This window comes from Drosophila subpulchrella, unplaced genomic scaffold (genome assembly GCF_014743375.2).
Source record: "Drosophila subpulchrella strain 33 F10 #4 breed RU33 unplaced genomic scaffold, RU_Dsub_v1.1 Primary Assembly Seq53, whole genome shotgun sequence".
Lineage (NCBI taxonomy): Eukaryota > Metazoa > Arthropoda > Insecta > Diptera > Drosophilidae > Drosophila > Drosophila subpulchrella.
This window is the reverse complement of record NW_023665690.1, coordinates 112,125-184,213: the sequence shown is the minus strand read 5'-3', so window position 1 is coordinate 184,213 and position 72,089 is coordinate 112,125. Positions and strand designations below refer to the sequence as shown.

The 72,089-nt window shown below is 37.7% G+C and overlaps 1 protein-coding gene across 1 annotated transcript; it reads right to left on the bottom strand.

The window, feature by feature from the left end:
• Positions 1-37,975: 37,975 nt before the first annotated feature.
• On the bottom strand, positions 37,976-39,654 carry LOC119562502 (RNA polymerase I-specific transcription initiation factor RRN3-like). The gene is made up of 2 exons (XM_037875712.1): positions 39,566-39,654; positions 37,976-38,474 (listed from the first exon to the last, which is right to left on the bottom strand). Exons 1-2 carry the CDS (start codon positions 39,586-39,588, stop codon positions 37,976-37,978), a joined length of 522 nt encoding a protein of 173 aa, XP_037731640.1. The 5' UTR covers positions 39,589-39,654.
• Between the last annotated feature and the right edge of the window lie 32,435 nt (positions 39,655-72,089).

Sequence of the window (72,089 nt, the reverse complement as noted above, 5' to 3'; positions counted from 1 at the left end):
AACAACAATAACTTGAATGCGGATAAAAGACAACTCACCGAAGAGTTGCATAGACAAGGACGAAAAAATTTTATCAGACGACGTGTGATAATGAAGGGGATAGATGATTTATGGCAAGCCGATTTAGTTGAAATGATACCCTATCAATTATATAATAAGGGATATCGTTATCTTTTAACTGTTATTGATACGTTTTCGAAGCAAGCATGGGCTGTTGCTATTAAAAACAAAACAGGAGACAGCGTCACAAAGAGTATGAAAAGCATTTTCGATGACGCACAAAGAAAACCGAAAAACTTACAAACAGATGATGGTAAAGAATTTTTCAATAATACATTTCAAAATCTGATGAAATTAAATCATATTAATCATTATTCAACGTATAGTATTTTAAAAGCCAGCATCGTTGAACGATTTAATAGAACCATCAAAAATATGATGTGGAAAGAGTTCAGCTATCAAGGTAGCTACAAATGGATTAATATCTATAAGGCATTGATTGCTAAATATAATAACACATACCATAAAACAATTCTGATGGCACCAAACGATGTAAGTTTTCTAAATGAAGAATTACTCCTCCAAACCGTTTACAATCATCTGAAAATCACTCATAAACCAAAATTCAAAGTTGACGATTATGTGCGAATAAGTAAATATAAACATGTGTTCGAAAAAGGTTATACTCCAAACTGGACAACAGAGATATTCCAAATCAAACGGATACAAAATACCAATCCCATCACGTATATATTGAAAGATTATCAGGGAAATGATATTAAGGGGGGATTTTACGAATATGAGCTGATGAAAACTAAATTTCCCGATACATATCTAGTGGAGAAGGTTATTAGACGTCGAAATGGTAGAGCATTCGTTAAATGGTTGGGATTCTCATCAGAGCATAATTCCTGGATTGATTTGTAAACACACACACACACACACACACGCAGCATACTATATATGTGTATGTGTAAAGTCTATAAACATTTCATTCCCTCCCGAACCGTTAAGATGTCGATAACATTAACACTAACAGGCAATACGTCAGTACTTGTTGCAGATTATTTTCCTCCAATTGAACTTGAACAGAACTATCAGTGTGCGTTAATCAGCCTGGACACTTATAATTCGATTCCAAACGTTGACGTAGACAATAATTTATTTCATATTGGCAAACATTTGATAAAAATCCCCGTAGGTTCCTACGAAATCAGCGATATTAACGACCTATTGACGCGAAAATATAGAAAGTTAACACAGAATGAGACCGACGGAAGTCCCAAATTTTATCTAGTTCCAAACTATAACACTTTGCAATCAGAAATTTTCTCTGCAACTGATGAAATATATTTCAATAAGGAAAAGTCAATCGGCTCTTTATTGGGATTCACTTCGAATATATTAAGCCCTAATATATTACATACTTCTGATAAGGCAATTGATATCACAAAAATTAATACAATTTGTTTACAATGCAATATTATAAATGGTACATATATAAACAACGAAACAACACACACACTACATCAGTTTGCGCTTGTCGTTAGTCCTGGATATAAAATAACTGAGGTACCACAAAATGTTATATATCTACCAGTAAACACAAAAGAAATACATTCGATAACTTTAAAAATCTGTGATCAAGACGGTAATCTGATTAATTTTCGCGGTGAAAGAATTACAATAAGATTAGATTTAAAACCAATATAAAAAAAATGATTACATACAACAACAACAACAACGTCTATAAAAAGGCATTATCACTCAATTCTCCCTCACTCGCTTCACCAACGCTGACCAGATTAGCTACTCGACAACAACAACGACGGCGACGACAACAAAAACAAATCCCATTAACGGAGTGCAATAAAAAATTTTTATTGAGTTTAGGATTCAAATTAAAAAAAAAAAATGTCACATATAATTAACGTGCTCGAGAAACCGACTATTGATAATTCAATAATAAAGAAAGATTATCATAGTTATTCACCCTATTTGCGATCGTATGAGAACAATGACGAAATTCGGATTGCCATACAAAATCAAGATTTGTATGTGTTGCCGAGCGAAAGTTTTCTTCACATTCAAGGGCATATTACAAAAGTTGATGATCAAATCGAAACCACAATAGCATTATTGAATAATTGTATGGCGTATCTATATAGTGAAATTCGATACGAATTGAATGGTATTGAAATTGATCGAACACGACATTTGGGTGTAACAAGCGATTTAAAAAATTATTTATCAATTAAACGAAATTAAGAACACTTGCTCGAAAATTGTGGATGGTCCATCACAGACAATTTAAAACTTGAAAGAGGAAACTTTAATTTTTGTGTACCGTTGAATCTGTTACTTGGATTTGCTGAAGACTACAATAAAATATTGCTTAATGGGAAACACGAGCTAGTTCTATTAAGAGGAAAAGATAACGATGATGTTTATAAGAGCACTGATGTAGCTTTAACAATGAGTCAATTGAAAATGACGATTTCGAGCATTGTTTGGAAAATGCCCCATGTACAATTGTCTGATGCTTATTAATTGTATATGTTTAATGTGATAAACAAACAAACGCCATTATTGATTCCCTTCAGGAGTTGGGATATATATTATAACCCAGTAGTTCCACAGACTACTACATTTATTTGGAGTGTTAAATTAGCTGCTGAAACTGAACGCCCTCGCTATGTTATTATCGCATTTAAAAACAATAAGAAGTATGTTCATTGTGATTTAGTCGATGTGAAAGTATATCTCAATTCTGAAGTATATCCGTATGACGGATTAAATCAAAATTTTTCTTATAATAGATATGCACTATTATACGATATGTATATCAATTTTCAAAAAAGTTACTACGGCTGTGAGTCACAACCGTTATTATCGCTAGAGACTTATAAAAATAAGGCTCCCATTATTGTCTTAGATGTTACACATCAAAATGAAGCAGTAAAAAGTGGACCCATTGATATACGAATTGAGATTAAAACACAAAGTAATATCCCTTCAAAAACATCTGCATACTGTCTCATAATTCATGATAAATTATTCGAATATACACCGCTATCAAACGAGGTTAGAAAAATATTATAAATATATATATATATATATATATATACGTATATGTGAATATTTTTTCTATTTCGTTCTCTGTGAGATTGCAAGCAAGCAAGCAAGCAAGCAAGCATTAGTAGCAAGTCGAACTGCAAGCTAGAAACTACAATCAAAACTAGAATAAGAACAAAAAAAATATAAATAAAAATGTTGCGAATAATAATCATTACAATTATTTTACTATTCGGTTGCAATTCGGGAGGAAACTGTAATCCTATTCCGAATCCTGAATTTGCTTCTATTCTGAATATCACCAATAGTATCAATGCAAATACAAAAAGTGTAGAATTTAATATAACATTATCGAACAACGAGGTGTTAAAAGTAAACCTCTCATTACAATTTTTGAAACAATCATCATTAACACCACCACCACCACCACCACCACCACCACCACCAACCACAACTATAAAACCCATTGGGTTGGTGGAATTGATAACTGAATCGTCAACACCACCACCACCACCAGCAGAATCAACATCAACAGCTAACGATGAGGACAATGCCGAGGATAATATTAAAATAACGGTGGATGAAGTAATCGAATTGTTCCAAACAAACCTAATAGAAAAGGAGAAAAATATTGGAGGAATATTGAATGCAACAGCACCATTCTATAGGCACTTTAATCTCCAATATAAAGAGTCGGCTATATCAATTCGTTGTTTGTATAAAACAAAAAAATTATGAGAAGAGAACACTAAATATAAAATGCCAGCAATATATTGAAACAGTCTTAATTGAACGTTTATTACCAAACGGTGAGGTAGAACAAACATTTGTTGAAAAAAACCCCAACACCCTGAAGAACATTATCCTCAACGAAGACATCAACAACTATGTACAAACTGCGACGATGACAATCACTTGAGAGAGGGGCACGCGCTAGAAGTCGATGACAATACAAACAAACAGACGCAGCCAATAAACGATAAGCAGTGGAGAGAGCCGGAGTCCGAGAGAAAGAGAGCAGACAAAAAAACTTTTTTAATCTTTTTTATACTTATACACATATACGCATATACACATACTTTATTCATGCATTTACTTACTAGTGTGTTGCTAAGCTATCAGCCCTAACAAATGCATCTAATACTCAATAATCAGTAGAGAGCCAAAGCCAGAGCCCGAGAGAGAGACGACAAAAAAAATGTATATTCTTTATACCTATATACTATACATGCATTCATGCATTTTTTACTTTAATCACAATTCTGTAAAACTAGTCTCTAAGCATTCGCCCACAGGGAAAGTATATAATCGCATATTAAAAATTAATAAAATACAAAAAAAAACAAAAAAAAATGAAAATAATTATGGTTTTGATATTATTATTTGTACTTGGAATCGTCGTCGGAGGAATAACGCCAGTAAAAAGCGAATCTGATATCAAAAAAATTCCCTATCAAACGGAAATTAAATACTCTAGTTTTGATCTCGTTGTAAACGAAACATTGACTGTCAAAGTAAATTTAATTTTTGAACTTAATACCGCATTTGTGGAAGTGATTCGAGAGAGCAGCACCAGCAACAACAACAACAACAAAAATCAACATGATAATAGATTTAAACGAGATTTGATACTATTCGAGCAAATGCCTCATACTTTCCCCACGATCGATGAGGTAGTTGAAAATTTCCGTCAAGAGTTAATTAGAAAAGAAGAGGATATTGGTGGAATAATTGATGCACCCGCTGTAATTTGTAGATATTTCAAATTAAGATACTTGAGAAGTATTGTCAATATTCGATGCAATTATTATAGCGATTTCACAAATAAAACATTACGAATTTTTTGTCATCACTATAATGCTGTAAGCAATATCAATGAGCGAAACCTATTAGAGAAAAATTATTTATTTGAACGAGACTTTACCATCGATGAGGGAGATGAAGCCAACCCCACACACCTTCAGTTAGAGAGTCACATCGGAACGTATAACATCAATGATTATCAACAGATCTTGCATATGAATATTCAATAATAACATCACAAAAAAAAAAAAAAATGACATTTACAAAAAAAATTATTGATTTCATTCAAAATTATCTACATATTCTGTCGCCCGAGGATAAAGAAACTCTCCAAAGTATACATATGCGATTAGAACATATTAAAAATTTAAATATTACCTTTAATCAAATGGAAGCGAATAAAGAGATGAGTACAACTTATGCTGCTGCTGCTGCTGATGATGTAGTAGATTGTAAAAAAGAACAACATTCCAAATACATACAACAAAAATTGGTTGATGAACATGACGCATTACAAATTATGACCTCCTATCAAATTTTGTAAGTATACTACTAATAAATATATATATATATATATATATATATACTATATCAATTATTTTATTTGATTTATATATTTCAGATCGACATCATCGTCATCATCTAGTATATCTGAATAATAAGTGTGAGGCTTCCTGTGTTGGTTGTGTGTATGTGTGTATATTATAGAGCGAGAGATTGTAAAAAGGAAACAAAGAAAATGGGAAAATAGTATATAGATTCAGCTATAAAATTGACTGTATGTTGGTCAGTAGATTTAGTATGTTGGAAATTATTCTCGAGTCTCTCTCTCCAGCATTTCGAACAAAAAAAATGCATTTTCACGTATTCCTATTACTGTTAGTATGCGCAGTCGCTAAAATCACTTCAAATCAAACAACAACAACAACAACAACAACAACTATAACAACACCACAACCTCCAACAACAACAACAACAACAGAAACAGAAACAGCGACAACAACACAAACAACAACCAGCACCAAAGAGCCAGCCTCATCAGCAGCAGCAGCAGACAACACAACAGCAGCAACACAAACAACAACCAGCAGCATCATAGAACCAGACTCATCATCAGCAGCAGCAGCAGTAGCACCAGACAACACAACAACAACAACAACCAGCACCAAAGCACCAGCCTCAGCAACAACAACAACAACAGCAGCAGCAGCAGCAGACAACGATGACGTTTCAAAAACACCATTTGTACCAAAATATGTCAATCATATTAACATTACTATTATACTCTTATTATTGCTTTTGATAGTCTATCTTGCAATTGTAATATTTCAAATAATCTTTTCTTGTTATATAGACTGCATCAAAGTTGCGATGACTGAAGATACAGCATCAGCACTTCGAAATAGTAATCACGAACTTAATGTTTATTGTCCTCAAAATATTTAAAAAACAAAAAAATTAAAAATAAATTAAAATACTAATATTTCATATTGTGGTGAAATTAAAAATCGTATTTAATATTGGGGTGAGCGGGAGGGGGAGCGGGAGGGAGAGCGGGAGGGAGAGCGGGAGGGAGAGCGGGAGGGAGAGCGAGAGGGAGAGCGGGAGCGGGAGGGAGGGCGAGACCGGGATTTTTTTTATCACTCACTTGTTGCGCAGTTGTGAATTTAAATCACCCACTCAGCCAATAAATTTAAATCCCTTTTTTCCTTCGTTATCTTTCGCATAACTTTGAAAAAAAAAAAAAACAAAAATGCGCAGTTGGGGATTTAAATCACCCACTCAGCCAATAAATTTAAAACCCTTTTTTTCTTCGTTATCTTTCACATAACTTTTAAAAAAAAAAACAAAAAAAAAAAAATCCAGCAAGCCACCTACTCAAATAAAAAAATTGATCGTGGATGCCTTGGATGCAGTTATCGCGCATCCGGTGTTCAAAAGGGATTTCAAACAAAAAAGCACTTACTTTGTATTTGCAAGTGATTGCGAGAAAATATAGAGTTATCTTTCACATAACTTTAAAAAAATTCCAGCAAGCCACCTACTCAAATAAAAAAATTGAGCGTGGGGGTAGAAATAAGCAAATTAATAATTTTTTTTTTGTATTGGATGCAATTATCGCGCATCCGGTGTTCAAAAGGGATTTCAAACAAAAAAGCACTTACTTTGTATTTGCAAGTGATTGTGATTGTGAGAAAATATAGCGTCCACATACACACACACACACACACACAGTCAATCAGAGAAAAATTGCCAATAAATAGCGCTGGGACAGTCAAATTCAAAGGCAGTTCATAACTGTCTTACATTGACTAAGTACGTGAACAATATATATATATAACCCACCACCGCCGCCGCCGCCAACATCCAGACTTAGAACCAGAACTAAGCAAGCAGAAGTAAACATGGAGTCACAAACGAACAAATTCAAGCAAGTTGTAGTAGGAGCAGAAGAAGCATCCGATTCAAGTTGGTTAAGCAAATTGGTTAGACCACCGAAAGCGCTTCGATGTGGTAATTGCAAATGCGTGGTGTGTAAACGCAGACAACCCGGTTACATAGCCTCAGAAGAAGAAGAAGAAGAAGAAGAAGAAGACTACGTCGTCCACGACTACAAGATCTTAACACAAATTCCTGAGGACACCATTGAGGATAATAACGTAGGTCACCACCACCACCATAACCATACCTGCTGCGCCTAGACAAAAAAAACATAAAAAAGAATGTAAAATTACAATTTATTCTTCATCCCTTTTTTTATTTTTTTAATCAAAAAAAAAAAATAAAGGACCCCAAAACACAAGTTTCTAAATCTATCATTGATGGTGATGGTGATGCTGCTAGTACTGATGATGGTGCTACTGTTGACGATGCTGCTGATGTTGCTGGTGCTGCTGCTGCTGCTGCTGCTGCTGCTTCTGATGCTGTTGAAAAGGAAGATCCTCGACCCAAAAATTTGTTTGCTAAACGAGGATCTAACAACATTGAAGACCCTGTTGATGTTGCTGAGAGGGAAATTCGAGAGTTAAAAGATGAAATTGAAGAATTTCGTACGTTATACGATGATGTAATATCTAGCAGCGATCTGAGGACCTTACGTACGATAAAAAAAATGGTGTCTGTAGGAACAGTAATTACGCCTGGGGACTACACGGCCTTACGCCCAATCAGGGGGCAATTCATGTGGGGGGCCTTCAATCTAATGCAACGCTATCGCTTTATGCGTGAAAACTTATCAAAAAAAAATTCTAAAATTATTGTTGAGGATGAAGATGACGTTTTCGGTATGGGATATAGAAATAGGAAAGAATTAAGCAGTTATGAGGTTGAAACATTCGTTAATACAGACGAAGTGGATGATCTAAAAAAGGAAATAGACGAATTTTGTATTGAGTATGAAGATATACTCCCCGATTTTGAACTACGGACCTTACGTAATATGAGAAAATTGATGACGATAGGGGCACACATATCAGACACCGATATAAAGATTTCGCGTAACATTAGAAAACGCTTCAAAACAGGAGTTTATATTATAATGCAACGCTACCAGGATTTGGCTGATAGAATTGAAAAGCGATATTAATTATATACACACACATATATATATATTATCAAAAATTAATAAAAAACTTATTTACTCCTGAAAAAATAGAATCTCTTAATATGCAAAGTTCTCATTTCAGCTTACATCCCCCAAAAAAAAAAAAAAAAAAATTATGTGAGGTTTGTGAGAACTAGTATATATATATATATATATATATATATATATACACTGTTTAAAACAAAACAAAACAAACAAAAAAAATATTGTTTCTGTACAACGATCTATGGCTTGTATTAATATTCACAAAGTACGGCACTGGATCGTTGAACAGGAACAATATATCAAATATCAAATATCTTCAACGGTCGTGTGCGTGTGTGTCTGTGTGTGGGTGTAACGTGAGTTGAAGAGTATATTTTTTTCTGGATCGTTCAGGAAGATCTGCTATATTTAATAGATCTTTTTATGCGAACAGAAAAAAAATATTTTTAAAGCCTTCAAAAAAAAAAAAAATAAATAAATAAAAAGAAAACAGAATTGCAGAGAAAGTGATGTGAGAGAAAAGAGTATTTTTTTTTTGTGTCGCGGAAAAAGATTTGCTATTTATTTAATAGAATAACTCTTTTCGCGATAACAAAAAAAAGATATTTCAAAAGCCTTCAATAATGTGTTCAAAAAAAAAAATATATTTAAAGCCTTCAAAAATGTGGAGAAAGTGAAGTGAAAGAGTATATTGTTTTGTTGTTATTGTGTGTGGAAAAATCTAATATATTTAATAGATATTGCACCACGATGACATCAAAAAATATATTTAAAGCCTTCAAAACGTTGAGAGAGTGAAGTGAGATAAAGAGTATATTGTTTTAACGTTATCATGTGGAAAAATCTACTATATTTAATAGATCTTTAAACACGATAACTTTAAAAATATATTTAAAGCCTTCAAAATGCAGAGAAAGTGAAGTGAGATAAAAAAAAGAGAGTATATTGTTTTCTATGGGGCACAAACTCTTTGTATTATATTAATATTCACATAATACGACGATTTGTATTCCATTGAAAAAAATATACATAAAACGCTTCAAAAAAAAAAAATCAGAGAAAGTAAATTGATATAAAAAGAGTATATTATTTTCTATGGATACAAATTGCTTGTACTATATTAATATTCACATAATACAGGAGTTTGTAAACCAAAGAAAATAATATATATACACATGCATAGCTTTTAAACGAGAGTGAGAGAGATCAAGTGCGAGGGGGAGTGGGAGGGGAGGGCGGAGTGGGCGCTATCGCAAACGAGAGTGTGAGTCCGAGGGCAAGCGGGAGGGGAAGTGAGCGCAACCCCCCAGAGGGTCAAGCCTCAGGACAAGCGGGAGGGGAAGTGGGAGGGGAAGTGAGCGCAACCCCCCAGAGAGTCAAGCCCCAGGACAAGCGGGAGGGGAAGTGGGAGGGGAAGTGAGCGCAACCCCCAGAGAGTCAAGCCCCAGGACAAGCGGGAGGGGAAGTGGGAGGGGAAGTGAGCGCAACCCCCAGAGAGTCAAGCCCCAGGACAAGCGGGAGGGGAAGGGGGAGGGGAAGTGAGCGCGGCCCCAGAAACTTCCACAACAACAACTTCCGCTCGCGATAAGCGCCCCCGCACCAGCGATAAGAAAAGTGGTCCAGAACATACAAACCCCACAGCGGTCCAGAACATACAAATCCACCCTACTCACCAGCGGCGGAAACAGCCGTGGGGGAAACAACAACCACAATAACAATGTTAGAGTGGCGCAAACAAATTCGGGAAACTCCCAAACACCTTTAGATACACGACAGTAAACAACATCAAAATTCACACTTTAAATCTCAGTCAAAATACATTTGTCACTTTCACGAACGTAGCAACAGGAAAAGAATTAGTTCTCTTACTAGACACAGGAGCGGAAATATCCTTATTGAAGGAAAATTCTGATAATTTTCAAAACATTCAAGATAATCACATCATAAACATACAGGGTATAAGTCAGGAAGTTACAAAATCAAAAGGCTTAACTTCTATTGAAATTCAAACTTCTAAGTACATAATTCAACATGATTTCCATATCGTTATATGCAATTCGCTATTCCATGTGATGGAATACTAGGAATCGATTTTATCAAAAGATACAACTGTCAATTAGACTTCAGGCCGTCTGAAGACTGGCTTATAATAAGACCAAATAACCTAAAATATCCAATTTATGTTCCAATAGCATACAGTTCTGGCAACAACTCCCTAATTCTGCCAGCAAGATCCCAAGTCGTCCGAAAAATCGAAATAAATTCAGAAGAAGACAGTGTATTAATTCAAGCATGGTATCTATATCGCAAATACCATAGCAACAGTCCAAAATGCATATATAAGATTACTAAATACTACAAACACAGATCAAGTAGTCTATATCAAAAACATTCATCATGAACCACTTTCAAACTACGACATAGTAAAAACGAACTTAGAAGACAGACAAAAAATTGTATTATCCCAACTTGCAAAAAACTTCCCGCCTCAATTCAATAAACAACTTACAGCATTATGCACCCAGTATAGTGATGTGTTCGGACTAGAAACCGAATCGATCACTACCAATAATTTTTATAAACAAAAGCTGAGATTAATTGATGATGACCCCGTATATATAAAAAATTATAGAAATCCTCATAGTCAACAAGACGAAATTCAAAAACAAGTACAAAAACTAATCAGTGATGAAAAAGTGGAACCCTCTGTATCACCTTATAATAGCCCACTTTTGTTAGTACCAAAAAAGGCACTTCCAAATTCGGAAAATAAAAAATGGCGATTAGTAATTGACTATCGTCAAATTAATAAAAAACTCTTGTCTGATAAATTTCCACTCCCTAGAATCGATGATATTTTAGATCAACTAGGTAGAGCAAAATATTTCTCATGCCTTGACTTAATGTCAGGTTTTCATCAAATTGAACTGGAAAAAAGTTCACGGGATATAACATCTTTTTCGACAAACAATGGTTCGTACCTCTTCACGCGATTACCATTCGGTTTAAAAATAGCGCCAAACTCTTTTCAAAGAATGATGACTATAGCTTTCTCTGGATTAGAACCTTCGCAAGCATTTCTTTATATGGATGACTTAATAGTCATAGGTTGTTCCGAAAAACACATGCTCAAGAACTTAACTGATGTTTTCGAGAAATGTAGGAAACACAACTTGAAGTTAAATCCTGAAAAATGTTCATTTTTCATGCATGAAGTCACTTTCTTAGGACATAAATGCACAGATAAAGGAATCTTGCCCGACGACAAAAAATACGACGTCATTCAAAATTATCCAGTCCCACATGATGCGGACAGCGCTAGAAGATTCGTTGCATTTTGCAATTATTACCGACGTTTTATAAAAAATTTTGCTGAATACTCCCGTCACATAACAAGATTATGTAAGAAAGATGTAAAATTCGAATGGACAACACAATGTCAAAACGCCTTCGAACATCTTAAATCAGCATTAATAAATCCTACTCTGTTGCAATATCCAGATTTTAGCAAAGAATTTTGCATAATCACAGATGCTAGCAAATACGCTTGTGGAGCAGTCCTAACTCAAAACAAAAATGGACTACAGCTTCCAGTGGCATACGCATCAAGATCCTTTACGAAAGGTGAAAACAACAACAGCACCACAGAACAAGAATTAGCAGCCATTCATTGGGCAAAAACACACTTCAGACCATATATTTATGGTAGACACTTCACTGTCAAAACAGACCATAGAGCACTGACATACTTATTTTCAATGGTAAATCCAAGTTCCAAACTAACACGAATGAGACTTGAATTGGAGGAATATAATTTTACGGTAGAGTATCTAAAGGGTAAAGACAACTATGTAGCCGATGCGCTCTCCAGAATAACAATCACAGACCTAACAAATATACAAACAAGTAATAAAATTCTGAAAGTCACTACCAGAAACCAAAGTAGACAGAAATCCTGCGCAGGAAAAGATCAAATAGAATTGCATAAGCAATCTATAGAAAAAGCTTCAAAGCCCAACGTATATGAAGTCATAAACAATGATGAAGTACGTAAAGTAGTGACCTTGCATGTAAATAATAAAATGTGTTTATTTAAGCACGGAAAGAAAATTACAGCAAGTTATGATGCTAGCGATTTGTATACTAATGGAACCATTGACTTAGGTCAATTCTTTCAAAGGCTTGAAAAGCAGGCCGGTATTCACAAAGTCAGCCAACTCAAAGTGGCACCGTGGGAAAATATCTTTGAACTTGTTTCAATTGATAATTTTAAAATTATGGGCAATAAAACATTGAAATCATTGAGAGTAGCGCTACTCAACCCGGTGACCGTAATAAAACATAATAAAGAAAAAGAAGCTATATTGTCTACATTCCATGATGATCCAATACAAGGTGGTCATACAGGCATTACAAAAACCTTGGCCAAGGTCCAGAGACACTATTACTGGAAAAATATGTCCAAAGACATAAAAGAGTACATAAAGAAATGTCCTAAATGCCAAAAGTCGAAAACGACTAAACATACTAAGACCCCACTAACTATAACCGAAACTCCACAAAGAGCTTTTGATATAGTAATTGTAGATACTATTGGTCCCCTTCCAAAATCGAATAATGGAAACGAATACGCAGTAACACTCATCTGCGATTTAACCAAATACCTAGTAGCTATACCTATACCAAATAAAAGTGCAAATACAGTAGCAAAAGCTATATTTGAAGATTTTATTCTAAAGTACGGTCCAATGAAGACGTTCATTACGGACATGGGAACAGAATATAAAAATTCAATTATTGAAGATCTATGTAAATACTTACATATTAAAAACATAACTTCAACTGCACACCACCACCAGACTGTAGGTACCGTGGAGCGAAGCCACAGAACACTAAATGAGTTCATTCGTTCATACATCTCAGTTGACAAAACAGATTGGGATGTATGGCTACGATACTTCGTATATTGTTTTAATACAACCCCATCTATGGCACATGACTATTGTCCATATGAGCTAGTTTTCGGTAAAACTTCAAATCTACCAAAACACTTTAATAGCATAGATAAAATAAAACCCCTTTATAATATAGAAGATTATGCTAAGGAATCCAAATTTAGATTAGAACAGGCAATTAAGAGAGCTAGACTAATGCTAGAATCTCATAAGCTAAAACAGAAAATTAGTTAGGACAAAACTAGTTTAGATTTCGATTTAAAAATAGGAGATCAGGTTTTATTGAAAAATGAAACAGGACATAAGTTAGATTCGAAATATACAGGTCCTTATAGGGTAGAACAAATAGGAGATAGAGATAACATAACTATAATAAATAACAAAAATAAAAAACAAATAGTACATAAAGATAGATTAAAAATGTTTATTTCATAATTGCATTTAACATGGCCATGTTTAGAAATACTTATGGGTGTAACCATGTTTAGAAATACTTTTACACTCCATGTTTAAAAATACTTCTTCTTTTAATACGTATATTATTCCCAATTCCATTCTCTTTAAAAAAAAATAAATAAGAAATTTAAAAAAAAAAAAGATAAAAAACAAAAAAAAAATAAATATTCCTTTAAGTAAAATATATTAACAAAATAACTTCATAATATTACGTTATTTTTCAAAAGGAGGGAGATGTAGTATGCACTTATATCGAATATCTACTGTACCAAGAGTACTTGAAACAAACACACTGTAACACTTTGTTGCATTGTTTTATAAACAAAAGGCTCGGTCAAAAACCCTAAGTGGCCGAAACATGAGTCGATCGGCGCGCTTAAAGAAAGTGCAAGTGTCAGCATTCTGTTGCACACGCCGGCCGCTCAGCCAAACTCAAGTACATACACATGCCCTCGCGCTCCAGCCAAAGAGAGCATAATTAAATACACTTTATATACATAAGATATACATAGCCATCTCTCTGCCGCCCAACTGTAAGCAGCGCAGCTACGAGAATTAGGCTTACTTAGATCCTAAGGCAAATTGTAAAATGAGAAACAACTTGACGTTGGAAGCGCCATTAACGCTGCCCCAATCATGCAAACCAAATAAATAAAGAATATAATAAAACTACTCAAAAGGATGTGTTCTCAATAAATGGATAAAGATTATTAACATTTCCAACACAAGGAGTTTCACACAACATTGGATTAGACAACACAGTGCCATCTAACCTCACCGTGGAATGGCATCGAATTGAATTAATAAAATCGAAATACCACGATTTGTGAATTCGTAGCCACAGCAAACTGGACAATGGGTTTTCAGATGCGACAGAACATGCATAAGGACATAAGCACATATCACGTTTAATTATTTTGAAGTCAAAGCTCGCGCCAACTAAGGCACTCTCGTTACCGAGATTGGAGTTATGTGGAGCAAGTTAGCTGTGCAACGTATGCCACAAAATTACACACAAGTTCACATACTTAATCAACTCAACATTCATTTGGATAGATTCGCAAACTCTGCTTTATTGGATAAACTTAAATTCGTCACAGGTCATATGCTTTATTGCCAATAGGGTATCTATAATTCAAGCACAATCGGTCGATGTCACGTGGCGACGTTATCCAAGAAAATGCAATCCAGCCAAATCAGACCCGCAAACTTAACGCACGGGTTTGGTTTCACCCTAGATTTGCTGAGGGACGTACATTTGTTATTCTTACACTGCATTCCAGTTTTTAGACAAATAGATTCACGGCTTTCTCCCACACCCGTCTCCCACATCCAAGAAGAATTCCAATGAAAGCAAGAGTACTGAATACAAGATATCTCTCTTCTTATTACACCCGTTACTACCCGTAGAGTAAAAGGGTATACTGGATTCGTCGCAAAGTATGTAACAGGTAGAAGGAAGCGTTTCCGACCCCATAAAGTATATATATTCTTGATCGGGATCTTTAGCCGAGTCGATCTAGCCATGTCCGTCTGTCTGTCCGTCCGGATGAACGCTGAGATCTCGGAAACTACAAAAGCTAAACAGCTGGGATTTGGTTCGTAGATTCCTGAGCTTCTTGCGCAGCGCAAGTTTGTTTCAGCAGGGTTCCACGCCCACTTTTACGCCCACAAACCGCCCACAAACCGCCCACAAACTTCAAAAAATCGTTAATATAAACGCGGATATTTCGGAAACTATCAAAGATAGAAAATGGGGATTTCAGATTTAGATTCCGTAGTTTTGCACGCAGCGTAAGTTTGTTACTTGAATAAGCCACGCCCACTCTAACGCCGGTTTGCCACGACCACTCTAACACCCACAAGCCGCCTAAACAAATGGCGCCCACAATTTTCATGCTAGAAACATTTTTTTAACTTTAATGTATTAGTCTCGTCAATACCTATCGATTGACCCAACAAAAGTTTTCCACGCCCACTCTAAAGCCCATAACGCCTAGATCTGTCTGCCGACCACATAACCATATATTGAGATCGCGGGTAGGTGGCGCATTTCAATCTCGCTTTGCTGCTTGCATATCTCCATCTCCTTTTGGTCCCTTAGCTGAATAACTAACGGGTATCTGATAGTCGAGGTACTCGACTATTGCGTTCTTCCTTGTTTTTCATTTCGTATGACTTTAGTATATGGTGTTTGGAATACCATATTCACAACACCATCGTTTATCGTTTTCAATCCTTTTACAACACTGATAATGCTTATTTGTTATTTAAATACATTTATTTAACGAAAAAAAATTAAAAGACATTTGATTAAACAAGGAAATGTGCTGAATAAATCTTACTCTTTAATTACTTTGCACCAGAGGGAAAATCCAAAGAAGTCTGTAAAAAGTCTTACAGAAATTGTAAGCCTTTAAAAATAAAATAATAGAGTTTAAGAAAATATATTTTCTGTGGAGTATGCCCCTTGGTGAAACCACAAAAAAACGCTCCAAAACTCCTTTATGTATGGCGTGAAAATGAGAAATTGTTTAAGTTTAATTTAAGTTGATATAACCGGTCTATTTGCGACATTTTCAATTTCGATTTCCGCAGGCGAAGCTGCGCGCGACCTTGCTAGTAAATAATATAAAATGACCCTGCCTCGAGAAAACGACGCCCCGAGCCTAAAGCTATCTCTCCCGCTAATTAGTTTTCCTGAGTTTGATGCCGAATATCTAGATTGGCTCCGGTTTCACGACTTATTTGTGGAATTAGTACCTAATAAACCATACTCAGCCAGTCAGAAGCTGCATATTCTACAAGGCTCACACCGCGGTAAACCGCGGAGACAGACACAGCTTTTCACAAACCAGGAACCAAAACGGCAAAATATTAGCCTATGCTGCAATAGAAGAAATCCTCGATTATATGCCCATTAACGGGTCTGCACAACAGTCTCGATCACTACACGATTCAGTCCGGAAGACTTGGAGCACCCTCATAAACCTCGATATCAACACAAAATCATGGAATCCAATCCTTTGTTTTATTATCAGGAGAAAGTTAGGCTAATAGAACCAATCTGCACGTGCACCAACGGAAATTCCAATGGTAAGGAGTGAACTGACGTTTATAACCAAATTCTGAAATAATTTGAAGACTGTTACGTGGGCATATTAGTGCCCGAGTCCTGACAAGGACTTGGGCCGAGGGAGAGGCGTCTGATATTCTGGCACCATTTGCCGGCATAAGCTACGTCGTATTCGGGTCGTGGGATCTTGGTAAGCCTCTCTCCTCTCCAACATAACGAGAATAAATATTAAAAGTGCCTGGAAAATAATATCAGTTCATAAAGTTCGTCAGTCGTCAGTCCACACTGCCCCACAAGCTTAGCTGTAGCTTGATCGCAATACGATCGGGCTGTGTTTTGGCCATATTCCCTCCCCTTCACACATTCGTGTGCCAATGGATCGTCGCAGGCCGCGCAGTACGATCCCCTATTGTCAAGGTTGTCCGTCAAAAGTTATGTCATGGTTCTTGACCTACTCCACTTCTCGCGTCAGCACACCTCCTTAATAGAGCTCTAGCACTTCATGTTTTGATATCCTTTTACATTACAAATTTATTTGATAATATTTATATCAGCGAGTGCCGTGGATGAATAACATAGTGTTGGCTAAATCATATGGAAATTAAGCTAATTGACAATATTTGGTTAGCGGAGAGTATCGATTTGACCACCTGTGAAGGTGCACACATCAGCAAAATGCTGACTATTCACGACTACAAACGTCGCTCAGAGGGCTCTTGCAATTGTCATACAACTACAAGGCTGATACTCGCCGCTGGAAAAGTTTATAGTAGTCTATAAAACTATAGGATACTGCACGGATATTTGTATATGTATGTTTATAAGAAAGGAACCGTGTTCCGACAAACTTACCCCCCTCTTTAAATCCTGGGCGATGAGATCTCGACGCTCCGGATCCTGGGCTTTGGAAAATATTATATTGAATATATATATATATATAAATATACGTGCACCCAAATACGGCTGTTCTTAAGTATACCAATTCACTTAAACACAAAATATATATTTCTATTATGCCCGAGGCATGCGACTTCTTCAACGGCTGTTCATCATGATTCGCACTTTGTCTATCGATTCGGTTGGTTTAAATGTATTTCAGTGCATGTTTGAATGCTTCCAATGTTTTTTTGTTGATTTTCACTTGTTCTCCAATTGTATTATTAGAGGATATTGGTCTTTGGTTATGCATGAGTTCACTTTGGTTGGTTCGATTAACACATTTATGTTGCATCACAACTTTCTCCGACGTATGCTATTGGTCGCTACGCCTCTGAACGGATGGCTCCTACAGCTGAACAATTCTCAGGAGCATGGGGATCACGGGTACTGTGGCTACAAAAACATCACAGTATGACAGATGTCGTCCTTATTGTTGATCCTCTCCACGTTCTTTGATGACAATGGCGGCGCTGGTCCGACACCTCAGAACCTTTCGAGCTGCGATTTGTGTCCTTCTTAAGGACTGTTGGATATGGTGGCTGGTCCTGGTGGCAGAAGACTCCGTGGACGACTACCCCAGGGAAACTCGTCTTCCCTCGGAGCTGCCGGCTTCCGTTAGCAAGACACACAAATGGATTCTCCCCTAAGCTCTATTTGTCTAAGGTCTTTTATACCAGACTAGAGCTTTTATTTGGCTGCCGGTATGGATCGGATAAACTAGGTGTTCCCACCTAGGATTACTGTTTCTTGATATCTGCTATCTTGGGAGTCAACGGCCGGCTGTTGCCCTTTGCTAGCTACCGGAGTATGGTTACCAGTAGGTTGATCGTGGCCGTTGTTCTGGCCACGCGACACCCGAGAGTTGCAGAATTGCATTTTCTTCTGCCTTTACCAGTATGAGTCTCGGTAGTCACATGCACCCCTCCCCCTGGCTAAAGATTCGTCGGTGTTTCTCTATGTGAATCTTTCTATGTGGAGGGCGTACGTAACAGGCTCGAAGTGATCGATGCGGACCGCATGGAATGACTTCGCAAAAGGAATCTGCGTACGACCATCGTTGTCTGTACCGTGTTTCTTCTCCTTTTTAGGCGCCCGTTCACGTGTGGCTTCGACCCACTTCTCTGATCAAGAGTCTCATGTTTTATCGGCTGAGCTGTTCGGGCTGATATCTTCACTGCTGTTGCTTTATGTTAAATGTATATTATGTACTCTAGTATTATTCATATACTTGGGGCATGGAATCTGTGTTTGATCTAACTGACGATCTGTTAAAGCATACTTATTAGAAATGTTTGATTTATATGTTTGTACTTTTGTACTATTAGGAAAGCTTTGTAGTGTTGGGCATGTTTTTCGCAGTACTTTTTAACCAGCGGTCCACTCGGAGACCCTCCCTTTTGAATTCCGCTAACGAAGTTAATGGGGATGTTAGCAGCAAGCCGCCCATCTGGGAGTTCATGTTGTCTTTCAAAAGCTCAACAAATTCATCTTCAGCGATTTTATGCTTCAGTTTGAAATGCAAGTTGTGCATATCGGAGACATAATCGCTGAAGGTTTCGTGCTGTCCTTGCTTGCGTTCCATTAATTCCTTGACTTTCATAAGGTCACTTCCGGTAGTGGAAAATGCTCGTTTCATTTTTCAATTCACGAAAGACTTGTTGGCGACTGAGGTCGTACAATTCTTGCAATCGGTCTACGCGGAACAGGAAACTTTCGACTGTCATGCCGCGACCGCTTCCGTCGAACTTTAGGTTCCATCTGTCTAATCTGACGTCTTTTGGTCTTGGTCCCTGAAACAATGAGTTCCGATCGACCTCTGGGTGCAGTTGGTGGCTCGTCTCCCTCTCGTTTGTTCTGGACTGCCTGTGGGACGGGGTGTCCATCCGCCTGGGTGTTCTTAACCGGTGCATCTGGCTATTGAGCATGTCCAGCGTTACCGGTTCCAGAGGCGGAGTCGCTTGGTATCTCAAAAAGCTGTCCGTTGGATTCGGAACAGTTCGGGGCGGCGCAGGCAGTCCCTTCTGTTCGGGTCTCCTGGGTGTCGGAGACTGCAATTCTGTTATTTGCGCTTTCAGCGCTTCTATCTGGGCACTCATTCCACGCTGCATTCGATGCTCTGCCTCAAGAGCTCCATCAATCTTTGTTCACGTCGCTCGGCAGCCTCTAAGTTGTCCTCCTCGTGCCTCTGAAATTGGGGAAGCATACTTGATCTTCCTTTCGGCGGTCCTAGGGGTAGATTCTCCCCTCCGGCGGCTCCTTCCATTTCAGTATATTGGTCCAAATTGTTTTCTTCGGACAGGGTATCTACCTGTCCTGGCTGATTCTGTGCGAGCTCCCACGGCTCTCTTTCAGATGAGTCTCCTAGCCTTGGCGCGCTCGCACTCCGGGGTTGGTGATTGTCTCCGCGCGTTGTTGCTCGGGTCACTCTTCCGGTGCTGGGTTGGAATAAGACCTTCTTCTTGGCCCCCTTCATTTATATGATTGGACCTTCTTTAAAGGCCTCCGCTTTCTTTTTATAGATTGTCACTTTGTGCGGATTAATACACGCACTTAAATTTGTCTTCACTTTTTTTGCGTTTTGGTATAAAAGGTTCACGTGATTATTTTCAAAACACCCGGTCAGCGACGTATACGCTGAATAAGTCGACAATAAAAATGTTTATAAACTGGGGGTGCTTCTCTCTGCTTCTCAAGTTTCTCTTCGGTCAAGAACCGTCCGATACTTAAGCCCCAAAAAAAACAAAATAAATTTCCCTAACTAGGGGTGTTAGCCGCTTCTACCCAACGCGGTTCCGCTAAGCTAACATGCCCATACTTTCCCTTTTTCTAGACATCCCAAATGTTCCAAACGGAATGGCTGTGTCTAGATAAGGAATCTGTCCAAAAACCCCCTCCCGCCAGTCGTCGGAAAACGAGTTGTTTGACCGATCATTCTCGGGCTCCACAACCGTCTCCTATTTCTCTGGACTCGAACCAAGCAAACGACCTGACCAACTAGCCTAATACGTTGTGGGGCGTCGGCCAGAGAAACTAAAAATAATCCACCGCCCAAATATGTCAAGGGAAACAGCAAAGACTCGAACCAAGCAAACGACCGGACAAATGCCCAGTACGTTGTAGGGCGTCGGCTTTGCGTTTCCTGTCAGTTACCCCACCCCCATTCTGTCCTGGATCGACAAACGAACAGTAGACCCGCACCGCAACTGCTAAATGAGTTACCGTAATGCTTGCGCTCCTGCTCTTTCTGGACTCGAACCAATTCAAACGACCGGGCAAATGCGTAGTACGTCGTGTGGCGTCGGCCAGAAAGCACCTATAAATTGTATTTACGTTAATTTTAACAAGTAGTCGTCGACATTTAGTTATAGGTATAGTATTATAAAAAAGGATAACTCATAGTTCTTGGTTTAAGGAAGTTCTGGTAAATTTGTCCATGAATAAAACAGAGAAATTATAAGGTTAAAAATCATTTAAAAGTCAGGCCTCTATTCTGCGACAAAGTTCTGATTGAGTGGCCACTCAACACTGACAGTCACAGAAGTTGGGGACTTTACAGTTATTAATTTAAAGACAAAAACAAATAAGTAGGTGCATATTTAAAATTATTTAAGTTCCCTGCTCTATAAAATAGTCAAATTACTCATAACAAATAAAGATGGATGCTTTGCCATACTTAGGTGCATCCACTCCGATACCGCAGGCATCGAGATGGTTGACCCTAATAATATTCCTTAAGGAATATGAAAAATCCTATCGTTGGGCGCCAATTCTGTTACGTGGGCATATTAGTGCCCGAGTCCTGACAAGGACTTGGGCCGAGGGAGAGGCGTCCGATATTCTGGCACCATTTGCCGGCATAAGCTACGTCGTATTCGGGTCGTGGGATCTTGGTAAGTCTCTCTCCTCTCCAACATAACGAGAATAAATATTAAAAGTGCCTGGAAAATAATATCAGTTCATAAAGTTCGTCAGTCGTCAGTCCACACTGCCCCACAAGCTTAGCTGTAGCTTGATCGCAATACGATCGGGCTGTGTTTTGGCCATATTCCCTCCCCTTCACACATTCGTGTGCCAATGGATCGTCGCAGGCCGCGCAATACGATCCCCTATTGTCAAGGTTGTCCGTCAAAAGTTATGTCATGGTTCTTGACCTACTCCACTTCTCGCGTCAGCACACCTCCTTAATAGAGCTCTAGCACTTCATGTTTTGATATCCTTTTACATTACAAATTTATTTGATAATATTTATATCAGCGAGTGCCGTGGATGAATAACATAGTGTTGGCTAAATCATATGGAAATTAAGCTAATTGACAATATTTGGTTAGCGGAGAGTATCGATTTGACCACCTGTGAAGGTGCACACATCAGCAAAATGCTGACTATTCACGACTACAAACGTCGCTCAGAGGGCTCTTGCAATTGTCATACAATTACAAGGCTGATACTCGCCGCTGGAAAAGTTTATAGTAGTCTATAAAACTATAGGATACTGCACGGATATTTGTATATGTATGTTTATAAGAAAGGAACCGTGTTCCGACAAACTTACCCCCCTCTTTAAATCCTGGGCGATGAGATCTCGACGCTCCGGATCCTGGGCCTTGGAAAATATTATATTGAATATGTATAAGTATATAAGTATACCAATTCACTTAAACACAAAATATATATTTCGATTATGCCCGAGGAATGCGACTTCTTCAACGGCTGTTCATCATGATTCGCACTTTGTCTATCGATTCGGTTGGTTTAAATGTATTTCAGTGCATGTTTGAATGCTTCCAATGTTTTTTTGTTGATTTTCACTTGTTCTCCAATTGTATTATTAGAGGATATTGGTCTTTGGTTATGCATGAGTTTACTTTGGTTGGCTCGATTAACACATTTATGTTGCATCACAACTTTCTCCGACGTATGCTATTGGTCGCTACGCCTCTGAACGGATGGCTCCTACAGCTGAACAATTCTCAGGAGCATGGGGATCACGGGTACTGTGGCTACAAAAACATCACAGTATGACAGATGTCGTCCTTATTGTTGATCCTCTCCACGTTCTTTGATGACAATGGCGGCGCTGGTCCGACACCTCAGAACCTTTCGAGCTGCGATTTGTGTCCTTCTCAAGGACTGTTGGATATGGTGGCTGGTCCTGGTGGCAGAAGACTCCGTGGACGACTACCCCAGGGAAACTCGTCTTCCCTCGAAGCTGCCGGCTTCCGTCAGCAAGACACACAAATGGATTCTCCCCTAAGCTCTATTTGTCTAAGGTCTTTTATACCAGACTAGAGCTTTTACTTGGCTGCCGGTATGGATCGGATAAACTAGGTGTTCCCACCTAGGATTACTGTTTCTTGATATCTGCTATCTTGGGAGTCAACGGCCGGCTGCTGCCGGCGACACCCGAGAGTTGCCGAATTGCATTTTCTTCTGCCTTTACCAGTATGAGTCTCGGTAGTCACATGCACCCCTCCCCCTGGCTAAAGATTCGTCGGTGTTTCTCTATGTGAATCTTTCTATGTGGAGGGCGTACGTAACAAGACGCTTGCTAATTATAAATTGGCACGGTACAATAGGCAACCCCAAAACTGCCCAAAAATGCATTTCGCTCTTTCAGTAAACGGTCGTGTTTTTGTCTTGCGATCTGAAATTGTGTTCTTTATGTCCATAAATCATCGGGGCTTAATTCATATTTTCTTACATTTATATAGCTTTTTATGTCCCTAACAACATCCGTTCGCTTCGTTCATAGTGATTGTTTTGTGTTAAAATTAACAAAATTAGTTTGCACGTTTAATCTATATGCAGTGTTTGTTCTTATTGTTTTATCTAATTGACTTCTTTTTTTACAAACGCTGTTTGGAACGGTAAGAGTCTAAACGGTAGTTACCCGCTCTCCCTCACTCCCGCATAAAACTTTGTTGTTGCAACATCAAAAACTTACGCTTCCCTAGCTTACTCACTCCAGTCCCTCTAACTCTCTCTTATACTTGCGTAGCTTTATTTTCTTGCACTGTGGTTCGGAATATCGCGACAATGGCTGTCTGTAATTTAAAGAAATGCAAGTCGTTGATTTTGGCTGGGCAACAGAGCATTCCGTGCCATTCGTGCGAGAATATTTTTCATGCAAAATGCCTTGGCTACTCGGGCCTGGTACGCGATGCAATCGACATGAGAAGTGGCTTGCGCTACTATTGTGATAAATGCATTGCTTATAAAACCCAGGTAATCTCTATTAGGCGGCTTACAAAAAGCACTGTTACGGAACTAATCCGGAACAGCCTTAGAAATACGGATCTGCTTGTGGCGCTTAAGTCGCAGCTCACTAGCCTTATGCTATCTGAGAACGATTTTCCTAAGCGTAAAAAGATCGCGGTCGATAGACAACCCACGGTAGCCGCTAGTGAAACTCTCTGGCGATCTTGTGTCTGCAGCATAGCAGTAGATCTCAGGTGCCGCACAAATGGTACTGAGGTCGAAAGCTAAAAAAGATTCGGTTTCCGAATGCAAAGGACGTGAGATTTTGCCGCATGAGACGCCCGAAAAATCTGTTGTAAATAATACAACAATGATTCCAACGCCGCATGTTGACTTAACGTCCAGAGTACCGACTGAAACTGGTAGTGCGGCCATAAATGATGTAGTACCAAAACCTGTCACATGCGTGGTACCTAAAACAGTCACCTGTGTACCGCAGTGGAAACAAATTTTTGTTTTTCGGCTGAATCCTGACCTTTCATCCCTGGACATTACGGCCTATATCCGTAACAAAGTTCAGATTGATAATCTAAAGGTTGAACGATTTGATTTTCCATATGCTAGGGAAGTATCATTATTTAAGATCGCTGTTTCCTGTGCTAATTTTTCAACTATGTGCTCAGCTCATCCAATTTTTGGCCTGGAGACATTTTTGTTAAAGAGTGCGAAGCTAAAAAAAGAAAATTCGTTCGAAGGAAGTTGGAAATCCCCTTAAAGAGCCGTTCACATCTACCTCTTCATCTATCTCAAAAAACTAGATTCTTTCCTTTTGCTTTCCTATCAGAATACAAGAGGTTTACAAAGAAAGCAGACCAAATTGTATACTGATAGTTTTTCCTTGTCTTCCCATGTTATTGTGTTTACAGAAACCTGGTTAAAAAATGAAAACTGGAAATTCTTAGTTCCTAAGTCTTTCCAAGTAAATACACAACTTACAGGCTTGATCGTCTGTCCCGAGGTGGAGGTGGAGTTAATTGCAGTTGACTCAGAATTAACGTCTATCCCTTCCGGGTACTTCTAAATACATAACATGTTCCTATATACCGCCGTTATCTGAATTCCCAATATATGCGAATCATCTGTCCGCTATCCAGTTTATTTCAAGTAAACTATCAGATAGGGATAAGTTAATAGTTTTAGGTGACTAAAATATCTAGCTACACCGTCGAAACATCAAATATATTGTTACCTTCAACGCAGCATGATTTTCTTGACGGTTCCTTGATATTTCATTGTCTCAAGTATATCATGTTCTAAATTTGTTAGGACAATTACTAGATCTATGATTTGTTTCCAGTCCAGATTGCGTTTGCATAGTTAGAACCTCTGCAATTACTTTACCAGAAGACCCATATCACCCAACGCTGGAGCTGACTGTATGAACTATCTGAAAAGTCAGCTAAACGCATCCCCTGCTTTCGTAGAGCAAGCTTTGCACTCATTAATAGCTTTATAGCTTGCTCGGATTGGTCTAATCTGTACTTATGAACTAATATTACTGAAGTTTTTACTACATTTTATAATGTATAAAACGCAGTTTTTGATACATGCGCTCCTACGTATTATCCTAATATTTCAAACCTGCATGGTTTAACAAAGAGTTGGCACGACTTAAAAATGTAAAGTCTAGACTCTACAAAAAGTTTAGAGCTTCCGGTTCACAAGCTGCCTTTTCCCGATACTTAAGTGCTGGGTCTGATTTTACAGTGCTTAACGCCCAGTGTTATAAAAACTATTTAACTCGTTTCAAGACCCAGTTTACACTGGATCCAAAACAGTTTTATAATTTTGTTAAAACAAAGCGTAAATCTTCAAGTTACCCATCTTTCAAATTTGAAAATTCGGCCGCAAACACTGATCAGGCCATAGCCGATCTTTTTGCACAGTTTTTAGAAACCACCTTTTCAACATCAAGTCCTCCAGATCAGTCTTACCCATATGACATGCCTAAATCAAACCTTTTTTTTGTCCTGTTATAAGAGCAAGCTCACTTCTTTTAGATTTGCAAAGGGTCAATCCAGTCTACTCTCCGGGTCCTGACGGATTCCCTGGATGTGTGCTTAGGTATTGCGCTAAGATTTTGTGTAGACCATTGCACAAACTTTTTACTTTGTCTTTAGAAATGTCAGTTTCCAGGTGATCTTCTTAGGTGGATCTTAAGTTATTTGAATGGCAGGACTCAAAGGGTCATTTTTAAAAACTATTTTTTATCCCTAATCCGAGTTACGTCCGGTGTACCACAAGGATGTCATCTTGGTCCGCTCCTGTTTACATTATTTATAAATAACCTTCCTTTAGTCTTAACGAAGTCACGTGTACTTATGTACGCAGATGACGTTAAGTTGTGCCTGCAATATAATGATCCCGCACAAAGTTTAGCTTTACAATCTGATCTCAATGCACTTCAATCATGGTGCATGGATAATGAATTTAATTTATATGGTTCTAAGTGTAAATTTATGACTTTTTTTTCGTGTCAGCCCTCACTATTCAACTTATACTTTGAGTGGTTGTGTGTTAGATAGGATAACGCAAGCTAACGACCTTGGAGTCTATATGGATCCTGAACGTAAGTTTTCTGACCACATTACTACCACGGTAAATAAATCCAGGAGCATGCTTGCATTTATCAAAAGGTGGTCGAAGGAATTCGATGACCCTATGTCACGAAGACCTTGTTTATTTCATTAGTCCGACCAATTCTTGAGTACTGCGCTCCTGTTTGGAGTCCCCAATATGGGGTGCATATAGACCGGATTGAGTCTGTGCAAAAAACTTCTTAATACTTGACTTACGGTGACTTAACTGGGATACAAGCCTAATACTACCATCCTTCTCTAGTAGACTACTTCTAATTAACTTTCCATCATAAGCTAACCGTATAACTATGCCTGGTATTACGTTTATTAGAAATCTTATTCATGGTGATGTTGAGAGTCCCGAGTTACTGGGTCGCCTGCAGTTTAATGTGCCAATTAGATTCACTAGAAACTATATTCCTATAGTTTAAATCATTGTATCTCTAATTATGCAATGGATGATCCTTTTAGAGTACTTTGCAATGATTATAATAGACTATATCACCTAATATCTACGACCGACTCACTGCCTATCTTTAAATCAATAATACTATATCACTTAGTAACTAATTAGTTTTACTTTTTGTATCTTGTCTATTCGTATTTTGACCTGTATTTATCCCCTTTACTCTTAGAGTAAAAGGGTATACAAGATTCGTCGAAAAGTATGTAACTGGCAGAAGGAAGCGTTTCCGACCCCATAAAGTATACATATTCTTGAGATCTCGGGAACTATAAGAGCTAGGCTATTGGGATTTGGCATCCAGATTCCTGAGCTTCTTGCGCAGCGCATGTTTTTTTCAGCACACAAGCTTCAAAAAATCGTAAATATGAACGCGGGTATATCAGAAACTATCAAAGAAAGAGAATTGGGATCTCAGATTTAGATTCCGTAGCCTTGTACGCAGCGCATGTTTGTAACGCGAATATGCCACGCCCACTCTAACGCCCACAAACCGCCCAAGCCTGTGGCGCCCACCATTTTCATGCTATATACCAAATTTTAACTGAAATGTATTGGTCTCGTCAATACCTATCGATTAAAAACTTTGCCATGCCCACTCTAACACCCATAACGCTTAAATCAGTCTACCGCCCACATAACCATATATTGAGATCACGGGTAGGTGGCGCATTTCAATCTCGCTTTGCTACTTTCATACCACCCTTTGGTCCCTTTAGCTGAGTAACGGGTATCTGATAGTCGAGGCAATCGACTATAGCGTTCTTCCTTGTTTTAATTGTATATTGTTCTATTGTCTTTTTCTTTGTCCGCGATTTCGTCTACTCGCGCAAAACGGTGAAGGGCTCCGCGCGTAACAACCATTTCTTGGTGTCGTAGGGCCCCCTGTTTGTACTGACCATAGTGAATCAACGTCCAAGAATTCAACTTTTTTTTTTTGGTTATTTCTCTGTTGTAAATGTTGCCAAAGCATACCAACAAAAAACTACATGTACTACTATACGATTTCTTTGTTTAACCATTTTACAATACTGGTAGGTAATGGTTGCTTATTTTATAAATACATGTATTTAAAGGAAAATTTAATAAGGTGTTTAATTGAACAACGAAAACATGCGAATAAATATAATCTAGGCGAAAAGCTAATGAAAATAAGAATACTGAAAACAAGATATTCGTGCGTGTGTGTATATATGCATTTGTAGTTGGCGGTGGAAATGATATTCGTTAAAATTCAACTTCATTATAATAAACACTGATATACTTTTGCTAAAAAATATTTCATTTGCAATTCTTAAACAGCTTTAACACATTTCCCTTAAAGGGCAAAAATCATTTTGCATTCTAATGTTTAAACATATATACATTTTTAAACAAACAGGTTCACGGCTTTCCCTCACAACTGTCACCTACATCTAAGTATAATTCTAATGAAAGCAAGAAGAACAAGATGTCCGTGCGTGTGTGTGCGCCCACAACTTTCATGCTAGATTAAAAATTATAACTGAAACCTATCGATTGATCCAAAAAAAAAGTTTGCCACGACCACTCTAACGCCCACATGCTAGAAAAATATTTTAACTTTAATGTATTAGTCTCGTCAATACCTATCGATTGACCCAACAAAAGTTTGGCACGCCCATAACGCCTTAATCTGTCTGCCACATAACCATATATTGAGATCGCGGGTAGGTGGCGCATTTCAATCTCGCTTTGCTGCTTGCATATCTCCATCTCCCTTTGGTCCCTTAGCTGAGTAACGGGTATCTGATAGTCGAGGTACTCGACTATTGCGTTCTTCCTTGTTTTTAATTTCGTATGACCTTAGTATATGGTGTTTGGAATACCATATTCACAACACCATCGTTTTTCGCTTTTAATCCTTTTACAACACTGATAATGCTTATTTTTTATTTAAATACATTTATTTAACGCATAATTAAAAGGCATTTGATGAAACAGAAAATGTGCTGAATAAATCTTACTGTTTACTTAATTTGCACCAGACGGAAATTGTAAGCACTTCAAAATAAAACTGCGAAACTGCGGGCAACCTTGCTTGTAACTAATATAATATGACCCTGCCTCGAGAAAACGACGCCCCGAGCCTAAAGCTAACTCTCCCGCTATATTGGCCCCGGTTTCACGACTTTTTTGTGGAATTAGTACCTAATAAACCATACTCAGCCAGCCAGAAGCTACATATTCTACAAGGCTCACACCGCGGTGAGCCGCGGTGACAGACACAAAACAGGTACCAAAACGGCAAAATATTAGCCTATGCTGCAATAGAAGAAATCCTCGATTATATGCCCATTAACGGGTCTGCACAACAGTCTCGATCACTACACGATTCAGTCCGGAAGACTTGGAGCACCCTCATAAACCTCGATATCAACACAAAATCATGGAATCCAATCATTTGTCTTATTATCAGTAGAAAGTTAGGCTAACAGACCCAATCTGCACTGGAAATTTCTGCGGATGCACCAACGGAAGTTTCAGTGTTCGGGAGTGAAATTACGTTTATTGATCACCTCTCTTGCATGCTTGAGATGATAAACGCACAACCAACAACAACACTCCGTAATTAATCAATCCTCAACTAATAAAGCTTCAAGATTTGTCACCTAGAGCCACATCATCCCAAAACGCGGCGCCAAGGTATTATTCAAGTAGGAGCATGCAAAAATTGCTTATCTAGAGCTCATAAGGTTGAAAGCTGTGGATCACTGACTACTTGTCGAGTATGCCAGCAACGGCATCATTCAAACTATACTTACTATTAGAAAGGTCCCTAAAAACGGAAAATAGCTCCTGCAGTAAATATGGTTTGACATACAAAACTAGGAAAAAACAAAATTCGGAAAAATTTCAAAGTCTCTTGCTAAGTATAAATTGGCACGGTACAATGGGAAACCCCGAACTGCCCTAAAATTCCATTTGTTTTTTTTTTTCAATTTTTTCTATTGCCATTTCTCTGTTATAAATGTTGCCAAAGTGGTTTTTAAATGTGCTGTTCATAGTCTTAAGGCATACCCGCAAATAACTACATCTTTTTTTTTTTTTGGAAGTTAATCCTGTTTATCAATAAATTTAAAAATGCTTATTGCGAAAACTAAGCTGACACCACTACTATTCTATGGAGTCTTTGGAAATTGTGATGCTACTAGCCAGCACAAACTCCTTGTAGCCCTCAATAATGTAGCGAGATATATATTTAATCGCAGGGGGACAGATCGAATCTCTGATGCAACTTTGAAAATTTTTGATATGCCGCTTAAAGTCTGGATCGAGTACAAAACACTAGTACTGTTGCACAAAGTAATAACAACTTACGAGCCAAAATTGCGATGCGTACAAAGCTACGGAATCTAAATCTGAGATCCCGGTTTTCTATCTTTGATAGTTTCCGAGATATCCACGTTCATACTTACGATTTTTTGAAGTTTGTGGGCGGTTTGTGGGCGTTAAAGTGGGCGTGGCAAACTTTTTTTTGGGTCAATCGATAGGTATTGATGAGAACAATACATTTCAGCTAAAAATTTTATTCTAGCATCAAAACTGTAGGAGCCAGTTTTGGGCGGTTTGTGGGCGTTAGAGTGGGCGTGGCACTCTACTGAAACAAACTTGCGCAGCGCAGGAATCTCAGGAATCTGCATGCCTAATCCCAGTACTGTAGCTTTTGTAGTTTCCGAGATCTCAGCGTTCATACGGACATACGGACAGACGGACAGACGGACATGGCTAGATCGACTCGGCTAGTGGTCCTGATCAAGAATATATATACTTTATGGGGTCGGAAACGCTTCCTTCTGCCTGTTACATACTTTCCGACGAATCTAGTATACCCTTTTACTCTACGAGTAACGGGTATAAAAATACTTACCACATTATTTCATTCAGTGTTTTTGTTTAATATAAATATACCAATAGTTCTTATTAAAGATATCCGATATAGTAGTCCGATTTTTATACCCTTGCAGAAAGTATTATGATTTTAGTCGGAAGTTAGCAACGCATTGAAAAAAAAGGTCATATTCTTTATGTATAGGGATGCAACTATCCCAAAATTCTTCTTATTTCTTCTTTTGGAACGAAACAGTCAACCATTTTATATAGCTTCCATAGGAATGATTGGAAAATTAATTGAATACAAGAAATCAAGCTACTTCCGCAAGCCGAAGTTTCTCTACCCTTGAAGGTCGTTACCGTGGGAGCATTGTATGTAAAGAGCTTTCCGATTTTAGGAAAACTAAACACTCATAACAGAAATATAAATAAAGAAATATAAAGATAATGTTCCGTTTAAATTTAATACCGTATATTAACAAACTATATCGGTCCTTGTTTTATTAAAAAATGGGGGCGCTAGACGGGTTTTAGTGTTAAAGTCGTTTGTGGGCGTGACACCATGCTAAAACAAACTTGCGCTGCGCAGGAAGACCAAGAATCTGCATGCCAAGTCCCAGCACTCTAGCTCTTATAGTTTCCGAGATCTCAGCGTTCATACGCAACAATACATATATATATACGAAAACGTCGAAAACGCTTCCTCCTACCTGTTACATACTTTCCACCGAATCAAGTATACCCTTTTATTCTACGAGTAACGGGTATAAAAACAGGCCGAGCAGACAGTCACACATTTAAGTCTGTTTAAAATGTAAACAAATTAAAGAAGGCATAGCAGGGTTGGGTTACCAGATAAAAAGGGCACCCAGCAATTTTTAAAAATTTTGAGTCAGCGATTGTATCTACAATCGCTGACTCAAAATTTAGCTATATATATATAGCTATATATAGTATTCGCCGCGGTCCAGGCCTGTTCAGACCTGTTCGGTTCGTTCGTTTTTTTTTCTATGAATTGACAGACACTCAAAACTTTGAGGGAAATAAAAACATACTAATATGTTGTTTATAATAATGAAAAGCAAAAAAAATAATATTTATATTTTTTAATAAAATAAAAAATTGTTGAATCCTGGGTGAGCCTAAACCCTGTTCCAGGTTATCGACAAATGGGTTATAGGTTCAAACGCCGAGCTTTATGGGCACTAGTAGAATCTATATGAAACTCTCCCGCTTTTAAAATGTGGTCGCTAAGAGACGAGTTCTTGTTGACTTTAAAATTAAATTAACATGAAAACGAGAAAGGAAGTTAACTTCGGCAAGCCGAAATTTGTATACCATTGCAGTTATAATTATTAAATTTAAAAATACAAAAAATGATTTTCCCAATAGTATAAGATAATATGTCAAAAAACACCGAAGCTTTAATTTGTTTCATATTATTCTCCCACCAATTTTCCGATCGTTCCTATGGCAGCTATATGATATAGTCGTCAGATTTTGATAAAATTAAATTCCAAATTCAGAACTAATTAAAAAATTTTATTTTCCAGCAAAGGAGGCTATATGTTAAAAAACACCGAAGCTATAATTTGTTTTATATTATTTTCCCACCAATTTTGCGATCGTTCCTGTGGCAGCTACATTATATAGTCGTCCGATTTTAATAAAATTAAATTCGAAATTCAAAACTAATTAAAAAATGTTAATTCCAAGCTTAGGAGGTTATATGTTAAAAAACACCGAAGCTATAACTTGATTCATATTATTTTCCCACCAATTTTCCGATCGTTCCTATGGCAGCTATATGATATAGTCGTCCGGTTTTGATAAAATTTAATTCAAAATTCAAAACTAATTAAAAAATGTTAATTCCAAGCTTAGGAGGTTATATGTTAAAAAACACCAAAGATATAATAAAAAAAAAAATTTTTCGATTATTCCTATGGGAGCTATAAGGTATAGTTGTCTGATCCGGCTGGTTCCGACTTATATACTACCTGCAAAAGATATAAGACTTTTAGGAAAGTTTCAGCCCGATAGCCTTAAAACTGAGAGACTAGTTTGCGTAGAAACGGACGGACATACGGACATGGCTAGATCGACTCGTCTAGTCATGCTGATCAAGAATATATATACTTTATGGGGTCGAAAACGTCTCCTTCACTGCGTTGCAAACTTCTGACTGAAATCAATATACCCTCTGCAAGGGTATAAAAATTATGGTTTTGTTGATTTTTATCGTTTTTTCTCGTTTTTTATAATTAGCAACAATAATTAATAATTAACCATGGTTTTACTAACATTGACTATTTCTTATAACTACAAGAGTATATTCATTTCCAGTTGCCGAATCTAGCTTCCTTTATTGTTTTCTAAAAAAAATCGAAATTATAAAATCTACAAAAAATGCAATACCCCATCTTGCTTAACATTATTTTCTCATGAAATTTTCCATGGCTCCTATGGCAGCTATATGATATTTAATTCTACTTTAAAAAAGTAAATACGCCTGAAAAGAAACAAGAAAGAACGCTATAGTCGACGCCCTCGACTATCAGATACCCGTTACTCAGCTAAGGGGAGTGCGAGGGAGATGGAGATATCCAAGCAGCGACTGTTCCAACATTGCACATTCCTTTTTTTTGCTTGTAACTTCTTAATGGATGGTCTGATCTGGACAATCTGGACAAAGATAGATATTGATGTGGGCGACAGACTTTAGCACGGGCGTATGGGCGTTACTGTGCTTTAGAGTGGGCGCTGTCCCAGAACCTCAAGAATCTGCATGTTAAGTCCCAACTTTTTAGCTTTTATAGCGTTCATACGGACAGACAGACGGACGTGGCTAGATCGACTTTGCTAGTGATCCTGATCAAGAATATATATACTTTATAAGGTCGGAAACGCTTCCTTCTACTTGTTACTCGCAGAGTAAAAGGGTATACTAGATTCGCCTTAAATTCAACCAGTAAAACAAACACAACCCCCCCCCCCGATTGCCTATTAACAAAATTTTAAAAAAAATTGTTAATCAAATGAAAAACCGTACATTTCTCTGTACCGACGGCTCCAAATCACCAAAAGGTATATCATTTAGCGTCCCACAGATAATGAAATAATACTGTACAAAATGCTCCCTGAATTTACCTCAATTTTCACGGCGGAAATTGCGGCAATCCTTGCCACATGCATATAAGCCAAAAACATAGAGGAAAAAAAAGCAGTTAACGTTACCAACAGCCAAAAATTTAATAGATGCGAAATACGTAACATAGTAGGCAAATACAAAACTGACAAACTGACCCTGCCTTGGATACCCGGACACTGCGGTATAAAAGGAAATGATCTTGCAGACACAACAGCTAAAACATCGACAACTACCCTCTTATCACAGAATGCAACTACAACCCATCAGATGTAAGCAAAAACATCAACCAGAACTTACAAATTCTAGATAACACAACACTTACAAAAGCATCCCCCTACTTCAAATTAATCTATCACGAAAAAGCTACTCCGGAGACAGTTAAAAACACATTACGTACAGACTTAAAAAAATTCAGTAGAATCAAACTCGGATACACCAACTTAACCCACAACTATATCCTTAGCAAATCCCCACCAATCCTCTGCCCCAACTGCAACATAGCCCTTACTATTTGTCATATTTTGATAGATTGCCCTTTCCTTACCACAATAAAAGAATCAACCACCTTGATAGTACAATAGAGAAAATAACTTCCTACAAAAACTTACATAAATCAATAGACTTCCTAAATCCACAAACCTGTACCATCTAATTTAATTTTACACACATCCTTAGCTTCTACTCAGTCACGTAACATAACACCATGTACATTAATACCTCTAAGTTATGTTACAAACTAAACCCTTTGGACCAGAATAAATTCATGTAAATAATTACTTGAAATCTAATCTCAAAAGGGCTTAAGGCCTTAGTTGCTATAGCTTTAATCATTAAGCTAAGCGCGGACTTATAATTTTCGTTTACCTGTTAATAATAATAATAATAATATTTTAAACTACTATTAGTTAATAAGTAAGATGAGTCTAGGGGTCGGGGGACTCATTTTTGTTGAAGTTTGTTTTCTTTTTTGGTTTTGTTTACCCTTTCCTAGTTGTTAATGAATATAAAGTTCAATATATTAAAAGAAATCGTTAAATCCAGATTTGAGCAACCAGGTAATGTAACGAAATCCTTGTTTTTATAATTTATAAACTATATTTGAACAAATTTAGCTAAGGCGGAGACAAAGGTTTTAGAAAAAAAACTTTTTAACAACTTATAGCTTTAGTTGTTCAGAAGTTACGGCCTTGCGAAGTTTAGCTATATATAGCTGTTTGCCCGCAGAACTAGAGGAATTGATAAAACTCACGTTTCTTATATCGATTATATCGAGCTGTTTATCACCATTCAAATGTTTTTAGGAGCCAAAAAAACGATTTTTATTTTATAAAGCTCTAATCAATCTTGTTCTGCGTTTGTAAATTCGGATTGTAACAAATGGGGTGTCATTCGACGAGTATTTTCAGTAAGAATACGACTAGGCTAACAAACTGGGGCATTTCATCCCCAATCGCCACAATAGACCATATTTTTTTAATTTTTATTTTTACACATTTACTGTTCTTTCTCCCAAACCAATTAAAATGTAATATAATTATACCCTTTACTCATAGAGTAAAATGGTATACTAGATTCGTCGGAAAGTATGTAACAGGCAGAAGGAAGCGGTTCCGACCCCATAAATAACATATATTTCTGGAAACTTAAATAGCTAGGCTATTGGGATTTGGCATGCAGATGCTAGGGCTTCCTGTGCAGCGCAAGTTTGTTTCACCAGGGTGCCCACGCCCACTCCAACGACCACAATCCACGAAAAACTGCAGAGCCTACAGTTTTTATGCTAGAATAAAATATTAACTGAAATGTATTCTTCTCCACAATACCAATCGAATGACCTAAAATAAACGCGTCACGCCCACTCTAACGCCCACAGGCCGCCAAAAAACTTCAAAAAATCGTAAATTTGAACGCTAATATCTCGGAAACAATCAAATTTCAGTTTTAGATTCCGTAGCCTTGTACGTAGCGCAAGTTTGTTACACGAATATGCCACTCCCATTTTAACGCCCACAAACCGCCCAAACCTGTGGCGACCACAATTTTCATGCTAGGTAAAAAATGAAATAAAAAACAAATGTTTTAGTCTCGTCAATACCTATCGATTGACCCAAAAAAAAGTTTGCCATGCCCACTCTAACGCCCATAACTCTTAGATCTGTCTACTGCCCACATAACCATATATTGAGATCGCGGGTAGGTGGCGCATTCCAATCTCGCTTTGCTTTAGCCTTTAGCTGAGTGACGGGTATCTAAGCGTTCTCTCTTGTTTTTGGTACCATCACAGTAGATATTTATTCTTTGTGAATATACAGTCACTTTGGCACACTCTTCTGGTGCGCTGTGATTTTTAAGAAATGGAATGGTTTTTTCTAATATAATTTGTGTTGCATATTTCTTTATGCATTGAAATTTGAAACAAAACAAGTTGCAAGCTTAAAAAGTCGAGGATTCTCAAAGGCCTTATAATCTTTTATTCAAAGTATTGATCGTTGAGATAGTTTTTGAGAATAAAAGCAAAATATGTGCACAAAAATATACTTTCGATATATTTTTAAAACGGGCTTTTGATCCAAAATATGTTTTGTTAGCATAAATAGCCTAGAAATACCTACTGAACAACATATAGTACGTGCTTACAGCTTCTGTTAATTTTTTTTTATGTTTTCCCGCTAAGCTATATTGGTTTTTATTAAGCCATAAAAAGTGGCTACAAGAAGAAAAATTTTTACTTTCACTACCATTTTTCCAAAGCTGTGCGTGATGGAAAGTTTCCAAGTTTTGGGTAGTAATCCACAGGTAATACCTTTCAGATTTTTTAGCTCCTGTGTAATTTTTCGTCAACAAATTTGATATTATAACATGTATGCGCGCCACGACTTTGTACTTTGTTTTGTGGTGTTTGTGTTTGATTAATCAGAAAGCAGAAAGGTACGATTTTAAAACAAGGAAGAACGCTATAGTCGAGTACCTCGACTATCATATACCCGGTACTCAGCTAAAGGGACCAAAGGGAAATGGAGATATGCAAGCAGCAAAGCGAGATAAAAATGCGCCACCTACCGGCGGTAGACAGATCTAAGCGTTATGAACGTTAGATTCGGCGTGGCAAATTTTTTTTGGATTAATCGATAGGTATTGACGAGACTAATACATTTCAGTTAAAATTTTTTATCTAGCATAAAAATTGTAAGCGCCACAGGTTTTGGCGGCTTGTGGGCGTTAGCGTGGGCGTGGCATATTCGCGTAACAAACTTGCGCTGCGTACAAGGCTACGGAATCTAAATCTGAAATCCCAATTCTCTATCTGTGATAGTTTCCGAGATAACCACGTTCATATCTACGATTTTTTAAAGTTTGTGGGCGTTAAACTGGGCGTGGCAAACTTTTTTTTGGGTAAATCGATAGGTATAGATGAGAACAATTCATTTCAGTTAAAATTTGTACTCTAGCATCAAAACTGTAGGACCCACAGATTTGGGCGGTTTGTGGGCGTGGGCGTGGCACGTTGCTAAAACAAACTTGCGCTGCGTAAGAAGGTCAGGAATCTGAATGCCAAATCTCAATAGCCTAGCTCTTATAGTTTCCGAGATCTCAGCGTTCATCCGGACAGACGGACATGGCTAGGTCGACTCGCCTAGTGATCCTGATCTAGAATATATATAATTTATGGGGTCGGAAACGCTTCCTTCTGCCTGTTACATACTTTCCGACGAATCTAGTATACCCTTTTACTCTACGAGTAACGGGTATAAATATATATCCCAAATATTAAAAATCTTTTACCTTAGTGGCAAAAATCTGGCGCGAGATAAAAAGCTAGTCATGTATCCCACCGCAGCATGTCCAATAATCGGCGAAATTTGGGGATTTTGTACCTTCTGCCAAAGCAAATCAAGAAAAGCCTCAGAATATGCAACACGAATACTAGTCACATAAAATAGGACAAACTGCACATGATGGGTATTGTAGCTGGGTATCAGAGTATCATCGAATATATGTAGTAATAGATTAAATATGCGTTTAGCAGTCGAGCGCTGTTCGCCGGTACTGTTTTTGTGAATGCGACATTTTTCGTCAATAAACCTATACAGCATGAATAGGCAAATATCCAAGGTTTTGCCGACAGGATGTTTAACAGTTTTTTCAGTCTTAGTATAGCTGGATACATCGTCCTTTTGAAAAACTCTATCTGCGTCCACATTGTCATCTTCGTCATCTTCGTCATCTGTTTCTGCGCCAATTTCTTCTCTTGGAGCGTTAACATCTAGTAATAAGAATCTAAGCGTAAAAAGAAAACGCCAAATTTATCTAGATGATTATCCATGAAAATAAAAAGAAATTGATTAGATTGCTCAAGGATCATTAGAGCCAGGCCCCAAAAGCTTACTAAGACTTCAGCCACGCCTGCCTCTAAATCCATAAGAAATCCGAAGACATTGCTTAGCGTTGAGTTTGTGATAAATTTCTATTGCCGCACATATGACACCCTTTCCAATTTAGGCCTAACCGATTTCTAGAGCATATCTATAGTCGTGTTTCTGACTATGTAACACCAACCTGTAAGATCAATTGGCCTGCTACAAAGTTTCCGGAATTTTCAGAGATGCCGAAAAATCATAATACTTATATTATTCGGAAGTTTGTCCTTTTATTTCTTTCGAATTCAACAGATTTATAAACGATTGATCGATTTTACTAACATTTTTATTTAACGGATGAATGCTTTCCAAATTGCCTTGTTGCCTTGTAGTTTACACGATTGCGGGATAACGGGTGTAAGATTACTCAATTCTCTTATCTATCTAATCGCACCTAACGTATACCCGAAATAGTGTACACCTCTAAGCTATTTTGGGTAAAAACTGTTCCGATTTAATCGCCATTTTTATTTTTAGATACATAACACATAACCAAATTTTAATTTTAAAAAATATAGCGATATACACCATATGGTATAGTACATGAACCCTTAAAATTACTTTAATATTCTGTAAAAAGTTTAAAAGGTTTTTATCCTGCTCTCTACCCGTTTTTCTTAATTTTCCCTATATTTCATTTTTTTTGGTCAACGGAAACTGGTTAGGTTGCCAAGTTACTTTTTCGGTTGATGGCTATCTGGAAACTATAAAATCTGCACAGCAGGTGATTCTGATCTGGATTAAAAATGCATATATATACAGCAGTGATAAAAAATAGGGTGGAACTTATATTGACCAAACAAAGCAAAATCGAGTACATTCCGAACAAAAATTGTGCCCGAAATCCACGCTAAGTGATTTGTGCAGCACCCTCGATATACCTTATGTCTTTCTACCTGATTTTGGTTAATAAGTCATTGGTATAAAGAAATAATTTAGTAAAGTAGTTACCTCTGCAAAACCAGCTGCAACATCGGTTCTTCAAATATAGGCTTGTATTCGATTAACCAGAGCACGTTATAGACATACCCTTCCGTCACATAAGCTGGCCTTTTATAATAGGGAAATTTATCGGTAATGGTTTTACATAAAAACTGAAATGTAATTGGAGCTGCGTTTAAAATGCGATTCAGTACATCATGTACAGCTTTCAGTTGAAGTCTGCTACGTTCTGAGGGACATCCCTTGACCCAGTCGAATTCGTCCGATTTTTCAGGAATCCAGTGTTCAATAAGTTTAGATACTCCTATTGAAAAATATTGGTTGTGGGTCATCAATAAGTCCACATAAAATTCAATATATGCTTCGATTATCTCGGAACTTCTTTTCTTCCAGTTCAAAGATAACAAAGCCTTGACTGCTTTTAAAAAAACTGGAGTTAAGTGTTGAACAACTTCTTTGGCATCTTTTAGGATTGACAAGACCTCGTCATCCTAAAGTAAAAAAAAGTGGTTCTATATAAATATACAAAAATTACGCCTAAACATACATACACACATACCTTAAGTTTTGCTTCACAGAGAAAGATTGTGAACTCCTTAATGAGCTGGAACTTTCTTTCTTTTAGGGCCACGCGTATAGATTCTGCCAGGCCTCTGTTTTTTGGATCAGAACGTACATTGTGGATGGCACGGCAGTTAGAAAACAAATTGATTGGTATCGACATAGTGACATGCACAGACAACAAGATAGTATATGTATTTCTCAATTATGAGATTTTGAAACAGCTTTTGTATCGGCAATTCACAGAAGATTCAAATTGCAAATGTGCTTAGGTACAACTATTAAACAACGTTCCTGGGTGGCCGCGTTCCAATGGATTCGCAGTAATACCCTATTCCCACGTAGACACATTGGCATTTGCAAACAAGTTATCGTATCTTATTTACATAGGCCGCTGCTTTTGAAAATATAGAAAACCCTAAACAAATAAATGACTCTTAAAAATAATTGAAATATTTAAGATGCTTATAAATTTATTAGGATAACGTTTTTTAAAGTCCTTATAGCACTTGCTTGATTTTCGACTCAGTGATTGTACCTATATTCATGAATTTTTAATTTAAATTAAGTAAGTTGCCAACATACCAAATGTTTGTAACTGTGTTATTTTCCGACAATGCTTGGCTCATTTATTAGAGAATCATTAGAGGCTGAGAAACAGATAATATATGACATTTACATGGATTTGTTTAGATAAATAAAGCATTTGAACGGTAACCATAAACTTTATAACTCAAATAACACAAACTACCTGTCTTTAATGTTCAACGCTTTCAAAATAAACTTCTAGATGGGTAAAAAATTATCGGCAATTAAAAACATGTTCTGCCGTAAAAATATACTCTTTTAATATGACTTCAAAATATTTTGGGACTGTACCAAAATAAAAAAAATAATTCAATGTGATAATCTCCGGCAGTAATTTCTTTAGAAGCCTTTCGATTTTGATGTCTGAATGCTTTCATATAGTTAAGTCTTAGTTTATAAGAAGCAGCGTTACTTTTGGGGTCGCAACAGACTAACTTAGTCGTTTAAATATTACTTTTGTTGTTTTTATTTGTAAAATGAAACTAAAATAAAAATAATTGGAATTTTCAACTAATTTTTTTATTTATGTAAATTAGTAGTAAAGAGCTGCCTTCTCGTCTCGCGGAAGCCTCGCCATCTTTTTTTCCACTTTTGCAGCATCTTCCCGACGCATGCTGTTCAGCTCCGATTCTCAAAGTGCTAGCATGGGCCTTGATGAAGTGGGTGCCGGCTGGGGAACGGGGGTATTCATTCGGTGCTGCAGCAGATTTCTCTTAGCGGACCGCATTTTTTTTTTCTAGTCCCTATAGTGTAGTACTCAGATGGGCTAAGAGTTTCACTTGTTCGTCTAGAAAAGACGAATCTGCTGGTGCACAAGAAAATAAAAATAAATGGAATGTTCGAACAATGTTTTTATTTATGATGTTAGTAGTTTAACGTAATAGCTGGTAATGGCTCCTTCAGCTGCCCCTTAGCGAGCGTCATTTTTCCTCCTCCCCATAGAAGCCAACTCTTCCTCCAGCACCGCATTAGCTGCCAAGTAGCTTGTGGTGGTGGACTCCATCGCTTCCCTACGGAGAGCTCGTCAGAGATTATTACTAGTGGTTCTGCGAAAAATATACCTATATTAGTACAACGAAATCAAATTCTTTTGGCCAGAACTTACTTTTCATCTCAATGGGCTTCTCGATTGGATTATTTCCAGCGTCCCACTATAATGGGCAACAGCTTTGATTAAGCGTCCTTTTTTTATCTGCACTGACCTTCTTTGGCGTTTTTAGGGTTTTCCATCCATTTTTATTTTTAAATTCCACACCGGTGTTGCACGAACACCGCCAAAGATTAAATTTCTTATTCTTTGGGCCGCAGCTAACGGCGTTCATCGAAATTCACTCGCTAAATCTGGTATTTTGTCTGGTATTTCCTTAGCTCATCTGAGTACCGAGCTGAAAAACAGACCCGACGAAAAGCGTTAGCCGCTTAGCTAATAGAAATGAAATAATTATTTGGCGCTGAAAACATTATACATACTAGAGTTCAAATTGTATTTAGTTTTGCGTTCTTTTTCATTTCTTTTCGGAGCAACTGAATTTGCACGTCCTCTCCCTTCGGATACGGTTCGCTTCAGGGATTCTTTATGTGAACAAGGTTGTGTGCAAAAATACCAAAATTAGTTCGCGACGACAAACTGAAATCTGCTGATTCATTGCGATAAAATTCACAGCGAAATTGGGGACCTCACTAGCCAAAAGCATATTGATAATAATATGTCAGGGAATTCATTGAAGAAACTTTGGTGAAAAGTAGCAAGTTAATATCAATAAGCATGGATATTTATTAAACATTAATATTTTTGATAAGTGATTGAATACTTGGATGCGTGGACCTCTAGCCAGAAAGTTAAAAAAGTGGAGCAGACACTTTGGAGTCCCAAGTGAAAGTTCAGTGGGAGTTTGGCGACCGCATGTCTTTCTTGCTTGACTTCTCCACAAAGAAACCGTAAGTCCTTTATCCTTTTTAAGAAAAGCCCACAAGGCTAAAAAATACCAATTTTGTAGAACATTCAACACAAATTTCACCGAAGCCGACAAGTCTATTGATATTCTCGATTATGAAGAAGTCACCCTGTTCGACATCGCCGCCCAAAAGCAACTATGACTATGAAGCATTATCTTAATATTATCGGACTTCCTTCAAGACCAATATTTTCTTAAGCCTAGTACTCACATCGACGAAAACCGCGAGCTAACCATAGAAGAGAGCGAGAGGCAAGTAGGCGGCTAACTCTTTTGGTGGGGTCTGTTTTTCACCGCGGTACTCAGATGAGCTGAGGAAATAGAAGAGAAATAAATCAGATTTAGTGAGTGAATTCCGATGAACGCCGTTAGCCGCCGCGCAAAGATTAAGATATTTGATAATTGGCGGTGTTCGTGCAAAGGCGTTGTGGAAACTAAAATTTAAAAATGGAAGGAAAGTTAAGTGCAGTATTTTTTAACTTGACCCACAGGAAAAAATACCACAGCAGGGCAAATCAGCTTCTGAACCACCAGTAATGCGGTCTCCGACGAGCTCTCCATTGGGGAATCGCTGGACTCCACCACCACCAGCTACCTCACAGGTAAAGAACTGGAGGACGCGCTGGCTACTATAGGAACGAGGAAAAAAGGTCACCCGCTAAGGGACAGCTGGAGGAGCCATTGCCAGGTTGCTGGGCGACTTCCTGCAGCATCAGCGGAACAGCTCTTTTCCCAATTCGACTTCAATTCTCTCAAGGTCTACTTTGGCATATTGGGAATCGCAGGTATGGCAAAGTATCCGTGGGACGAGAAAGAACATTCCATTTATTACTCTCGGTACTCTTAGAGTAAAAGCGTTTCCGACACCAGAAAGTATACATATATATTCTTGATCAGGATCACTAGCCGATTCGATTTAGCCATGTCCGTCTGTCCGTATGAACGCCGAGATCTCAGAAACTATAAGAGCTAGAATGTTGGGATTTTGCATGTACACAATGGAAATTATTCAAGTAATATGCACTCAAATTGAGAATTTTTGTACTCAAAAATTTAGCATGAACATAAATTCTCACTTTGAGTGCAAAATACTCACTTTCAGTCAGAGCTCCCAGAATATGCTCAAGCATTTTTCTCTAGCCTTTCAGACTCAGATCAAAACAGGAAAATAGTATCAACCTCAGTCTCTGTTTGAGCAAAGATATTTTCTTTTGTTTCACTCGTGTTAGGTGTCTGAACGTTACTAGATCAGAAGCACATGAAAGTGCCCCAAAATTACACTTGGGACCGGATGGAAAGTTTTCCATTTCCACGTAGAATTTGGCCAGTTGCTCTGAAACCCCTCATCAAAAAATGACGAAAACAATGAATTCTTCTTTCTAGCATCTATACAAAAACTACTCGATGGGACATCATCTGGTACTGATCCGATATTTATCTTAGAAAAATTAGTGTTTTTTTAAAAAGCAAAGCACAAACATATAATAACTACACATGTACATCTAATAGATTTCTAAGTTTTCAAATTTTTGCAGCAATCTTTCCTTGGTTTACTTCAGTGATGTTAAACATACGATACGATACGATACGCTGTCTTCTTTAAATTTTGTTTTCGAACAATTTTTGTTTGTCAGACAGTATCAAGGTGATCCTTGGGTCCATGAATATCGCTGACAGCAATGCTTAATTTTCGAGCAACTTGCGTTCTCGAAAATTAAGAAAGGATAATATCTTTCTGATTATTTGGTTCCGATTTTTTTTACATAAACCTAATCCATCCACACTATAAAGAAATAGGTATGTAAACACAAGTTGCTCCCGCTGGAGCTTAAGCGTAGCTTTAAAGCGCCCTGTAAACCGTCAATATATAGCTCAACGAATCCCAATCCTTTTTACTGTCAACCACCGTGCTACGTAAAAAATTCTTTTATATCGAATAATTTTTTAAGCATTGTATATGTGGAATTCCACCTAGTGAAGACATCAAGATTTGGTATGGCTTTGTTATTTTTCGTTAACGAGCGTCTGCGTAGTATCAAAAATATTAATGTTTTAATTAATGAAGTTAAAATCCTCATACCTATGCTGTCCCGAACGAAAAGCTTTGCACAATTGGCGACAATAACTTATTTTTATACCCGTTACTCGTAGAGTAAAAGGGTATACTAGATTCGTCGGAAAGTATGTAATAGGCAGAAGGAAGCGTTACCGACCCCATAAAGTATATATATTCTTGATCAGGATCACTAGCCGAGTCGATCTAGCCATGTCCGTCTGTCTGTCCGTCCGGATGAACGCTGAGATCTCGGAAATAAGAGCTAGGCTATTGAGAGTTGGCGTGCAGATTCCTGAGCTTCTTACGCAGCGCTAGATTGTTTCAGCAGAGTGCCACGCCCACTCTAACGCCCACAAACCGCCCAAAACTGTGGCTCCTTCAGTTTTGATGCTAGAAGTGTATTGTTCTCATCAATACCTATCGATTGACCAAAAAAAAGTTTGCCACGCCCACTTTAACGCCCACAAACCATCCACAAACTTCAAAAAATTGTTAGTATGAACGCGGATATCTCGGAAAGTATCAAAGATAGAGAAATGGGATTTCAGATTTAGATTCCGTAGGCTTGAGCGCAGCGCAAGTTTGTTACGCGAATATGCCACGCCCACTCTAACGCCCACAAACCGCCCAAGCCTGTAGCGCCCACAATTTTCATGCTAGATAAAAAATTTTAACTGAAATGTATTGGTCTCGTCAATACCTATCGATTGATCTAAAAAAAAGTTTGTCACGCCCACTCTAACGCCCACAACGCTTAAATCTGTCTACCGCCGGTAGGTGGCAATTTTCAATCTCGCTTTGCTGCTTGCATATCTCCATTTTCCTTTGGTCCCTTTAGGTGAGTAACGGGTATCTGATAGGCGAGGTACTCGACTATAGCGTTCTTCCTTGTTTTTTGCTTATTTCGCTTTGCTTATTCACGTTATAAACACACAATTGAAGTCTGTGGGCTGTGCAACGCACAAGTTGTACATTTGGAAAGTCCAAAAAATCAAGCATGTCCATTATATCGTCTTCCTTGTCGTCATCAAATATTATCTCGTCTGTGGCATTATCATTAAGCACCTCATTTGTCTTTACCATGTTCAGTTATGCTGAACAAATAAAGGCTAATATACCCTTCAGTTCTGCATTAGGGACGCGGTGACATGGCTCAAGACAAAAAGCATTTTTGTTTTTTTTTGTGCCTATAACGCTGTGCCGCTGTTGACGTCAGCAGAGAAGTCGGCGCAGCGTAGAAGACTGCCTACGAAAACGATCGTGCAACAAAGAGAGGCAGATATTCGGAAGTTTCCTCTCGTTCTTTGTCTTATAATCTGCCTGCACTCGGCGCTCTCAGAGACAAATTTCGGCCGGTCCGTTATTATACCCGTTACTCGTAGAGTAAAAGGGTATACTAGATTCGTCGGAAAGTATGTAACAGGCAGAAGGAAGCGTTTCCGACCCCATAAAGTATATATTTTCTTGATCAGGATCACTAGCCGAGTCGATCTAGCCATGTCCGTCTGTCCGTCTGTCCGTATGTCCGTATGAACGCTGAGATCTCGGAAACTATAAGAGCTTCAATACTGGGATTAGGCATGCAGATTCCTGAGATTCCTGCGCAGCGCAAGTTTGATTCAGCAGAGTGCCACGCCCACTCTAACGCCCACAAACCGCTCAAAACTGTGTGCGCCGCCGGTAGGTGGCGCACTTAAATCTCTCTTTGCTGCTTGCATATCTCCATTTCCCTTTGGTCCCTTAAGCTAAGTAACGGGTATCTGATATTCGAGGTACTCGACTATAGCGTTCTCCCTTGTTTTGTTTGCGTCTCTCCGTTATGTTCGGCTAGCGACTAATATTTCGGCGGAAAAATTTTCGTGGCGCAGCGACATGTGAATGCCCTAATATTTTAGGAGCATTGTTGTATATCGAAAAAAAAACACTAATATTGTTTTATAAAATTAAATTATTTGATTATAGTAAAATTAAGTAAATTGAATTTACTTATAATAATATGTTTACTTATTATACATTTTTGTTACAATATAGTTTTTTAGTTTAGTTATAGAAATTTAGTTCGTTTAAATTGATTTAAATATTTAAAACATTTTAGAATTAACATTTTTTTAAAAATTCACAATGTGTTTTTTACTCAAGAAGTAAAAATTATTTAGTCGGATATTCTTCGCTTTAGAAATGGTATAGGTGCAGTGGCACGCGCCAAAGGGGTGAGAAGACTTGGTGCATTCTATTTGAGTGATTGAAAGGGAAGCATCCATTTTAATTGTGCGCAGCAGAGTTACTTTAATCGTTTAGTTAATATAATAAAGTCAGGTAAGAGCTACAATAAGTTTAAGATGTTGTGAATTGATCTTAGTTTAAAGTACGTAAATTTTGAAGGTATTCAATGGGTTCCGTTAGCCGAAAGTGGATGATGAAATGTTTTGTGCCAATAAAAATCCTGCAAACAGTTAAACACAGCTATAAAAGGTAAATATACAAATAAACAAATAAAACGCATTTTTGAAACATATGTTTTTTCAGGAGCGTTGGCCAAGGATTCAGAGGACCCGGACAAAGGTTTAAGAACGGCGATGACAAATGTTAAAAATAAGCTTACAAAAAAACCGAAACAACAATTGTCCATTAGTTGAAAATTTGAATAACACCATCTAATTAAAATGAACTAAAATGTATTTAAATACGTATTTACTTTAAATTCAATATTTTCATAATTGTGTGATTTCACTTGGGACGTGTCACTTGCCAGTGATTTCATAAGTGAAAACTCATGGAAAAATTCTGATTTTTACAAGGCCATTCGAAAAATGAGTATAAGGAACAAGTGAAATCCCGTGGGGCTTCGAAAAATTTTCATTTGAATTTTCACTTGTGAAAATGTGGACATCCCATACAATTTTCTATATGGAGCGTCACTTGTTCTTCACTTGTGCAAGAGGAAATGTCCCACGTGATTCCCAAGGTGATTCACAAGTGAAACTTTTTTTTTGGAACTGAAGGGATACGATTAGGCTACATACTGTTTAACCCTTTCTCAAAAATCTGATTAAGCTCAATTTTGTTTGTATACAAGCTCAGTTTTTATAAACGATGTATCAAATATTTGCAGATTAACTCCCAATATGGATTTTTCCAGTCTTGTCGCCATATCTATTTTCAAGATAAAAGTTTGCACCTTTCCCAAGGAACTTGTTTCTTCCATAATTGATAATTATTTTACTGGGCCATCACATTTCGTGAAGTTATGGGTGTCATATTAAGGGCAAAAGTGAAAATGGTCTTCCATCAGAAGTGACAATTTATACAATTGATGCAATTATAGACTCTTCGTTGCTCAGTATGGATACTTTTTTTTTGCAACGCGTTGACCATCAGATTCTTAGCCTTCTTCATGCAATGCAAAAAAAAGAACAATATTTTTCACTTGAAGACTCATTTTTAGACACCTTTTACTTACCCACAAAAGTGAAGAACTGAATCAAAACAATTTTAATATCAAAAGACACTTTTGTCAGATTCTGAACACAATAGTATCTTAGAAAATCAGGTTCCTATATAGAGCAAACAGAAATGCTCAGTGTCTGAGCGGGACACTTTGTAACAAAAAACACTTTGAGAGTGTCTTTTCGATTCCATTTTTCAAAAATACCTAAGGTAAAAAAATATGTACTAAAATTTAGTACATTTGTGCTCTTCCTAGAAAATTTTTTCCTCAAAATTAGTACAAATTTTAAATTGCACTCACTTTAGAAAAAATTTAGCTTGCATTTTTAAAATGAGTATTTATTTGTTCTAACTGAGAAATGCCCAGTGCTCAAATTGAGATACAAGTTCTTGATAATGAACTTCCAAATTCTCAAATTAAGAACATTTGTGCTCTCAAATTGATGGAGAGTTAACCCGTTCCAACCATTTCCAGAAAAAGGGTAAACTATTTTGTTTCATTTTATATTGTAATACAGTTATTGGTTATGATATTTTTTCCCTCAGCTGTCTGGTCTAGCTAAGAGGCTGAAAAAGAAACCATTATTGTTAGCGAATATTGTAAACCTATATGCAAGTTATATGACACATTATTTAGGGGCTCTTACCCAATTTATAAACAACTTTGAGCCGAGAGCTAATTTCCAAATAACTCTGACAGACCCGAGATAAATCCGTGGTCAGCTATTTCTGCCAAGCAGGCCTCCAAATCATTCCAACCCAGATCAATTTCACGCAGTCCGAATCAAACGGATGCTGTAAACATCCAAACCGATATTGTAAACAATCGGAGCCCCAAGCGAGCCCTGAGTCCGCTAACGTAAACAAAAGATCCCCAAAGCGAGTCCCGAGTCCGCTAACGTAAACAAAAAGATCCCCAAAGCGGTCCCTAAACTCCGCTAATGTAAACACCAATTTCCGGCCAAGATTGGACTTCGAATTTAATTGGCAAATTGCATCATCCTATTTTCCGACTCTCTCGAGTCATTCTCTTTATCAATTTTTGGGGATAAAATCTCTTAAGCCGAGGTTTGATTATTGATCATTGAACTAGAGATCAGGCAGTCCGTTTTTGAGATCCGAATCGAGCAGAACAATAATTCGAGAATAAATACAAGAGAAGTGAATTAAATAAGTTCGACCTATTGTAAAATTGTAATAGTGAATAAGTGATTGTTAAAAATAAAAATAAATTTTTTTAATCAATTCACTAGTGAGAAACTTAATTGGCGCCCAACGTGGGGCCGTGTGATTAAAAAATTCTAAAGCAAAGCTTTTAAATAAACCCCAGAAAAGTTTAAAAGTGAAAAAGGAATTTTGCGCGGCCAACAACCCGATACAACCGACGAATATATAAAGCCTGTGTTGATAAAAATAAGGTGGAAATTAATAAATGCAATAATCCCCTTAAACTCTATACAACCGGCAAAAATATAAAAAGTTTGTGTTGATCAAAAAATAATAAGGTGGAAAATAATTAATGGAATAATCCCCTTAAAATCTCAAATTACAAAATAGTGTTCGTAACATAAATTCACTGCTCGGACAAAATAAAAAATTTAAAAAGTGACAACAAAATTCATCGAAACATATAACCATTGTGAAAAACAATTTAACTAAAAAAATATTGCAAACAAATCTTCGAAATCATCAACAAAAAGACATTTAAAGAATAAAGGCTGAAGGGCAATCCCTCGCCAAGAAATAAACACTGAAGAAAGAAGGAAGACACCAATTTAAAAACCCGAAGAAAGAAGGAAGACTCCAAGATACAAAAAAAGGAAGGACGACCCCAAGCAGGATCATCATCCAAGAAAAACGACAACCCCAAAAACAACGACAAGAAAAATAAGGAGGACGATTCGTGAGCGATATAATCTTTTTTTATTATTATTATTATTTAATAAGAAATTTGTAAAAAGAAATATAATTATACAAAGTGGAAGAATTAATTTCTGATTTCGAAAATATTCTCAAAATGTCAGAACCTTCTACAAGCCAGAACGGAGCAAATAAAAGACTCCACATAAGTTCGCCTCAAGAACATCATCAGGCGATTACAAACAATACCATGTTAAATGTAGGAGATTTAATTAAGCAAATTGTAAATTTTGAATTGAATCCATTAAAGGAAGAGATCGTTAACTTAAGATCGCAGCTTTCTCATAAAATTAAAACGGTTGAAGATTATCAGATAGAGATTATAGATCCAAATATAAAGTGCGACACATCATATGAGATCATCAAATCTGTTAGGGAATATAAAGGAGAAGAAGATAAATATGTAAGCTGGAGAGAATCGGCTGAAATAGCCATGGGGCAATATGCCAGAGGGAGTGAAAGATTTTATTCCGCCCTATCAATATTAAGAAACAAAATAACGGGAATGGCAAACGATGCCTTAACCCATAACGGTACGGTATTAAATTTCGATGCCATAATGGCCAGACTTGACTTTGTCTTTAGCGACAAACGTCCTATTCATATTATTGAACAGGAACTAAGTGTTTTGAGTCAGGGAAAATTATCAATTATGGATTATTATGGTACAGTTAATAGAAAGTTAACTCTACTTATTAATAAAACAATTATGACCTACGGGAGAAACAAACCGATAACAGCAGAAATGAATGAAAAACATAGGAAGACTGCTCTTAGAGTTTTCATTACCGGCCTAAACGGCCAAATTTCAGACACAATTTTCTCAATGAATCCTCCTGACCTACCAAATGCAATGGTCATAGTTCAGGAATTGGAAAGCAACAACATGAGGGCGCATTTCGCAAATAGTTTCTCAACCACTCAGAGAAAAAATAGTGAGCCAAACCCTGGTGGAAATGGTCAAACACATTTCAACCAAAAGCAAAGACAACAAAACAACAATTACAATAACCATCGAAATAGTAATAATTTAAGGTTTAATCATGACAACAACCAGAACAAAAATAATTATGGTTATTATAATCAGAACAAAAATAATTCCTGGAACCAGGGTAGATTTAATAATAACCAACAAAATCAGTGGAACACCTATAGGCAGCCACAAAATAAGCCAGAACCAATGGAGGTAGACGAGTCTATCCAGGTTCAAAATAGGGCTAACAACGGCTATAATCAAACCTATAATAAATATCAAAATAACAATTATAGCCAGAACAAATGGGATCAAACAAAAAAGTTTGAGACCCAGAACACTCAGCAAGGACAAGCCCAAAATAAAAGGGTACCAACTGGAACTGTTAACCAACCGGCTAACAAGACAATGAGACTAAACAACATTGAGGAGAACCATTTTTTAGACAAAAGTCAGGAGTAGGCTTACCCTACCTATTTAGAAATGACCCGAAAATAAATAAAAAATTAAAAATATTAATTGACACTGGGGCAACCTCGTGTTATATTAGAACTGAAGTTTACAAAAATAAGAATGAGCTTCCAATATACAAAAGAGTATCCACAGTGAATGGATATTAAATAATTAAATATTATCATATGATAACTTTTTTTGATACACGATATACTTTTTATGAAATAGAAGGGCTAGACTCAGATCTACTGATCGGCTATAACCTATTGAAAAAAATAGGAGCTGTGATTGATACAGCTAAGGGAGTTATTAAATATAACGGAATAGAAGAGAAATTAAATTATGACAACGGAAACAATTTAAACCAACATTCTTTAACAGAAGAAAACACCATTCTTCCATTAAAAGAATTTATATTAAAAAAATACTTTGATGAAAAGGCTCAAATCAGATCCGAATCTGAAATGGGTAATCAAAGCGAATTTAGTTTGGGATATACAAATCCTGAACACGCCGTCGTTGAAATATCCGACAAAAATAAAAGTTTGGAATTGAAAAATTCTGAACACGCCGTCGTTGAAATATCCGACAAAAATAAAAGTTTGGAATTGAAAAATTCTGAACACGCCGTCGTTGAAATATCCGACAAAAATAAAAGTTTGGAATTGAAAAATTCTGAACACGCCGTCGTTGAACTATCCGACAATCAAAAAATAAACAACATAAAAATATCATCTGCAGATCAAAGAAAAGAAGAAATATTAAATATTATAAATGAAGAGCATTCAAAAATAAATATGCAAATTCCTTTTAGGACAGATATACGCGGTGAAATAAACACCGTAAATGATAGGGCCATTTACAGCAAACAATACCCTTATGCTCTATCAGCTTCAGATTTTGTAAATTCTGAAATAAGTCGAATGCTAGAAGAAATTATAAGGCCAAGTAGAAGCCCTTGTAATTCCCCTGTACTAGTGGTACCAAAAAAAGGGTTTCAATGAAGATGGAACTCCAAAACTAAGACTCGTAATTGACTATAAAAAACTAAATGAAAATACTATACCTGATAGGTATCCAATGCAGGACCCTTCAGTGATTTTATCAAATCTCGGAAAAGCCAAATACTTTTCAACAATTGACTTGGAATCTGGATTTCATCAGATTCTCATGAACGAACCTGACATACAAAAAACCTCATTTTCAATAAATAATGGGAAATACGAATTCCTAAGAATGCCTTTCGGTTTGACAAACGCTCCTAGAATATTCCAACGAGCGATGGACGATATTTTGAGAGAACAAGTGGGTAAAACATGTCAGGTTTATATGGATGACATAATCATATTTTCAAAAACAACTGAGCAACATTATAAAGACCTAATTGTCATTATTAAAATTTTGCTGAACGCAAACATGAAAATTTCGATTGAAAAATCAAAGTTCTTTAAATTAGAAACAAACTTTCTCGGTTACGTTGTTTCTCACAATGTGATCAAAACCGATCCCGAAAAAATTTCAACAATTGTAAAATGTCCGATCCCTAAAAATATTCGAGAGCTTAGAAGCTTCCTAGGCCTTACAGGATATTACAGAAAATTTGTGCAAAATTACGCAAAGATAGCTAAACCTTTAACAAAATATTTAGAAGGCCAAAACGGCAAAGTATCTAAAAAAGCATCACGTAAAACTTTAATACAGTTTGATGATTCAGCTGTAAGAGCTTTTAACGAGCTCAAAGAAAATTTAATTGCACAAGTAGAACTAGTACAACCGGACTATAATAAAAAATGTACCCTAACAACTGACGCGTCTGACTTAGCAATTGGTGCGGTTCTTTCTCAGGAAGGAAAACCAATCACGTTTATTTCAAAAACTCTAACCAAAACTGAACAATTATACGCGACAAATAAAAAGGAACTTTTAGCCATAGTATGGGCTTTTAAAAACCTTCGTAATTACTTATATGGGGTTAACAACATCGAGATCTATACCGATCATCAACCTCTTTCATTTTCCATTTCTCAAAAAAATCCAAATATTGAGATGAAAAGATGGTATTCCTTTATTGAAAGCTATTCACCCAAAATTATTTACAAGCCAGGAGCAACAAATGTTGTTGCGGACGCTTTATCAAGGATTCAAATAAATAACTTAACGGAAAGTAATGAATCGGTCTCAGATCAAAATACTCAGCATTCAGCAGAGAGTAGTTTTGAGAATGTAATACAAGAAACCCGAAAACCCTTAAACCAGTTTAAGCAACAATTGCTAATAGCAACGGGGAGGTATACAATACATGAGTCGATTAATGTATTCGGAAATACTAGACATATAATAGAGTATGAAACTCCAGAAAATTTAGTATCAATCTTAAAAGAATATATTCCACCAAATATAACAATAGGAGTTCACTGTACTCTAGAAGATTTTTACAGAATTCAAAAACCACTTAAAGACAATTTTATAAATACATTTTTATACACTAAGACATTTGTCCAGGATGTCGAGAACGCTGAAGACAGATCTCTTATTATCACAGAAACTCATTGTAGAGCTCATAGAGGGCTTGATGAAAATAATAAACAAATAACTAGACTTTATTATTGGCCCAATTTATACAAAAAGCTTAAGGAGTTTATAAAGAATTGCACAATCTGCAAACAAAACAAATACAACAGACACCCAGTACAGATTCCTATCGGTCAAGCACCTATTCCAAAAAGAGAAGGTGAAAATTTGCATCTTGACTTATATTACGCCCAAAATCTTATATTCATTACTTGTATAGATTCCTATTCGAAATATTTGGTCGTAAAAGAAATCCCTAACAAACTAAATATAGAAAATAAAGTTTCAGAAATTTTACAACAATTTCCATTAGCCAAATCTTTGATGATAGATAACGAACCAAGTCTCTTCATCCCAATTCAAATCCTTTGCTCAAAGAAATGGGATGTCTCTATTCTTTGCAGATCCTCGACATAGTACGTCTAATGGACAAATAGAAAGGGCACACTCTACCTTAACAGAAATTGCTCGCTGCATTAAAGATGAGCTTAATTTAATTGATTATTCCGAAATTATAATTAGAGCAGCACAAAAATACAATTTAACAATTCATTCAATAACCAATCATCGACCTTTTGATATATTATTTAATAAAATCAAACACGATGATATTCCTAAATTATTGCAGCAAGCCCAAGAGAAAATGTTGCATTTTCACAATAGAGATAGACAAAATAAGAATTATCACGTAGGAGAGGTAATTTACGAAAAGAAACATGGGGAAAGAAACAAGCTAAATTCTAGATACAAAAAACAAGTAGTTAAGGAAAATCTCCCTAATAAAGTTATTATAAATAACAGAAACCGTACGATTCATAAAGATAATATAAAATAATTTGTTTCAAATTACAGATAATGATTTCAATAATGTACTTATTACTGCTGGTAGCTACAACCAAATCCGAAATTATGGATTACACGAACCATGATTTCCTTCTTTACAAGGATACCAAAGATGTTCTTATTTATGAATCATACGCAGATTTATTTCATATAACTAATATAAGTCTTTATAGAGATATAATTAATCTTGAAACAGAATTTCTGAAGAGTCACGACAGCAACAATTTTCTTTGGGAAATATCCCACGATTTAAAAATTATCCAAATACTTATCTCCCATATTATACCCAGTAGATCGAAAAGAGGCATTAATGAAATAGGCACTATTTGGAAATGGATAGCGGGAACACCAGATCATGATGATTTCATAACTGTCCAAAATAAAATCGATGATTTAATACAAAGTAATAACGATCAATTCGTTATTAATTCTAAAATATTTAAAGAGATAAAATCTTTATCTGAAGAATTCAAAACAGCCTTTAAAGATCAAGAAATTCCGCTTAGAAAATATCGTCTGCGTTTGCTTACTTACGATCTTATGAATTTAATGGACACAATTACACTCGCCAAAATCGATGTATTTAATACTAAAATTCTAAACAACGACGATATACAAGAAATTTATAAACACGAAAATAGACCTGTAGTTATAACAGACCTTTTAGATATATCTGAATTTAAAATCGCTTTGCATCAAGATCTTATTATAATTTACATAAAATACCCTATTATTACCGATCGCTGTGACGTTTACAATTCAAGATCCATTTCACATGATAATGGAAAATTATTAATTGATAATCACGTCGCAAAATGTAGAAATAAGTACTATGTAATGTCTAATTTTAAGACAGAAATATATAACAATTATTGCACACTTAACCCAGAAGGTTCTTGTTTCACCAGATTACTAAATGGAGAAAAATCTTTTTGTAACAAAATCAGAGAAAAAAATAAAAAAGTAGATGTAATCCAAGATGGAGCCATTTTTGTAAATGGAGAAAATACAGTTAATGACACTCATTTAAATGGGTCATATTTAATTACTTTTAATGGCACCTCTATAATTAATAATATTTCCTACACCAATGTAGACAATAAGATATTGGAATACATCACAGCTCGAAAATATACAGATTTTTTAATATCCGAATATATTACATTATTATCTAATGATTCGGAACTCTCATTTGATAATATTAACATACTAAATCCATTTATTCAAATTAAACAAACTCAAATACCAATTACGTTAATATTAATCATATTAGCATTAATATATTTAATTATTATGATTATAATCAAATTCAGAAAATTTTTAATATTCAAACCATGGCAAATTCGTATTGAAATCGAACCAGAAAGCAATATTTCCGATATTGAGATAAATAATACACCCGACAATGAAAATACCCTAGAAGAAAATATCATTGTCGAACTAACCAATCAATTGCATTCAATATACCCAACAGTTCCAATGAATCGGGACGATTCAATTTAGAATGGGGGGAGTTATATGACACATTATTTAGGGGCTCTTACCAAATTTATAAACAACTTTGAGCCGAGAGCTAATTTCCAAATAACTCTGACAGACCCGAGATAAAATAAAGACCCGTGGTCAGCTATTTCTGCCAAGCAGGCCTCCAAATCATTCCCACCCAGATCAATTTCACGCAGTCCGAATCAAACGGATGCTGTAAACATCCAAACCGATATTGTAAACAATCGGAGCCCCAAGCGAGCCCTGAGTCCGCTAACGTAAACAAAAGATCCCCAAAGCGAGTCCCGAGTCCGCTAACGTAAACAAAAAGATCCCCAAAGCGGTCCCTAAACTCCGCTAATGTAAACACCAATTTCCGGCCAAGATTGGACTTCGAATTTAATTGGCAAATTGCATCATCCTACTTACCGACTCTCTTGAGTCATTCTATCAATTTTTCGGGATAAAATCTCTTAAGTCGAGGTTTGATTATTGATCATTGAACTAGAGATCAGGCAGTCCGTTTTTGAGATCCGAATCGAGCAGAACAATAATTCGAGAATAAATACAAGAGCAGTGAATTAAATAAGTTCGACCTGTTGTAAAATTTTAATAGTGAATAAGTGATTGTGAAAAATAAAAATAAATTTTTTTAATCAATTTACTAGTGAGAAACTTAATTTGCACGCATACGTATGTATGCGCATTAAAAAACAAAACTATGTACATTTAAAAGCAATTTAAAAGTCATATATGTTTGTATGTCTTATGAGAACGCATCTTTTGGTACCCTTCAGTTCTGCAGTAGGGACGCGGTGACATGGCTCAAGGCAAAAAGCTTTTTTGTGCCTAAAACGCAGTCGGCGCAGCCGTAGAAGACTGCCCACGAAAACGATTGTGCAACAAAGAGAGGCAGATATTCGGAAGTTCCCTCTCTTTCTTTGTCTTATAATCTGCCTGCACTCGGCGCTCTCAGAGACAAATTTCGGCCGGTCCGTTATTTTTTTGTGTCTCTCCGTTATGTTCGGCTAGCGACTAATATTTTGGCGGAAAAATTTTCGTGGAGCAGCGACATGTGAATGCCCTAATATTTTAGGAGCATTATTGTGTATCGAAAATATACAACTAATATTGTTTTATAAAAGTAAATTATTTGATTATAGTCAAATTAAGTAATTTGGATTTACTTATAATGTTATGTTTACTTATTATACATTTTTATTAAAATATATTTTTTTAGTGTAATTATAAAAAAATTAGTCCGTTAAAATTGATTTCAATATTTAAAACATTAGTAGTAATAGTATTAAGATTTTTAAAAAATTCGTATTGTATTTTTTACTTAAGAAGTACAAATTATATAGTCCGATATATTTCGCCTTAGAAAGGGTATAAGTGCAGTGGCACGCGCCAACAGCGAAGAGAAAACAAAAGAAATCAAGTAAAGGGGTGAGTAGACATGGTGCATTCTGTTTGAGTGATTGAAAGGGAAGCATCCATTTTAATTGTGCGCAGCAGAGTTACTTTATTCGTTTAATTAAGTTAATATAATATAATCAGGTAAGTGCTACATTAAGTTTAAGATGTTGTGCATTGATCTTAGTTTAAAGTACGTATATTTTGAAGGTATTCAATAGATTCCGTTAGCCGAAAGTGGATGACAAAATGTTTTGTGGCAAAAAAAATCCCGCAAAGGGTTTATACACAGCTCTAAAAGGTAAATATACAATTAAACAAGTAAAACGCATTTTTTAATCATATCCCCATACATTTTTTAGGAGCGTTGGCCAAGGATTCGGAGGACCCGGACAAAGGTTTAAGGAAAGCGATGACCAATGTAAAAAGCCAATAACGTAACATAAAACTAGGCTTACTATAATAATTGTCCTTTAACAGATAACCTAAATAACACTATTTAATTAAAATGAATTTAAAAGTAAATAAAAATGTATGTATTTTAAATTCAATATTTTCATAAGTGAAAACTCATGGAAAAATTCTGATTTTCCCAAGTGATTTCACTTGGGACGTGTCACTTGCAAGTGATTTCACAAGTGAAAACTCATTGAAAAAATCGAATTTGCACAAGTGATTCACTTGGGACGTGTCACCGGCACGTGACAGGCCATACGAAAAATGAGTATAAGGAACAAGTTAAATCCCGTAGGACTTCGAAAAATTTTCATTTGAATTTTCACTTGTGAAAATGCGGACATCCCATACAATTTTCTGTATGGAGCGTCACTTGTTCTTCACTTGTGCAAGAGGACATGTTCCACGTGATTCCCAAGGTGATTCACAAGTGAAACTTTTTTTTTGGAACTGAAGGGTAGTTTTAATATTCTTCATTTGTATTCTTTATTTGTATTCAGGAGCAGCATTAATGCCGCTTCCAACGTCGAGTTGTTTCTGATTTGACAATTCTCCTTAGGTTCTAAGTAAGCCTAAGTCTCGTAGCTGCGCTGCCTACAGTTGGACGGCAGAGAGAGACGGCTATGTATATCTTATCACTGTGGACGGCAGTACACGTAGTGGCGAAGCGCGCAAGAGAGCGTGCGAAGACAACTACTATATATAGCCGCAGAATTGAAAATCTGCAGTTATGGTCCGATCGCAACGAGTGATACACATATCGAAAGGTATTGCTAAGAAGATTGCATACCAAGACTTTCGAAATATAGATTTGTTTGGGAGAAAAAGCGGTGAAAGTGTAAAAGTAAAAATTTAGAAAATTGGAGCTGCTGGATACGGTGGGGATAAAAGACCCCTGCTGTTTAGCTAGTGTTATTCTTACTGAGAATACGCGTCGAATGACACCTCATTTGTTGAAATCCGATGTTCCGTTCAAAAGTAATTCAAAAAACAAGATTTTCTTTTTCTTCCCAAAATGGAAATGTTTGTCCCTTTGTTTGTGGGTTTGTATGCATCCCATCTTAGTTTTAGGGTTTTGAAAACCCTATGGGTGTATAAAGCAGCTTGAAATAGAAAACGTTTGTTCTACGACTTTTGGAAAAACCCGCTAGTTTAGCGGGAAATCAAAAAAAAAAAGGCAGATTTAAAATGCTTATAGTATCTAAACAACTAATCCTACAGAAACGTGCTATAAATTTATGAAAAGATAATTTAATTTGCTAAATACTTTTTATATGGTAAAATTGTCTGAATATAAAAGATTTAGAGTTATGACAAAAAGTTATTTTTTAAAACTACTTTTTGACTATTTTCTCAAAATTGAGTCAAACGATTTCTTTTTAAATTTCAAATCATATAGCCCTTGAGATTCCTCAACTTTTGATTTATAACACATTTTGCCCTAAAAATTACCGTTTGGCAGATATTAAGCGATAAAAAGTGCAACTCGTTTCAGCTCCGTATACGAAATATTTCATACTTACTCGAGTAAACAAGAAAAAAACCAATTTGATGAAAAAATTCTTATTAGATTTTTTCAAACGGAAAATCTCTTATGGTTTTAGGGTCCTTTACTTGCATTAAGCTAAACGAAATAGAAAACTTGATCTATTTGTTCTACCACTTTGGAAAAACCCGCTAGTTCGGCGGGAAATGTAAGAAACAACAGATTTCTCTTGGAATCTGAAACTATACAGCCCTTGAGATTCCAAACTTGTGCTATTAAAATAGGTAATTGAAGCGATAAAACTTGTTATTAAAAAGTTTAATATTCATGGGGACGACTCTTAGTCATGGTATTGGGGTACTTAAGCTCTTGTGCAAAAAAAAAACTTCTGATATCAAACAAAAACACCTCTTAACGAGGTAAAAAGTAGTGGCGAACGCGCCTTTAACAAAAATTTCTGATATCAACAATTGTGACGAAAAATTAAATTTATGTATTCGGCACGCTAAAACAGAAAATTTACGAGTAGGTAAATAAATATTTACTGTTGCGGGCCGAAATCATAAATTTAATATAGTTTATTTATTTTATCGAATGCAATATCATTTTTCGTCACAATTGTTGATATCAGAAATTTTTGTTAAAGGCGCGCTCGTCACTACTTTTTACCTCGTTAAGAGGTGTTTTTGTTTGATATATATTAGTGTATTTAATTATGCTCCCTTTAGCTGGAGCGCGAAGGTATATGTATGTACTTGAGTTTGGCTGAGCGGCCGGCGTGTGCAACGGAATGCTGACACTTGCACTTTCTGTGAGCGCGCCGATCGACTCATGTTCCGGCCAATTGTGGAACTTTCTTGCTAAAATTTTTAAGAATACTAATTGGGTTAAACCAATTAGTTCTTATTAATTATAACGATTATCAATTAAAAATCAATTCAGAACTGGCACGGACTTGGGGAATCCGACTGTCTAATTAAAACAAAGCATTGTGATGGCCCTAGCGGGTGTTGACACAATGTGATTTCTGCCCAGTGCTCTGAATGTCAAAGTGAAGAAATTCAAGTAAGCGCGGGTCAACGGCGGGAGTAACTATGACTCTCTTAAGGCCGCGTTTGCAGACGATTTGGTCCTTTTTGCGGAAACTCAAATGGGGCTTCAACAACTGCTTGACAAGACAGTTAGCTATCTGGCTACTGTTGGACTCACCCTTAATGCTGACAAGTGTTTCACTATCGGTATTAAGGGTCAGCCGAAACAGAAGTGTACTGTGTTAGATCCACATACCTTCCAAGTAGGCTTGAACGGGTGTCCGGCATTGAAGCGAACTAACGAGTGGAAGTATTTAGGTATCATTTTCAATGCAAACGGGAGAGTGAAGTGCAACCCAGCCGAGGACATTGGTCCAAAGCTACAAAGGTTGTCACAAGCTCCTCTTAAGCCACAACAGAAGATATTTGCCCTTCGAACCGTCGTTATCCCACAACTTTACCACAAGCTTACCCTTGGGAGTGTGACGATAGGTGTGTTACGAAAATCCGACAAATTGATACGATTCTATGTGCGTAAATGGCTAGGTTTACCACCGGATGTGCCAATAGCATTTGTTCACGCCCCCCCAAAGTGTGGGGGACTCGGGATTCCATCACTAAGATGGATGGCCCCTATGCTTCGACTAAGACGATTGAGCAATATAAAATGGCCTCACTTCGAGCAATCCGAAGTGGCCAGCTCTTTCATCGAGGAAGAAATGCAAAGGGCCCGAGTTAGGTTGCTAGCGGAACAACATGAAATGCATACACGTTCGGCAATAGAAGAGTATTGGGCAAATAGATTGTTCGTGTCTGTTGATGGCAACGGTCTCCGTGAAGCGGGCCATTATGGTCCACAACACGGATGGGTCAGTCAACCCACGCGTTTGCTAACAGGAAAGGAATATAGAGACGGAATTAAACTGCGGATAAATGCCCTACCCACGAAGTCTCGTACTACGAGGGGAAGGCACGAATTGGATCGACAGTGTCGTGCAGGATGTGATGCTCCCGAAACATCAAACCACATCATGCAAAAATGCTATCGCTCGCATGGGAGGCGGGTAGCTAGACACAACTGCGTAGTAAATCGAATCAAGCGGGGACTTGAGGAGAGAGGCTGCGTGGTCATTGTTGAGCCAAGTCTGCAGGGCGAGTCCGGCCTCAATAAACCCGACCTGGTGGTACTCCGACCAAATCACATTGATGTGATTGACGTTCAGGTGACAAATGACGGACACTCTTTGGACGATGCGCATCAGCGCAAAATCCAAAGATACGATACCCCGGACATAAGACGCGAATTGCGGCGCAAGTTCGTAGCGACAGGTGACATAGAGTTTCACTCTGCCACAATTAACTGGAGTGGTCAATCCGTAAAACGGTTGATTGCGAAGGGCCTTCTAAGTAAATATGATAGCCATATCATATCTATACAAGTAATAAGAGGTAGTCTTGGCTGTTTTAGACAGTTCATGTATTATAGTGGATACTCAAGAGGCTGGACGTAGCTTATGCCCTTGGTTCAAATATATATGCCTGCTGCCTAGGCACACCATCAATTAGGCACAAACATCGCACAACAACAGCATGTAAGGATGGTTTTAGTACGTAGGCGTTGTGGAACCCTCAATGTGAAGAAGATTCAGATAGAGCAATGAATCGTACATAACTAGACAAACTGAGACCACACAAGGTGTTGGCAGACCTAGTATCTTTTGAAGATTTCCATACCTTAGCGATCAAAAAAAAAAAAAAAAAAAAAATAGCCAAATGCCTCGTCATCTAATTAGTCTTATGTATATCATTGCTCTGGAGAGCAGACGTGTTTTTCGAGCGCTCCGTGTGACGGGTCAATTTCGGCAGTAAAACGCTTATTTCCTTGCTAAAAAATAGCATAAATATTCGCGCATTGTGTCCGCAAAATCATTCCGTGTGTTTTCTGCACAAAAAAAGTGGTAGGAACGCCAAAATCGCGATTTTCCACCCCAGACAGTTCGAGAAGGTTCGACGTGCTGAGAGAGGCGCTCTCTCGGGCGCTCCGTGTGTCAGGCCAATTTCGGCAATAAAACTCCTATTTCATTGCTAAAAAAATAGCATAAATTTTCGCGCATTGTGTCCGCAAAATCATTCCGTGTGTTTTCTGCACAAAAAAGTGGTAGGAAGGCCAAAATCGCGATTTTCCACCCCAGACAGTTCGAGAAGGTTCGACGTGCTGAGAGAGGCGCTCTCTCGGGCGCTCCGTGTGTCAGGCCAATTTCGGCAATAAAACTCCTATTCCATTGCTAAAAATAGCACAAATATTCGCGCATTGTGGTCGCATAGTCATTCCGCGTGTTTTCTGCACGAAAAAGGTGGTGGGAAGGCCAAAATCGCGATTTTCCACCCCAGACATTTCGAGAACGTTCGACGTGCTGAGACAGAGGCGCTCTCTCGGGCGCCCCGTGTGTCAGGCCAATTTCGGCAATAAAACTCATACTTCATCGTTGTGAGAGAGGCGCTCTCTCTCGAGTGGCGCCTGCCTTATCTAGATAACATTTTGACAGCAGCGCGGTTCGCGTCTGCACTAAATTTGTAGCGGTTCGTGTCTCCGCAAATTGGTTGGTTTTTGGAAATCAGCTGATTTCATTCCGCCAGAGGGCGACTACTCCAGGATTCATAGCATACATTCGGCGACTCCTCATCGCTGTATCACTCCGCCAGAGGGCGGCGACTCCTAAAACTTTTGCCTACATTTCGGCGACACCTCGTCGTCGATTTTTGTCAGCAGAGGGAAAGGAAATAAATAGTTCACTCACACAGTTAGCCGGCTGTGCTTGTTGGTGGTGCTGTCGCCATGGGTGACAATAGCAACACCGGCAGCATGGAAGTGGACAACGCGGCTGTAGCCGCACTCAAAAAATGCACTTGGCAGGTTCTGAAGCCGAGAGTCTTACCAAAAGGAGTCAAAAGGAGTCTACCTCCCGGGTCGCCAGAGGCAATTAGAGGCGTAAAGAAAATCATCGTGGAGAAACGGGAAAAATCTCCCAGCCCAACCCCGAGCTCCTCGAGCTCCTCGAGCCCCTCAAACATCTCTTCACCTGAGGAAGGTGAGATAACTCGCCCTTACATTTTTCCTAAAAAGACCATAAAGAATAAGGCTGCCGTGAATCAAGACAAAAAGATGGATATTGGTCCTAGCACCTCTAACCGCTTCGCTTCTCTGCCGGTAGAGAGCAGCAATGAAAAGACCGTCGATAATGCCGAACCTAAAGCAGCACCCAAGCCCCCTCCAATTTTTGTGCCGGATGTAGAAAATATTGGCGAATTTTTAAACGAACTGCGCACATTGGTGAATTCCGATACTTTCTCTTACAAGGCAACGGGAAGAGGTAACATCAGGCTGATGCCGAAGGACAGCACCACTTACCGAAAAATTGTTGCTCACCTGGACAACTGTCAAGTAGTTTTCCGTACCTTCCAACTGAAGGAAGAGCGAGCTTTCCGCATTGTTGTCAAAGGACTACACCATACTACACCAATTGAGGAGGTCAAGCAAGCCTTTGTGAATCTCGGCCACAATGTGCGTGATGCTAAAAATGCAGTATCAAGAGTAACAAAAATGCCATTGTCGATGTTTTTCGTCAACCTCGAACCAGCTCAAACAAACAAGAAAGTCTTCGAGATCAACAGACTGTGCCATGCCGTCGTCTCCATTGAGGAGCCAAAAAAGTTCGACGGAGTGGTACAATGCTTCCGCTGCCAAGCTTTCGGGCATACTAAGAGGTACTGCAAACTCCAACATGTTTGTGTCAAATGCGGATTATCACACGACTCCCTGAATTGCATGAAGGCAAAGGAAGACCCACCTGTGTGCGGAAATTGTGGTGACGAACACACCGCCTCCTACCGCGGTTGTAGAGTCTACGTAGAAGCCAAGAAGCGCTTCAGCCCTAAGCCTAAGGCAGTAACTACTTCTTCATCCAATCCTGCTCCACACGCAAATTTCCCAGCGAGCAGTGCCGCGAACCAAACAGGGAATCACAAATACAGTTACGCCAACGTTGCTAGGGCTGGCGCGGCTGGAAACTTCGACAATAATGGCCAGTCCCCCCTTGATGCCTTGGAGGAGAGAATGATGCGCCGAATGGAATCCATGATGAACTCCATGTTCAATCAGTTCCAAAACTTAGTGATGACAATGCTCTCCAACCAGAACAATCATAAATGTCCATAAACACCCAACTTATAATATGGAATGCGAACGGCTTGGCTCGGAGCAAGCCCGAGGTCGAGCATTATATAAAGACCAACCAAGTAGACATCTTACTCGTGTCCGAGACACACTTCACCACCAGATCCCACTTTACCATTCCCGGCTACGAAATAATCAACGCATTGCACCCTGGCGACCGGATACGTGGAGGAGCCTCTATTATCATCAGACGCGGCATTCAATACGAGGAGCTCGAGCCCGTACAACTGGAATGGATGCAGTGTGCGAAAATCCACCTTATAACGTCGCAAAGCAAAATTACCATCGCCTCCGCATACCTCCCTCCAAGATACACACTGAACCAAAGTGATCTGTCCGACGTACTACTGAATCTGGGTCCTAGATTCTTAATCGGAGGCGACTTCAACGCAAAACATACCTGGTGGGGATCACGAACCGTCAACCCGAAAGGAAGCACACTTCTTGGATGCATCAGGGCACTGGGTTGCACCGTCTATTCAACTGGAGAGCCTACCTACTGGCCCACCGACCCAGCCAAAATTCCGGACCTCTTGGACTTTGCATTCAGCAGAGGAGTTGACCCCACAAAAATATCTACGGCTGCATGCCATGATCTTACATCCGATCACAGCATGGTCAAGATTTTGTATAACAACTCCTATCTGAGAAATCCAACTGCAGTCAAGCTCATCAGACGGAATACAAACATCCCGATTTTTAAGTCTTGGCTAGAAAATCATGTAGACCCCCAGCCAGTACTAGAAAGTCCAAAAGACATCGACGAAGCGGTGGAGTACCTCACCAGACAGGTTCATCTGGCAGCAAGCATCGCAACTCCAGAGGCTGAAACCACGCGAACGGTGCACACCAGAGGCCACAGAGACAACTATCTCTGGTCAACCGAGCTGGCAACAATGGTAAGCGAAAAACGGCGTTTGAGGAGGGTCTGGCAGCTAAGTAGAAGACGGTCGGACAAAACAATCTACAACAGGGCTTGTAAAGACCTTAGCAGGATGCTTCTTGATCTAAAAAGCAAGTCCCTAGAAGCTTACCTCGCGGACCTTGAACCCTGTAGTGCACACCACAAGCTTTGGAATGCAACAAAGTATTTAAAGCGACCCACCCGGAGGATAGCCCCGGTCAGATCATCAACTGGAGCTTGGTGTCGTTCAGACCAGGAAAAAGCAAACGCCCTTGCCGACCACTTAAAGAGTAATTTCCAGCCATTCGACCTGTGCGACCCAGTGGACCATCAAGAGACTCTTCATTTCCTGGATGTGGCGTGTCCCATGGACTTGCCCATTCCAGAAATCGACTGCGAGGAGATAGAGGAGGAGATAGCAACACTCAAACCATCAAAGTCTCCCGGGTATGATCGTCTGGATGCCGCTGCTCTGAAGTTCATGCCGCCGAACTGCATCGGAAACCTGAAGTTCATCATGAACCAAAGTCTAAGACTCGGTCATTTCCCAACACAATGGAAATGTGCCGAAGTTATCGTCATCGCCAAACCAGGTAAGCCTGAGGCCGAACTGGGATCATACAGGCCCATCAGCCTCCTGTCAATTCTCTCAAAAATCCTGGAAAAATTATTCCTGAGGAGATTGATGCCTATATTAGAAGAACAACATGTTATCCCAGATCACCAGTTTGGCTTCAGGCGAGCTCACGGGACTATACAGCAGTGTCACAGGGTAGTCAGCTGCATTCTAGACTCCTTCGAGACTAAAAGGTTCTGCTCTGCAGCGTTCCTAGACGTCAGGCAAGCGTTCGACAGAGTATGGCACCAGGGCCTACTGTTCAAATTAAAGCACAGCCTGCCTACTCCTTACTATCTTCTACTAAAGGGCTACCTCGAAAATAGAAGATTTTACGTAAGGTGCAAACATCAGGAATCGCCCATCCACGAAGTGGCCGCCGGAGTTCCCCAAGGCAGCGTGCTAAGTCCTATACTATACTCGGTGTATACCGCGGACATGCCCATTCCCTCTGGTAGCCACAGCATGGTATGCACATACGCGGATGACACGGCTTTCTTAGTCTCCGAAGACTCCCTGCCAATGGCTGCGCAAGGCCTACAACAAGCTCTGTCCAACATAGAACCATGGCTAAAGAGATGGAATATCATTATCAACCCAGAGAAGTCTACGCATATAACCTTCTCTCTAAGGCCAGGAATATCCCCAGCGGTTTTGTTAAACAATGCTGCCATACCACAACAGCCTTCAGTCAAATATCTGGGCCTGACACTGGACCGTAGACTAACATGGAAGGATCACATAGTGGCCAAAACAAAGCTAATGAAACTAAAAAACCGGCAAATGTGGTGGTTATTGCAAAGAAGGAGTAAATTATCCTTAAAAAACAAATTGCTCCTTTATAATAGCATAATCAAACCCGCGTGGATTTATGGCATTGAAATATGGGGCACTGCAGCCAGTTCAAATTTAAAAAAACTAGAAAGAGCAGAAAACAGAATCCTGCGTCATATTCTGAATGCGCCGTTCTACGTACGTAACACCACAATAAAGAGGGACTTAAAGCTTCCCACAGTGGTCGAAGAGGTAGCTAAATTCAGCAGAAGGCATCTGGATAAAATGGTAGCCCACATAAACCCACTCGCAACCAGAGTACTGGATGGACAACCTCGGAGGTTAAAAAGACGACACCCTGCGGACCTGCCCTTCAGGGTCCCTTGATCCTAAGGCATCATAATTGATGTAACCACCAAAACTGACACACAAACTCACTAATCCACTCACACCTATCTTGTATAATCTTAATACACCTCAACACACAAAATATTGTTACCTCACACTCAATTTTATCAAAAAATTTAATCTATTGCCCACTGGGCAGACGTAAATATGAAGTATCATATCAAAAAAAAAAAAAAAAAAAAAGTGATATATGGGTAAATTCTACCATTTATTCTTATGTATATGGCATTTCTATGCCATATTTATACAATTCATTCATATCTTAATGTATGTTTATCATATTATACATTATTATGCCTTATAGGTATTATACCTATAAGCCATATCCATACGATTCTTTCACTAGTGCCTCCCCTCACTAGGTTTATAATTCTTATATCATTGATATACAATTTATTTCTATATATATGGCATTTATATGCCATATCCATACAATGCATTCACATTTCAATGTATATTTACTTGTTATACATTATTATGCCTTATAGGTATTATACCTATAAGCCATATCCATACGATTCACTTATATAAATATATGTATATATTTCTAAACATAATTTTTTTTTACTTTTGTATGAATTTCTATGCATATCCATAGTTTTATATGGATATGCTTGGCGTTCTATTGACAAATTCATATGCATAACATAAGTTTCGACCAATACGAGGAGGGGCCCGCCAACGACCACCTCCCTATAGTAGTTTTTTACCCCACGCTCTAACGCGTGCCTATTTACAGTACTAGTGCCAGCCATCACTAGGTTTATATATCGTATTTCAGTGATATATGGCTAAATTCTACTATTTATTCTTGTGTATATGGCATTTCTATGCCATATCTATACAAATCTTTGATATTTTAATGTATATTTATTATATAATACATTATAATGCCTTATAGGTATTATACCTGTAAGCCATATCCATACGATTCATTTACTAGTGCAGCCCCTCACTAGGTTTATATATCTCATTTTAATTATATATTGGTAAATTCTATTATTTATTCTTGTGTATATGGCACTTATATGCCGTCATACCATAAAAATGCATTTATATTTCAATGTATATTTTCTATATTATACATTATTATGCCTTAAAAAGTTATTATACCTACCATAAGGCGATATCCATACGATTCATTTATATAAAACATATATATATTATTTTCTATACATAATTTTTTTTTATGAATTGAATATATGGGTTTCCTAAGCATATCCATATAATACATTTAGTTTTATATGGATTAGATTGGTCTTCTTTATTGTATTGCCAAACTCATATTGATAAAATAAGTTTTGAACAATGAGAGGATCAGCCGCCAACCAACCAACCACTGCTACCATTGGAGGAACATATACTTACTTTTTATATGTCCTCTTACTTGAATGGTCCTCTCTTTACTTGAAAATTTCATTACCATAGGAATCTATTTATACATGGAATATGATTTCCACTACTTTTTCGCGTCACTAATAAATAATATGACGATACAGACTTGCTACCATAACATAAGTCTTGAACAATAATAGGAGCAGCCGCCAACCAACCACCAACCAACCAACCACTGCTACCATTGATAGTAATTTTATATGTCCTCTTTACTTGAATTTCAATACCATAGGAATATTTATACATGGAATATGTTTTGCCACTACTTTTTCGCGTCACTAATAATATGACGATACAGTCTTGCTACCATAACATAAGTTTTGAACAATAAGAGGAGCAGACACACCAACAAACCAACCGCGCTGCTACCATTGAAGGAACATATACTTATATTTATATAAGTCCTCTTTACTTGAATGGCCTCTTTACTTGAATTTCAATACCATAGGAATATTTATACATGGAATATGTTTTGCCACTACTTTTTCGCGTCACTAATAATATGACGATATAGACTTGCTACCATAACATAAGTTTTGAACAATAAGAGGAGCAGACACCAACCAACCAACCGCTGCTACCATTGAATGAACCATATATACAAACTTTTATATATGTCCTCTTTACTTGAATTTTAATACCATAGGAATATTTATACATGGAATATGTTTGCCACTTTATCATCGCGTCACTAATAAGATGACGATACATTTTGTTTGTTCAATATTTACTTATATATTGATGTTTCCAATTTAGGTCTTTTATATTTCTTCTTCCCTACCTTACACACCACAAACAAAGTGGCGTGCGATGCTGCAAGCAAGCATAATGATTATGCCCGCTTGCAACATCTTTATTATCGAATCATCAAGCAAAGGATAAGCTTCAGTAGATCGCAGTATGGCAGCTGCTCAACCACTTACAACACCTTGCCTGTTACAAAAGTCGTTTACAATTGATTCTAGGCTTTGTCATTGTATTAAATAATGCTTTTATATGTAACTAGCGCGGCATCAGGTGATCAAAGATCCTCCCAATTTACTATGTTACAAATTACATTGGCATCACATCCATTGTCGTTTATAAAGTAAATTATAAACTTTAAATGGTTTAGAAGCCATACAATGCAAATTGCCCCTTATTTATCATTGCAGTCCAGCACGGATACGACCTTAGAGGCGTTCAGGCATAATCCAACGGACGTAGCGTCATACCACTGTTCGCTCGAACAAGTATTGTGCCATTGGTCCGTACCTGCGGTTCCTCTCGTACTACGCAGGAATGCTGTCGCAACAACGTTTTGTCATTAGTAGGGTAAAACTAACCTGTCTCACGACGGTCTAAACCCAGCTCACGTTCCCTTGCATGGGTGAACAATCCAACGCTTGGTGAATTTTGCTTCACAATGATAGGAAGAGCCGACATCGAAGGATCAAAAAGCGACGTCGCTATGAACGCTTGGCCGCCACAAGCCAGTTATCCCTATGGTAACTTTTCTGACACCTCTTGTTAAAAACTCTTTAAACCAAAAGGATCGATAGGCCGAGCTTTTGCTGTCCCTGTGTGTACTGAACACCGAGATCAAGTCAGCATTTGCCCTTTTGCTCTATGTGTGGTTTCTGTCCGCACTGAGCTGGCCTTGGGACACCTCCGTTATTATTTGAGAGATGTACCGCCCCAGTCAAACTCCCTACCTGGCAATGTCCTTGAATTGGATCATACCTGAGTAATTGGAGTTATACCAAATTTTCAAATCAAAAATACATAAATGCACCGTTTTATTAAAGAATTTGTTTGCGATTATATAACAAACTCGTGATACTTTGATCAAGAAGCTTGCATCAAAACCCAAAACCATAAGATATAATAAATATATCCGTATAATGGCTAGGAAATGATACACGTTCCATTTAATCAAGTAAGTAAGGAAACAATAAGAGTAGTGGTATTTCATTGGCGATACCAAACCGAAGTCTAATATCTCCCACTTATTCTACACCTCTTATGTCTCCTTACACTGCCAGATTAGAGTCAAGCTCAAAAGGGTCTTCTTTCCCCGCTAATTATTCCAAGCCCGTTCCCTTGGCTGTGGTTTCGCTAGATAGTAGATAGGGACAGTAGGAATCTCGTTAATCCATTCATGCGCGTCACTAATTAGATGACGAGGCATTTGGCTATTTTTTTTTTTTTTTTTTTTTTTGGATCGCTAAGGTATGGAAATCTTCGAAAGATACTAGGTGTGCCAACACCTTGTGTGGTCTCAGTTTGTCTAGTTATGTACGATTCATTGCTCTATCTGAACCTTCTTCACATTGAGGGTTCCACAACGCCTACGTACTAAAACCATCCTTACATGCTGTTGTTGTGCGATGTTTGTGCCTAATTGATGGTGTGCCTAGGCAGCAGGCATATATATTTGAACCAAGGGCATAAGCTACGTCCAGCCTCTTGAGTATCCACTATAATACATGAACTGTCTAAAACAGCCAAGACTACCTCTTATTACTTGTATAGATATGATATGGCTATCATATTTATTTAGAAGGCCCTTCGCAATCAACCGTTTTACGGATTGACCACTCCAGATCCCTCTCCAATTAATTGTGGCAGAGTGAAACTCTATGTCACCTGTCGCTACGAACTTGCGCCGCAATTCGCGTCTTATTATATGATGGACGTTGATGCACTACGAGCAGTACAAACAAGTGGCCCAACGACACCAAGCACGTGCTTGTTAAATTTGGGCAAAAATGCGAGTTCGCGAGGAAGATACAAAAAAACAAATAGAGACGGGACACAAATGAAAATAAAAGAAGCAACTAAGAATGAAGCAAATGAGTTAAAATATTAGTTTTTAATACCGGGATAGAAGATGATGTGCAAATTAAATGGTAAAGATTGTTATAATTATTACATAGAACGCGAAAGGGCTCGTGCAGACAAAAATTTGATGTACATCGT

Excerpts from the sequence above, each read along its gene's own strand:
- LOC119562502 (XM_037875712.1), bottom strand. The coding sequence starts at position 39,588 with ATGTTGCAGCTGGTTTTGCAGAG. Across the intron at positions 38,475-39,565 it reads TTGCAGCTGGTTTTGCAGAG|ATTCTTATTACTAGATGTTA; the intron begins GTAACTACTTTA and ends TTTTACGCTTAG.